Source organism: Amborella trichopoda, chromosome 11, assembly GCF_054954075.1.
Source record: "Amborella trichopoda isolate Santa Cruz 75 chromosome 11, AtrichopodaSantaCruz75HAP2 v2.0, whole genome shotgun sequence".
Lineage (NCBI taxonomy): Eukaryota > Viridiplantae > Streptophyta > Magnoliopsida > Amborellales > Amborellaceae > Amborella > Amborella trichopoda.
The window spans coordinates 13,817,050-13,889,138 of NC_142346.1; the positions used below are offsets into that span (position 1 = coordinate 13,817,050).

At 37.9% G+C, this 72,089-nt stretch overlaps 1 protein-coding gene and 2 long non-coding RNA genes across 5 annotated transcripts; 1 reads left to right on the forward strand and 2 right to left on the reverse strand.

The window, feature by feature from the left end:
- Positions 1-17,127: 17,127 nt before the first annotated feature.
- Positions 17,128-20,061, reverse strand: LOC18444846 (F-box/RNI-like superfamily protein). 2 transcript variants are annotated; one of them, XM_006854955.4, is made up of 2 exons: positions 19,635-20,061; positions 17,128-18,863 (listed from the first exon to the last, which is right to left on the reverse strand). In XM_006854955.4, the coding sequence occupies exon 2, from the start codon at positions 18,809-18,811 to the stop codon at positions 17,552-17,554; it is 1,260 nt and encodes a 419-aa protein (XP_006855017.1). In that variant the 5' UTR covers positions 18,812-18,863; positions 19,635-20,061; the 3' UTR covers positions 17,128-17,551. The 2 variants fall into 2 exon arrangements, with proteins under 2 accessions (XP_006855017.1, XP_020529590.1); XM_020673931.2 differs by having other exon boundaries at positions 19,756-20,031.
- Positions 20,062-24,385: 4,324 nt separating this feature from the next.
- LOC148779758 (uncharacterized) lies at positions 24,386-40,234 on the reverse strand. Of its 2 annotated transcripts, none has more exons than XR_016044226.1 (2): positions 39,758-40,234; positions 24,386-24,684 (listed from the first exon to the last, which is right to left on the reverse strand). It is a non-coding gene; the product is annotated as an uncharacterized LOC148779758 (long non-coding RNA). The 2 variants fall into 2 exon arrangements; XR_016044227.1 differs by lacking the exon at positions 24,386-24,684 and adding an exon at positions 37,743-38,230.
- LOC148779759 (uncharacterized) lies at positions 34,285-37,130 on the forward strand. The gene is made up of 3 exons (XR_016044225.1): positions 34,285-35,090; positions 36,369-36,532; positions 36,696-37,130. It is a non-coding gene; the product is annotated as an uncharacterized LOC148779759 (long non-coding RNA).
- Positions 40,235-72,089: the final 31,855 nt, after the last annotated feature.

Here is a 72,089-nt window from a genome sequence, read left to right on the forward strand (position 1 = left end):
ATAAAAAAATAAAAAAATAAAAAAAAATAAAAAAAATAAAAAATAAAAAAAATAAAAAAATAAAAAAATAAAAAAATAAAAAATATAAAAATATAAAAAAAAAATAAAATAAAATAAAATAAAATAAAATAAAAAAAAAAAAAAAAAGGGGGTTTTGATTTTGATTCAATGCATGGTAGATATCTAAAATTGCATTGTTTTGGCTATCACATCTCAAGAATATCAGTATTGTAAATTCTTGGGATGTGACAATTATGGTATTAGAGCAATAGGTTTAAGATTATTAGAAAATTTAAAAAGAATGTACTTAAAATCACATTTATTGTGTGTACTGACCGGGACAAAGTCAAGATCCAGAATAGCTGAAGCTAATATAGAAGGAATTTACAAAGCCTTGGAAAATATGGTTGCTCTAATGCAACATCAGATGGAAAACAACAATCCACCTAGGCAGTCAGTTACGGGAAATGGTGGGAGTAATATCGAACAATTTAAGAAATTGAACCCACCTTCTTTTAAGAGTGCTGTAAACTCATTGGAAGCTGAGGGATGGATTATGCAATTGGAGAAAATATTCGAGATAATGAAATGTCCTGATGATAAGAAGGTGGCCTTGGCAGTTTTTATGTTAGAAGGTGAAGCACAACATTGGTGGCTAAAGACAAAAAGAGTATTGGTCAAAGAAAATAAACCCTTGACTTGAGAAGTATTTCTAGAGGCATATAATGAAAAGTATTCTCCAGATTTTATTCGAGACCAAGAAAATAGAATTTTTAGAATTAATCCAAGGAAACCGGACAGTAGCACAGTATAAGGCCAAGTTTACTGAATTGGCCAGATTTGCACCACATATGATTAACAATGAGGCAAGAAAGGTGAAAAAATTTGAAAGAGGTCTAAGACCAACTATAAGAAGCAGAATATCAGTCTTAAAATTGAGAACTTATGTTGAAATAGTGGATTGAACCCAAATTGTCGAAAAAGATTGCGAATATTACCAAAAGATGAAAAATCAGAAAAGCCAGGTTAGACCCACATCATCTAATCGACAACAGTTTGAAAGGGCAAACAAGAAGCCAAGGCCCTTGCCACTTCAAAGCCCAATAGAACCATGTAAAAAATGTGGAAAAAAGCATGAATCGAGCCCTTGTTATTGGAATACTGGAGCCTGTTTTAAATGTGGAAAATTGGGGCACCAGATTAGATAATGTCCTAGCTTACAGATGCAACAGCTTCCAAAGCAGGGAGAGATAGCTCAAAAGCCTCAGATGAATGGAAGAGTATTTGTGATCACCCAGCAAGACGCTCAGGCCTCAAAATCAGTGATCCAAGGTACTCTTATTATCTTTCAAAAAGTAGCTCATGTTTTGATTGATCCTGGATCTACTCATTCATTTGTGTGACCACACTTTGCATGCCACTTAAAGGTAAGAACTAGAACAATTAGAATACATTCAAGAGGTAGCCACACCGATGGGAAATTCAATTGACCCCACTCCTGTGTAATAAAAATAGAAGAAAATGAACTGTTGGTTGATTTAATACTCCTAGAAATTCAAGATTTTGATGTAATCTTAGGCATGGATTGGCTTTCTGCAAACCACGCAAGTAATGATTGTTATAAGAAAATGGTTACCTTTAGTATTTCGAATCAACCAGTATTTTACTTCAATTGTATTAAAGAAGACTCCCCATCATATTTAATCTCCTGTATTCGAGCTAGTCGCCTCCTTCGAAAAGGGTGTCAAGGCTTTCTTGCTTATATCAAAGAAGATAGGAAGGAAGAGATAAATTTGGATACCACTCCGGTTATCCGAGAATTTCCCAACGTTTTTCCTGAAGAATTGACAGGATTACCGCCTGACAGGGAAATTGAATTCTCTATTGAATTATTGCCAGGGGTAGCCCCAATTTCTAAGGCACCTTACAGCATGACACCTGCAGAACTTAAGGAACTTAATTATGCATTTTTTAAAGTGAAAATGTTGATGCATTTCTGTTAATAGATATACTTTTTGAAAATATTGATATCTTTCAACCATGATTATTTTTAGGATTATGATGATCACTTACTGAGTAGCCAGACTTATCAAACTATGGTAAACATTTTTTTCAGGATAACTGCGGTTTCATTTTCAGTGCTCGTCAGGATCAACTTTGGAAGATATTGTAGTTGTGCTTAAACTTTCTTTAGTTACTTTGTAAGAATTCGCCATGGTAAAATTATCCTGTCAAGAGATGTATATATGTTTAGACCTTTATGTTAATATTAGTTATGAACAGAGTTTATATAATAATCTTAAAATTTCAAAAAAAAATAAAAATAAATAAAAATAGAAGGGGTTTTGATTTTGATTCAATGCATGGTAGATATCTAAAATTGCTTTTTTTTTACTGTCACAACTCAAGAATATCAATATTGTAAATTCTTGGGGTATGACAACCCGTGCAATAGATTTCACGATATTTGGGGAAATACTGTGTAATTTATTTTCATTTTCTTACTGTACACAAACAGTGTAAATCTCACATTTCCTAGTAATCTATTTTACTGTAATATATTTTCAGCTACCCAAACCACCCCTTATAGTAGTAGTTTCTCAAGAGCAAAAGGCAGCTTAGAAAGAAGGGGACTCTTGTCTTTGGCCTAACCCGACCCATATTCGCCCTGATAGGACCAAGGCTTGGTCTGATCAAGGCCTCTTCTGCGAAGTTTGACTTGGACGAGACCTGCAGCGATTAGCGCCCGGCTAGCTCCAAAGCTGGCATGCCCCTTTACTTGCGCTAGGACAATTGACAGACCTATATTTTACCGAGAATATATTAATAGGCAGTGTAATATATGGACTCGTGAGATATTTCAACAGTATATATGGAAGAGTAATACATAGTTATTCATCATGACCCCATATATTACACTATCTATTTATATGCTTCAGGTAGAAATACGTTTTTCAATTGTCCTAGGGCTGGTAAAGGTTCGGGGAAGCCTTGGGCTAGACCCGCCCTAATCCCTATAGGGTATAAGGCCAGCCTGACCGAACTAGGCCAGCCCTTGCACTCAGGACATGGTGGCCCAGCCCTAGCCCAGCCCCCAAGCTACATGTTGTGGCCTCGGAGCTGGTCTTTTTACTACTAGACCAGGCTGCCCCACCTATTGCCAAGCCTAAACTGTCCCATGCCATAGCGTACAGCTATGGGCCCTATTCCTTCATTCAAACTCCACTTTGACTGGAAGAATGATGGCCCCGAACTATTTATTATTGACATCAGATAAACATGTCTACATCGATACATTTTTTATTTTTTTTGGAAAGTAAGTGAGGAAGAAGGCCCCCACCTATTTTTCATTAATAAACAAAAAGAGAAAGTCTACAACTCATTACTTTACAACCTTAGAACATGCACCTATGTTAGATCATGATTAAAGCAAGACAAATGAAATCAGGTAGACGTGAACGCCAAATAATAGCTTCTAAGTGGGATGTAGCCCTATTTGCAAGAATATCAACCACCATGTTAGTTTCACTAAAAATGTCAGAAATGAACCTCCCACAATTAGAGAGACATTGTCGATAATTTGCTGCAATCATATATAACTTCCCTGGAGGTTGGCAACATTCATAAGTAACATTAACTCATTCAATCTGAATAGGTAAGCACTGTAACTTATCTGTTAGGATCAAACCTTCTTCAAAAACAAAAAATTATGCATAATTATTAGAAGCGATTACAAAGGGTTTGACAAATGCTGCAATAAAAACACCATCAAAATCCCTAATAACACCACCCCTAATAAAAGCACCATGGATGTGCTTGCACTCCAATTTATCATTTGGCAAAGTTTGCACTTGCCTTTATTACTCCGATGCAAGAATAAGCAATGTAACTAAAGTACATTTTCCTCTTTATCATTTAATATGGTTCTCTCTTCTCCTAGTTACTCTCCATTTCGCCATTAGAAATCCTATTAATTACGCGTAAGGCATGAGGTCTTAATGTTGACCTCAATGAAAGTAAATTTTAATTTTTTAACTAATCAAAAACGAAAAAAAGGAAATGTTTACATAAGGCAACAACCTTATACTACAAAAGTAAGATCTACTTAAAAAATCTATTGGAAAGGTTGTTTTGATGCTAAAAAACCGCCAATTGATCTCTCGACCTCAAGATTTATGGATATGAAAGGAGCAAAAAAAATAAAAATAAATCAAGTCCTTAAAGTAGTACATTTCATAACATTATCTGAACCATTCTTTTTCGAAATTTCAATTGCTCATAGATCTTCTCGATTTGCACTATTTTGGAGCTTTAAATTTCATAATTAGGGACGGAAATAGACTTCATCACAAGGGTTTTAAAGGTGTACATTACTTTAATTCTTTCAGGTTGACCCCTTGTATGGAAAAAACAAAGTTGGTACCTTATATAAACCATTCCTTTACAAATAAGATTTGGCTAAGAGATTAATAGAGTAGCAATCCAAGTGCTTCTCTTTATTCATGATGTGTACGAGCCAAGACCTAAGCTTCAATGGCAAACTTCGACTTGTACTCTTGAAGAAGCTTATAAATGAACTGACTCAAGCCACACACAAGTCAAGTGACCCCTGCAACTGCTTAACAACAGAATCAAGAAACAGCACCAACTGATCCTTGCACACATATTTGCATCTGTAACTGCCTTTTTTGTGCTTCTATTCTCTTATTCTTTTATGATTTCATTATAACTTTTATATTGGATTGGGTTAAGTATGGGTGGCATCAAAACTGCTCAATAGGTAGTGGCACCACCACTCCCAATAAACATTTCCAATTGTGGTGGTTATGCTCTCAGCCTAGTGTTGATGGGACCATATTTTATGGTGAATGTGTATTCCCTTAATCCACCTTGACCCATAAACTAATGCTACCACATTTTTAATGACTTTCCTTTTTTGATAAATTTATTTTCTTAGATGGATCGTCTGATGAAATCTCACATACGGTTCGCTACATGACACCATATGGAGATTATGGACGGATGGGGATTGACCACTAATGACTCACATGTGATAACATAAATGACATCCCAATTGATCAAACAAAGTCATAAGCACTGAATTTCTATCCTGCAATGTTGGTTGTAGCCCTTTTTTGTTTCTGGTGCCCACAAACTTGCACAGATGCATAGATGCCTGCTGATGTCTATGGATATACCATGCACCAAATCGCAATGGTATATAGTTCCAATCGCACTAGAAGGTCTTCAGTTTCCAATTGATTCTGGTTGTTAGTTTCTGAAATATCAATTAAAACTTGCATAATAAGTGCAAACAAGCCAAGTAAAGGGTATCACGACTTGACCATGCCATTAGACTAGAATTATGCTCAATTGAGTAGGATCTCCACATAGCAAGGCTACCCATGTTAGGATATCCCTCAATGTATAATATCCTAGTGCTCCCAAGGCTTTGGGCCTCGCATTGTGCTGATTCTGACGTGGAATCCTGTAAGTAAACTCTTCGATAGTTACTTGATTCTTGCCACCCACAATAAACTCTGAATACTCTCTCATACACACGCACACACACATCACAAATGACAAAATCTTTAGAGGCCGTTTGGATACCTAGAAATATATTGTCTGTGAAATATATTACTGACGTAATACATCACTTGCAAATTGATTGTTACTGTTTGGATAGTATTTAGATGCAACTTGGGAAATATACGGCTACTATTTGACTATGACCGGAAGAAATATGGAAAATACATTACCAGCATTTTATCAACACTTGTTTGTAAACTATCATTTGTTTCTCTTTTTTGTCACTAAATTCCACTGAAATGCGGAATTAAAAGTCATCATCACATCATTCCAAAAAGATTTTTTAATAATAACATCATCACCATTCTAAAAAGATTTTCTAATAATAACTTGTACCATTCTAAAGTCATCATCATACAATTTCTTACTTATTTGCCTGCCTTTGGCACTTACATGAAATCACATGTCTTCTAACATGATTAGACCTTGGTTTTAACATGATAAGTCATTGGAATAATATGATTGTTTTTTATAGAAGTCTTTCAAATGTCTATCTATATAATTTCAAATAAGCAATAAATTTATGATATCAAATTAAAAATCTTTATGGTACAAAGAAGTTTTAGTAAACTAGAAGATTTGGTAATTGCAGTAGAAAATTTTGAGGTATTGGAAGAAACTAAAGAGGTATCTTATTTCAATTGCGTTTTTACTAATATCTTATGACGATTATATTGGGTGAAATTCTTTATTATAATTGTGGTTGTGTAATTTCTTATGTTGGGTGAAATTTTTTATTATAATTGTACTGTGTAATTTCTCATTGATTAGATATGCTAAGGAAAATAGATATGCTAAGGAGAGAGGGAGAATGGAAAAAGTCTAGATGAGAGAAAGGGGCTTAAAAAAACAAGAAAAAAAAGTCTCATGGATATGCTAAGGAAAATGGATATACTAAGGAAAGAGAGAATGGAGAGAGTAAAAGGGTTTAGAAAAAAAAGAAGAAAAAAATCCAAATGAGAGAAAGGGGGTTACAAAAAGAAAAGAAAAAAAAATGCAAGAGAGAGGGAACGGGCTTATCTATGCATAGGAGGGTTGATTGGCATTTTATTAAATTGCGATAAGGAAGAGACACGCACGCGAAAGATTTTTAAAAATTACCCGTCAAGCCCATAATAGATTTTTCACTTTCACCGCGCGCATTGTGTTTCATGATTTTTGAGGAAATCTCGGGTAATCTCTTGCCACCGTAATAGATTTTTCACCTTAAACCGCACGTAATGTGTTTCACGATTTTTGGGGAAATCTCGGGTAATCTATTTCCACTTTTTTTTACCAAACGGTGTAAATGTCATATTTCCTCGTAATCGATTGTCATGTAATAGATTTCCAAGTACCCAAATGGCCCCTTAAAAGTATACCACACTTCATACCATGTAATGACTTAACATGGCCATCAACTTGTGCAAGATTTATTAATCTTAGTACATGAATTCATGCGTACAGCCATCTATTCACCAAGTAGGTATACAAATGGGTTGTGCATTTAAGATGCAGTGCTTAAATGTTAATAGATACAAGTAATTGAAAAAATAGTTTGTCTGTTGATATATACATTCATTGAGCTTGTATTTTTTCTCTCTTTTCTAAAGGTGCTGGTATGTGCCTACTGCTGCAGCAACCAGAACATCCCAGAACAGTATCAAACCAGTCCACACATGTGAGAAGCTACGAATTGGATCAAAGTAGTGATGTCCTCCTGACAATAGGCGGTTACAAAGCCCCAAGATAGACATTAGAGCTCTTCTATTCTAACAAGCCATTAAAAAACAGAGACTGCGAGGGAGATCAAGCATTGGTGGCCCCCTATACGCAAAAGCCAAGTCACCAGCTAAACAAGTAGTTGACATCTGGTAAAAATCAATCTTCCAGCCATATGTAAACACCCAACATAGACCCTTTCACAATTCCGAAACGAGATGAAACTAGGGGGGGGGGGTGGTCCTCAAGATATGCAAAGGGAGGTATTCCCACTAAAAGATCAAGGGGTTTGTATAATTGGGCAACACTGAATTGTTAGACCAAAGTGGGAAGAAGAGCTGACCAAAATCCTGGTCCAAAAGGCTCGAAATGAGGTGAAAATAAGTGGAAATTTAATCCCTAGTGTCCTCAACCTACCCTCCAAACTTCAAGGCTTTCCGACATCATTTAATCCCATTTCCAACATTTCAAAATCAAGGGCCACTAATCCTACCAGTAGTATTGTTCATACAACCAATGTGTAGAAAAGGGGTCCAATTACAAGATTCAAACAGTCTAGGATTTAAGGTTAAACTCTGTGGGACTTTAATCTAAGCCATCCCAAGATCACTCTCAAATTTCTGATCAGCATTTGTCCCACTTTTTAAAGGCGACAAGATCAAAATCATTATTTCCATTGATGACTGAAGCAGTATTCCCACCGACAGTCAGAAATGGGGCTATAAACAGCACACAGGCTGTAGTGATCCTCGGGACTTGTTTTGCTGATTTCGCCTAAACCCCATGGTGGATTGAGCTAACATTTGGAGGAAATGTTCTTGACTCATCCGCCGACAAACTCATATATATATTGAAGGGGCTTATTTCAAGATAAAATACCCGATTGGAGAACAAATTAAAAGGTCACAAAGGGTCTACTGCCTGCATCAAGTCGCATGACCTCTATGCCTTGATCGCTCTCTCTCAAATTACAAGGTGTTTTGGGGTGAAATTTGGCAGATAAAATCGTTATCAATGCCCTAGAAGCCCATATTACCCTAGACATCATTTACGAACAGATTTGAGAGTGGATCAAAGCCCAAATTAGGGTTAAAACAAGAACTACTGCAGAATGACCTTGGATCAAGATCCATAACTCCAAGGATACGAGGAGTTTATGGATGACATTTAGTTCAAAAGATTCTTAACTCAATTTCCCATTAATCAATGGAAAAAATTTGGTCCAAAACATACCAAATTGGCCAAAATAAATGGCCAAACAGATGGCGAAGTTGGACCACAAATTTCAAGAGAGAAACCTTGATATTTCCACTCCAAACGTATAACTAACTTGCCCCAAAAATCCAAAATGTAGTAAAAACCCTAACTTCACCACCAAGGCCTAAATACCCATGCCTGCGCCATTTCAAGAACTCTTGGGCTATTGATAATATGGGTGAACTTTGCTATTACCTTGAGAGCCCTAGTGAGAGTCTAATGAGAGAAAGACAGTCCTAAAGTGAGAGTGCTGGAATTGCCTTAAAAAGCTTCAATCTAAGTAGAGGACACTTGATTTCCATCCTTGGTTGTGAGAATCTAAACCTAAGGGGGTGAATGACTAAAATCACCCGTGAATGGCACTATAATCCACATGCATTTCAACACCTAAAAACTCTATTCACAATACATCAAAATACGAAACCCAACAAGTTCCCAAACTGAATTCTTTCACATTGATTTCATTTCTTCAGAATGAGCTTCAAAAAAATCAATAGGTCATCAAGAATAACTTTATCAATTTCCTTGCAAAATTCTTCTTCGAAATAAGTGACATAAGCAGAACATTAATAAATGTTGATCTTAATTAAAGTCGATTGTAATATCTTTTGAGAGATGTGACGTTCAACTATTCCCATAGCACTAGATGACAAATACATTCGTTCAGACAGTCCTATTGGAGCAAATTCCATCCAATACAGTTGCGAACATTCCACAATTTCCACAGGGACAGATGAACATATGTTGATTCAGACAGGCCTATTGGAGCAGATTCTATCCACTATCTTCATGAAGGCAAATCCATTTTCTCTCACTAGTTCCACCAAAAAGTTATCATCCACCAATTTTGATATCTCTACTCTTAAAGATCGCTTGATTTAATGAATCGCAGATTTGAGAGCCCTTGAATCTATTACAATATCCATGAAATCACAGTCAACAATGTCATTAATTTGTAGAGCCTAAAAGGAAAAGAGAATAATTTTCTGAAGGTATAGTATTGTAACATGATAATAGATTTGTCAGGTTGGAACACATAAGAGTTACAATATTATTCATGGGTGATTATGTTATGTCCTTGATAAGAAAGAATATGCGGAAAGAGACTCAGTCTAAAATTTGGGAAGTGCATATGTTACATATCTTACCTCCCATCGCCTTGAACATTTTTTTTATTTCGAGGAAATGCTCAGTTTCCGAGAGGATTTGAACAATGTCTCTAAGCTTCAGCAATAAATGTGTGTATATATCTGGCCCAAAGCCCATTATACGGTCCCAAACCTGGAGAAAGGAGGAGGGTTGTGTTAGGTTGGCAGCTAGCCTAAAATGTTTGCAACATCTATTTCATAAATCCTGATCCCATGTTGTATGCTCATGCTAGGGTGTTCCCTAGAAGGGATACACCACAACGATGCCCAATTGCGGTGATAAGTAGGCAAGGGTTCCCATGCCATTTTGGTGAGCATGGATAAAGATGCTAGTCCAAGAGCATGATTCATCTAGCCACATGGAATGTAGGAACCCTAACAAGTAAGAGTGGAGTTAGTAGATACAATGAGACAAAAGAAAGCTAACATAGTTTACTTAAAGATAACTAAGTGGAAAGGGACAAAAGCTAAGAATATTGATAGGTATAAACTTTTGTATATGCAAAAGGATAATAATAGAAATGGCGTAGGCATTAATAGTAGATGAAGCTATTAAATGATAAAGTAGTAGATGTTACAAGCGTAGGTGATAGACTCCTATTACTTAAAAGTGTGCTAAGGATGAGATAATTAATGTAATTAGTACTTATGTGCCATAGGTAGGACTAAAAAATAGAATTAATAGATAATTATGGGAGGACATGGGTGGCTAGTCCCAATAATACCAAATGGAGAGAGAACATGTTTAGGAGAGGACTTAAATGGTTATGCCGGAAAAGATAGTAGAAGATATGAAAGGGTACATGGAGAAGTGGAGATGTGCTTTCGTAGTCTTATGTGATCGTCACATACTAATGAAATTTAAAGAGAAATTGTATGGATGGCTGTAAGACCAGCCATGCTTTATGGGATAGAACGTTAGGCAATCAAGAAACAACATATTCATAGAATGAGTACAACTGAGATGATGACATTGACATAGATAGGAGACAAGACAAGAAAGATTAGAATTCGGAACGAGTACATCCGAGGGAACTTAGGGATGGCTCCAATAGGGAATGATATAAGGGAAAGAAGACTTAGGTGGTCAGCCATGTGCAATATCGACCTAGAACAACACTAGTTAGGAAAGGCGATTTGATTCGAATATAAAGCTAACGGCTCAAAAAAGGACATGGATGGAAGAAGTGAGAAGAGATAGACTGACTTGTGGCAGACTGAAGGTATGACCCTTGATAAGCCGAAATGGCGGAAGTGGATTCATGTTGCCGATCCTTAATACACACACGTACACACACACATGCATACAAACATATATCTATATATATATATATATATATATATATATATATATATATATAAGCTAGGATTAGCCCACTAGCTTATATGAGCCCAACGACCCAGATTGAATCTGGGTCAATCTGACGATCACGACCTCATTTCATATTTCAATTTTTTTTTTTTTTTCTACAAATCCAAATCACTTGAAATTTTAAGCATGTGATCTTCTCATCAAGGCGCACCTAATAAAAATATAAAAAATACCAAAATACCCTCTGAAAATTTTTGGGGGTATTTTGGTCAATTTATTTCATGTAAAATATGTTTTTGATATTTTTCGAAGATTCGACTATTTTTTATGAACACACTCCTAAAATTTCAAGTGATTTGGATTTGTAGAAAAAAAATTAAAATTCAAACACTACCGGACATCCGTGATCGTCAGATCGGCCCATATTCAATCTGGGCCATTGGGCTCATATGTGCATATGAGCTAATGGGCTAATTCCAGTTTTTTCCATATATATATATATATATATATGGTGAGGTTTATATAAGGTGCCCACCTTATATTGTACTCATGAGGCGCATCTCAAAATTTTATCGGAAGATATAATTCTAGTGTAGAAACTTTATAATGGCTTGAAAATTTATGTTCAAACGTAATTATAAAATTAAAAATTCCAAAAATAGTGTAGATCGAGCAGACCTATAAACATTTGAAATTAAGAAAATGGACGATCCAGATAACTTGTTACAAGATGCACTATTTTTATAACTTGAAATTCTTTTTTTTCTTTATATGCATACATCTCGAGGTCGAGATGATCAATTAGAAGATTTTCTGAAACAATATTTTCTATTAGATTTTATAAGGGCACCTTACTTCTATAGCATAAGGTTGCACCCGTATATAAACATTTTTTATAGATACCTAGACGTTTCTGCAATTTTGGAGAAACCCTAAGGATTTCTCCCACATAGGGCTCAAGCCTAGGGTTCTTTTCCCAAGATCTTAAAAGAGGAATACGTGAATGCCTCTCCAGCCCATCCACACCCTTATTTATATTGGAAATTTATTGTTTTGGACAATATTTGCCCATACAATTAACTTTTGACCAAAAGGTTCTAATTTAAGTATAACTTGAACCTAAGCTCCCTAACTTCAATTACTATATCTAAAAGGTCCCTAACTGGTCCAACAATAAAATAAATAAATACAAACAACTGAAATAACTTAAAAGAAAACATTCAAAGTATTTCTTTCTCCACTTGTTCTTCTTGGAAGCCCTCCTATGGTTTTCATCTTCCAAATATGAGCAAAAATTAGGAGGAATCGGTTGCCCTCAAAGAAGACACTTGTGGCTACTTGTTGTGCTCTGATCACCATCATCAAATCTGCAGACTCATAAAAACACTAACTCTGACAACCATGAGGTCAAAGAGAAAGTGATAGTAGGAGCGGCAGATGCACTAAGAAACACTTGAGTTGGAAGTGCCCACCAAAACATTATAGCATGCATTGGCAAATGAAAGCTTGATTTGGGTAAAAGCTCATCCTAGATAATTCATTTCATCAGCGGGTGACCTTTATAAATGATGTCCACAGTTTTTCTATATATATGATATTTATGTAGGTTTTTGTTTTTTCAATGTTAACTTCGGACCTGGTGAGAGGCATTTGCCACCTTAAGCATCACTACTTAGAGCCTGCTCTCTATAATATTTAGTAACATTTATGTTATTCGTACTAACAGTATGTTTCTTCTATTGTGGTGGCATTGTGGGATGATTTAGGAGCTAGGTTTCACGTCTCACTATGGACATTTCTTTTTGGCTATATATCCCAGGGATATTATCCCATTTAGCTGGGTCCCGCCTATAATATTACTATAGAAAAAAGTACAGCATTGTAAATGACCAGAGGGTCTCAGACTTTCCATGTGGCTCTGAGGACACAGAAAGAAAAAAGAAAACAATACACATACCCAGAGCCTACAATCCCCTTGTGGTGTGGCAGGTCATTGTAACAAATACGAGTGCATGGTGTTAAGTGAATTTACAGTGAACTGTGCGCAAGTCATAAAAAAGGGGCTTTCTCAAGAAGTTGGGGAGAGAGTTCATATCTGTACTGACTACTGAGGGGAAACCACACCCAATTTTTTCCATTAGCTCTGCTGCTTTGTTGCCTTCCCGATGCGCGAGAGAAATGGAAGTCTGACGATGTTTGGCATAGTGAGAGTACATCACAGACACTCTGGAACTTCCATCCGATAGTTTGCAAATCCAGGCACCATTGTAGGACTAGTAGGGAGTATTCCTCGATCCATAGGAGTTGAGAAGAAAATACTCTCTCCACGCCTACTAATATCGACTGCAGCTCAGTCTCATTTTTGGTGCCAGTTATTAGACTTGCAAATACCTTGAAATATCCTCACGCACCACAAAACGGCACCACAACCAGCAATCTCACTTGTCTTTGAGACATCAGTAATTAGTTGGATCCAACATGGTCTTGGTGGGTTTCAGATTACTTCTTTCATGACTTGTTTAGGTTGTGCGTTTGGTGTAATGCCCCTAGCATGCTAAGACACAAATTTCACTTATATTGGTAGGACTAGACAGTTTGGGCTAGAGATTGCTACTTTGATCCACTAGCTTGCATCTTGGAGCATCTCTCTTTTTCTCTGGATTGTCCTTCAAAATGTATAGGGCACGCTTCCTCCAGATCTCCCCAACTATGAATGTACTTGTAATGCACAAAAGAATTCCGAACATGTCCCTTACTGTATGGTTTTCCTTCAATCCACATAAGGAGCATCTCTATAACGTTATTACTAAGCACTCTACAAAGATGGAAAAGACCAATCACAGAAGCCCATAGACACTTTGTAAAAGTACGTTAAAGTAGTCATGAGCTTTTTTAGCATTCTTACAGAGGGAGAAGGCACATCTATGTGCGAGTGGTAGGCTATGTCTCTGGTATCCGTCTATGGTTGGCAATTGGATTTGTAAAACTAGCCCATGATACCAAGCCCCTCTCCAATGAATAGGTTATTTCCATATAAACTTGAATCAATCTCCCTCCACATACTTAGAACGAGTGAGTTCCCAATAGCCTTTAGTAGTAAAAGTGTCTGTTTCAGCTCGAACTAGATGAACTAGTCCTCTTGGAGACCTCATTAGGAGTATTCTAAAATCAACTTGTAGGCCAGGGTCAACTTCCCACCAACTAGAGGGGAAGCTGTCGGTGGTCATCGGGTGAAGAACAGACTCCAAGGTGCTTGCAGAGGCCTAGTTTAACACAATTATTTCAAAAACTGGTCAAGTGTTTCCAACTTAATTTTTTGACTCCACAAATGGACCTAGTTTTGGCAAATGACCGTGTCCACCACCAAGTTCAAGTTCTTGATCATTGATATACATATATACTCATTCCATTGCATGCAATTGTGAGTACCGACATAACATATCCTATACAGAGAAGCATGTAATCTAGTACATAAAATGGACCAGATATTGTTAGAGACTCCTTTTGCTGTATCCCTCAACCACGTCCTTAGTTACATTGTTACTATACATAGACAGCTGACAGCATTACCTAGCAAACAATGATGTAAAAAGATGTATTACTTTTTCTGTAAAATGGTCTATCAACATATAACATAATATATAGCATTTATGGATATAAGTGTTTTTATATGTTACTTATACATACTGTTGACATGTAGCATGTGCATCTACATGTATGCATATGTTATTTGTAGACATGTGCATTGACACCATATGCAACAAAACCAAAAACAAAGAAATCCTTCATATTTTCACCCTCGAAACAAAAACAACATGGTTCCAGATAAAGGAGAGAGGAGAAAAAATAAAGAAGAAAAAGACGGTGGGGGGGGGGGGGGCGGGTTGGTGGTTGGTTCAGGGCAAACTTTTCTTACATATATACCAAATCACAAGGGAGGAAAAACAAGCAGGAGAAACAAACGTAGATAGTAGTAATTACAATCTACCAATTTCTAATAGCTAATTGAAAAGAAAAACGTGTCAAGGGATGCTAAAAAAAAACCAATACTTTGCATTATTGATTGGTCATCATGAAGATTGCTTTCAACACACAAATAGAAAAAATATCAAATGAAGCTAGTCAAAAAGTTAAGATACCCGTCAATACCATCCCCTACAACAACCCCCAATCAACCACCTACTTCCACTAAAGAAAGAGAAGAAGGAAAGGAATAAGTATAGCAGGTCCAAAGGGCCACATCCAAGCACTTGATTACGGACTTGATAGTAACAATGTAACTCCGCCAATGCTAATGATCAGAAAATAATATATCACATCCATATGTTATATATTATATATGACTTCTTAAGCTAATTTATAAGATATGCAGTTCTTCTTGAACACAAGGAGTATGCCCCCTGTTCCATTGTAATTTTTGGATTTCCCTGAACCCAATTTGCTAAAAAATGAGTTTCAAAGGATTCCAAAACAAAGGGACGAGACCTAAGCCCTATACTGAAGAAGGTATAGACATCCATGCATGGGTGCAGAGATACATATGGATTTGTGTAGCTTATTATGTTTTGTGTCACACACACCATGCAGAGAGAGAGGAGAGAGAGAGAGAGAGAGAGAGAGAGATCAGAGGAACTCCAGAAATGGTGGCCCCTACTGTTTCCCAAAGAAAATGAAATACAATAAAGATAAGATGAATAATACGCACAAAATTGAGAGACCAATAGGAGAACCCCCAGTTTTGAAGGTCTTCAATAGAAATAGGATCATCCCTGTACATTTTAGAATGAGTGAGAAGAGCGAGAGAGATCAAAGGAACTCCAGAAATGGTGCCCCCTACTGTTTCCCGAAACATGAATGATAGGCACAAAATTGAGAGACCAATAGGAGAACCCCTAGTTTTGAACGTCTCAATAGAAACAGGATTATCCCTGTACATATCGCGAAGATCATCAAGGGCGTATTTGATTTCATGGAGTTTTTGGAAGTGGGAGCTGAACATCCCACTTCCATGTTTGATTTCACACAGTAGAAGACATAGTGTGGAAGTGTGGCCTTCCACGGGGTCTCTTTTTAGTGTCAAAATGGTAATATATTTGGAAGCCACCACTTCCCAAAAAAATGATGGAAGGGCTGTCTTCCATAATTTTTGGGAGAGGGCATCCCACTCCCAAAAAATCTAGGCGTCAAACATGCCATAAGTCCCATGTGCCATCCACCCCTACTGTCAGGTGAGTACATACATCAGATGTGATGTCCTTTTCATAAATGAACACTGATTGGAAGAAAACAGCCTTATCTAAGCATTTACATGAGTTTCAACAACTGCAGAGAGAAAAATAAAAGCTTCAAATATATGAGTTTCACAGTTGCACAAAAAAAATACCAGAAGGTGTCTGGATGAGACCACAAATAAAAGACCAAAAAATGCCCAAGTAGATTGAAGAACTGATAACGCCATGGGTGGCATCATTTAAGTGCAGCAAATATGGGGAGGCAGCAGCATTGGAAGTCTAAAACGTACAGGATTGAGTTTGATTTGGGCCACTCAGAACAGGTTATTCTTTATATCTTATTATCTAACTTTCTGGATTTTCCTTCTCGAATAAGATTGCATTTTAACAGTTGGCAGTAGGAAGTAGAAAGCTTTCAGAATTACCCAGGACCCAATCATGAAAAGAATTCCTATTTGCATCCCCACGGTTTGAATAAAGTAGCCTATATGATGATTGATACTCCTTCAAGAACACAAACATATATTTCTATTTTTATGTCCAACACCTGCTGATCTCATAATCGAAAACCACTCAAACAATCATATGAGTTTAATAAGCACTCCAAATATCCAGGATAAAAGCATATGTGATGTCTATAAATTATAAATCAGAAACAGCAGTAGAGCATTATAAAAATCCTAGCACAAACCAACCAGTGTTATCTTACAATTCCATGCCAGGAAATTGAGTAAAGATAAAGAAACACGAAAGAAAATTCAAAGAAATGCTTATAAAAAGAAAATCATTACAAAAGAATGTTGTTTAAAGTAGTATTATTAACTTCCCAAGACAAAAATATAAAAGAAGAAAATAACTGAATACCATATCCAACTTCTGTTACGTGATATGACAGATAAGAATAGCTTATCCTTATAAATAAAATAAATAAAGAAATTTTTGGTTACAGATTCATGGAAACATAAGAGAGTAAATACATCTCATGTTACTTGCATAAATCAAAATGAAAACTGTACCTTTACAACAACTCAAGCACGAACTGAGGAAAATGAAAGACAATTGGAGTGTAAATCGAAGAACTCCAAAACATCGACATCGTCCTTCATATGCAACATAAATCACTTGATCACACATATCTTGCCACCCCAAAATTTGAAACGAATTCCAAACGAGCCATTCATGAAGAGAAACATTATTGGTACGCACCACATACCCATCACAACTTTTTAAAGTTGGCATGCTTGAGCAAGTGAGCCAAGTCCTTATTATGAAACCAATACAAGAAAAAAGAGAAAGCAAAAATGATATGAACATTATTGATAAGCAAACTGCACATCAACATGCATAAATCGTCTCATAAGACGAACAATAGAAGCAGTGAAACTAGCCACCATCTGGCATTCTTCCCGGCTTTTGGTCTCTGAGATGAAACCATGGATGATAAGCTTCTTAAGATGGGGGCATCTCTCTAGAAGTCCACCAATCCACTGAGCAAACAATTCATTGATAACTGTAGAACCCAATTCTAAAACCATCACATTCTCTAGTCGGGAGCTCCCTTGAAGCCCGTAATGGATCAACCCATCTCTCAAGTCATAACTTAGAGAGAGATGAGTCAGTTGAGGAAAGCAGATCGCTATAGTCTCCAAGTCCATGACCTCTTCCTCAGCATCAAACACCACCCCCCAAAGCCGAAGCCTCCTCAGTTTTGAGGACCTTGATATCATCTGATAGAACTTAGGCCACATAATAGTAAAATCACTAACATCCACCACCTCAAGAAGCTCGGTGCTTTCCCCAATATCCAAATGTATAACACTAACATCGTCAATCTTGAGGTGCTTCAAAGACCCCTTACTTATGAGCTCGAAAATCTCTAGAGTAGAATCCTTCAAATGTAGACAATCGAGACTATCAGCCTCTAATATGAACTTATCCAAACTTATACACTCTACATAGATTTTCTTCAAAGTGGAGTTGCTCAATTCCATGGTGGCTTGTGCATCAGACATGGCAATATCAGGATTAACAAGTGAAAATGCCTCAAGTCTAGGGCAGGCAGTGAGCAAGAGACTGAGGTCCAATGCTGAAATGCTCACACTATGAAGGGCTAGAGATTTCAAACAAGGGAATCTCTGATAGCTAGGCTCCACCCCCGATATTGAGGTGTAACCAAGGACCAAAACTTCCAGTTTTTGCCTGCCACATTTCTCTAAAATGTTAACATTTGGGGTGGTTCGAACTATGTATAGAAGGTAACGAAGGGTTCCCCTAGTGTACATGAGCCACGCTATAACAGGGGCAGCTGAGAATTCATCGACATCACCCATACAAATTGAGAGGTTTTGCAAACCACTTGTTTGAAATATGGTCTCCGTGATTATAATCTCTAATCGACTGGTTGTTAGTTCTCGATAAACTGGCCAATCACCTGAGTTGAAAGAGAGGGTGTGAAGGTGGTTTCGACCTGCTTCTCTCCATTTTTGACAGGTTGAAGATGCAATTACAACATCCCGAGCAGCACCCAAACGAGAGAGAATGTTCCCAATCACTTCGACAGGCAATAGCTCCATATGGTACTTATGACCGGGTTATAGAACTTAGGTTTCTTTGATTTGGATAAACCTGAGATTTAAGGATCCGATTGGCTTAGTGATTAATCAAGAAACTTCATAACCAAATCTACAATGACGAATTTTTCAATGCAGTTTCTAAATAGGCTGATACTCCAAATTCATCTCAGTAAAAAAAAAAATTTGCAAGGAGATTTTGGATTTTTTTTTTTTTTTTTAACATAAAATCTGGGATTCTAAGATTAAGTTTCCTTTGAATTCTATAGGAAAACTAAGAAACATAATTGCTTAAATGGGAGAGTCAAGAGGAATTTGTGTCAAATTTGGTGCTCCTCTGTATAAAATATGAGATATAAAAAACCACGAGATTCCCAAAAATCAATAAGGACGAAATTCCATGAACCCATAACTAAAACAAAAATGTGGTTATGGGGTATCTAGATTTTGGTTTACTTATTTCTGTTTTCTTTTGCATAAAATCCTAGATATCAGAAGGATCAGAATTCATCGATCACTACATGAAGAACTCACACTCCCAAATCACTAAGAAAAAAACAGTATCCCTGTTGGGCGCTCCAATTCGTTATTTCTCTCTTTCTCTTTCTATCTTTGTCACCCAATAGAAGAAATAAAACTCTGGAATGGGTTTCCATGGATGGAAACCTAAGCTCTTAGGATGAATCAGATTCCAGAGTTCACAAGAAAAAGATGACATGGGCACGAAAAGAGTATTTTATACGGCATCAATCAATACATTCCAAAGCCTGTATGAAATATTTGAATTCCGAACGATTTGAAAAGGGAGCTTCGATCGGAGCCTTACCTTTTCTAGAGCGAGAAACACGCCTGCGAGTCGATGCTTGAAATTCAAAGAATTAATTTGGGTTATTTGAAAGAAAGAGAGGACGATGTGTGGGAGAGAGCGCGCTCAGAAATCAACGAACCTTTGGGCTCAAGGAGAGGGAAAACAATCAACCGATTCGGGTTGTTCCAGTTGTGCCGTGCCCAAGAGTGAGAGAGGGGTCAAGGTCATCGTGGATTGGAGTTTCTCTGAGCCTACAATTTTCTCCATGCATTTCGGCTGTCATTTGCACGTGGGAAAGCGGCGAAGAAATCTCACAAGCATGTGGCGAATTTGTGCGCCTAATTTTTAAAAACTTCGTCAAATTCATCTTTGGAAAAAGTCAAAGAATACCCCCAAAGTTTTACCCACATCCGCTAGGAAAAAGATGGAAATGAACACAACCTATTTCCATGTCCATCTAATTTTTATTCAAGTATGGGGTTCTATGAGTCATCCGACTCATACTATACATATGCGGGCCCCTCTTAAACCATCTTAGAAATAAATTTTTAATCTTAAATTTTAGGCATTGGTTAAAATAATCATCTAGATGAAATAAAATAAAAAATTTTATATTTAAAATGTGACTTTTTTAATAAATTTCTACATAACCTTTGTGAGTTTTTTACAACGTGCATCGATGTTGGTGAGTTTACTAGGCTCTTGCACAAGGACTTTTTTTTTATTTAATAGAAATGTATACAACTAAGATCATTTTCTTTTATATATAAGGAGGTCACAATCACTCTTATTCAATTTCAAATTGGGTGGATGTAAGAATTCTATTAATTAGATTCAAAGTTCCAAAAAACTATTATCAAACATCGAAACAACTCAAGCCATCCAATTTTAAATCTAATGGCTTGTAATAAAGATAAGCCAAAATATTTCCTACTCCCATGGGAGCATACTATCCATTTACTCTCTCGAGTAAAACATATACTAAAGATACTTTTGGGATCTCAAATTTTGGGAATATGATATCTACAACCCATAAAATAATCCTAGGAAAAAATCCGAAATAAACTACGCTGTAAAAAAACTTATACTTCAAGATTGAATACCTTCCAATTTTTGAAGGGCTAGATCTAAGTGCCACAAAACTCAAAAATCAAAACTTTCTTTTAAAAATAATTATCTAGTAATTCTTATATGGTTCCCAAAATTTTAGACTAAGAATATCATCCTAAGTAGGTGTTTTGAGTGAGGGAGTAGATGCACAATACGCTCCCACGGGAGCATAGTATACATATCCTAAAGATAAAGGAAAAAGTTTAGATAAGGGTGGCCTTAAAAATTTACAGGAAGAGGTTGTTTGGATGCTGAAAAGCCTTCAATTGGATCATCTCAACCTCAAGATTTATATACATTAAAAAAATAGATTTCAAGTATTGGAAATAGTGCATGTTTCAAGTATCGGAAATGTATTATCTAGACCGTCAATTTTCAAGTGTTTCACGTGTTCATAGATCCACTCAATCTACACCTCTTTTTAATGTTCAAATTTTATAATTAGATATGAAAATAAATCTTCTGGTCATCATAAATACTTATGATACTAAAACAACATATTTTGGCACTATTTGAAGGTGCACCTTCTTTTGATTGTTTAGAGCCTCAGCCTTATACAAACCACACCCTATGGTCTCATAATATACAATCTCTTTATTTACTTTTATTTACACAACAAAAAAATGACTTTTTTTTTAAATTAGGCTGAATCCATTTAAAAGGCATTGGAAATTCAACTTGCGAAGGTTTTTATAAAGGAAAAAGTTTTAAATAAGGTTGCAACCTTAAAATGTAGAGTTAAAGATGTGCCTAAAAAATCCATCATAAAAGGTTGTTCAGATGTTGGAAAACCCTTTAATTGATCATCTTGACATAGAGATGTATGAATATGAAAAGAAAAAAAGATTTTGAGTCCGCGAAATAGTGCATCTTGCAACACATTATCTAGACCGTCCGTTTTCAAGATTTTCATGTGTTTCTGGATCTACTTGATTTGAACCATTTTTAGAGTTTAAAATTTTATAATTAGAAATGAAAATAGAGTTTCAATCCATCCTAAAAATCTTTTATATCAAAATATCATTTATGATAAAATTTAGAGGTGCGCCTTAATTGGATTGTTTAAGGTTGCGACCTTATGGAAACCACACCCTTTTATAAATAAAGGCATTTGTCAATTTAAAGTCCATCTCAATGAATGGCTCCGATTTGTGCGGCTGGTAAGATTGAATAATGTAATTTTTTTTCTAATACTGTATCCTAACTATCCAAATCTTCATCCATACAAATTTTTTTTTTCCTTTTTCGTTTTTATAAATGTTGAGAAATTGCAGTATTTTGGTAGACTAAGAGAAAGGAAATGGCAAAGAAAACATTATATACAAGTACCTGTGAAATGATAAGAAGATGTGTTTATGTTGGGTATGAGTGAAAATATTTCAGAAATATTTTCATGCGAAAATCTCCCTTGTTCAATTTATTGTGGAAATTTTTTCGCATCAATTGATTGCCAATTGCTTTGTTGGGACCAATTGATGTGAAAAAACAAAATTGCTTTGTTGGGACCAATTGATGTGAAAAAACTTCTATACTTAATCACACGAGGGAGTATTGCGCAGAGTCGACGGTTAACCTTGTAGATGTATATGGTGTCTCTTTTTAGAGTCCTAATTATCCATTTTGAGAAGGCAATTGTAGGACTTCTTTTTCTTTATGTTCATTGGATGACAATATAGGTATCGATACCACTAATTGTATTCATCACTAATGCCTTTGCTAAAAGAGCAGTTGTTGCTATGAGCATTCGAAATGATGGACCAGACTCAACCATGTATTAATCACTAATGCCGTTTGCTAGGTTGAGCCAGCTCATTGGGTCAGCTCTATCAGTAAGGCCTAGTCCGTCTTTTCGTGCATTGATAGAAAAAACTCAAAAAAATCAGAGATTTTTTTTTTTTGGGAGAGGGGCCCCACACTTGTTAAGAATTGAGTTTAGGAAGTACCATTGCAAATTGTCAACCACTAACCAATTAAGCTAGGACACTTTTCTTGAAATAATAGACAAAAAAAAAATAATAATAAAAATAGAGAGATCATTTGCCTTTAAATTGTCGACCACTAACCAATTAAGCTAGGACACTTTTCTTGAAATAATAGATAAAAATAAAAAAATAATAAAAATAGAGAGATCATTTGCCTTTAAATCATGCTCTCAATTATCAAAACCAACTTCTTGTGACTAGGGAATGGGGTTGAGGTCGTGGTGGTAGCACCACTGATGCATTTGAAATCCGTTAATTATTTCTAAAAATGGGTAGGGGCCTATATTCTCCACTTATCTACCCAAAAAAAAAAATTCTTGTAATTAGTCTTTATTTCAAAGAAATTCAAAGCTTGTCCACTTGGTTTCCAACAAAAACAAAATCTAAATTCAAGAACTTAAATTCGATAAATCTTAAAATAGATTTTCAAATCTAAAAATGCAATAAATACGGACCTTGCTTTAATATCCTCGGAATGAGGCCCTAAGTTAAAATATATAGCTTATCTTTTTGGCACATAGGCACAAATAGTTACCCGGAATGAGCCCCCAAGTCGAAATATATAGCTTATCTTTTTCGCACATATTAGACTCTAAAGGCCTATTTGATAACTGGAAGCATGTTCATGAATTGTAAATTAGGAGTTCTTCATGAACTATAAATTAGGGTCCTGTTGATAACTGAAAGCAAGTTCATGAACTGTATATTAGAAGTTCCTCATGAACACATATGAGACTCTAAAGGCCTATTTGATAACTGGAAGCATGTTCATGAATTGTAAATTGGAAGTTCCTCATGAACTATAAATTAGGGGCATGTTGATAACTGGAAGTAAGTTCATGAACTGTACATTGGAAGTTCCTCATGAACTGTAAATTAAAAGTTACTTAAGAAGCTCCTAGTTTCTGTGTTTGATAAACTCCTTGAGAAGTTAAGAATTTCTTGGTTTATGAGTTTGATAACCTCCTTGGAAATTAAGAAGTTTCTGGTTTCTGTGTTTGATAACCTCTTGGGAAGTTAAAGAAGTTATGAGTATCTGTATTGGATTAGCTTTAAGTAATAGGCAAGATGTAAAATGTTAAAAATGAGACGTAGATATTATCTATTTTTTATTAAGTTGTAGAATATTATTTTTTGAGATACAATTGAAAGTAAAATACATTGGATTGAGAGAGAGTTTTATTGATGAGTGAGAGAAATGTCCTAAAAAGAGACATATTTGTACCTCATTTGAAGCAAATGTTGCATGATATACTTCATTGCACCTCAAAAATAAAGCAGTATGTAAACAATGTTACGCACAACCTCAATTTCATATTGTGTACCAAATCACTAGTTTCTTAATTGACAGTCTTAAAATAGAAATGAATATATTTTCTTAAGCATTGTGGGTATACAATTTGTTGAGTCTTTTTACAGTATATTTACAAATACGAAATGGAATATGTATTTAAATTTTATAACTAGGTTGTCAATGACTTTCTTCTTGAATCGATTACAAACTCTCTTTCGCTCTCTCATTATTCCTCACACACGTGCACACACACATGCATAGGCATATGTATGGCGGCCATGGCAATTGTGAATTTGGTTACCTATATTCTATTGGATTGTGATATAATATGTTCAACATAACATACAAACGCACATGCATAATGCAAGCAGTAAGAAATCAACTCATTTAATAATAACATGTAATAACTTGAGCACTACTTACATCCACCACTGATGGATCTATATCCCAACCTAAGAAATATAGGTTATTCAACAATAAAACTACATTGTTGTTTATCCTTAAAACATTTGTGATGCACATAACATTTGTGTGTTCTCTCTAAGAAATTATAATGGCACACAACATTTGTATGTTACCTGTAGCTTGTAGCCCCTAGTCTCGGCCTCCATAAGTTCAATGAAGTAGTTCTCTTTTAACTGTGTCCATTGGAGGTTTCTCTTGCCTCATAAATTCTCATTCGCTGCACGTGATGATGTGTGTGGGTCCATCGTATTAGACGAAAACAACAGATCTATTATATTCTAAATAATCATTGAACACCACACATCCATTGCACACATCATTATGGACTATACGCCAATATATTTTACACAATATCGATTATTGTGGACTGTACAATTATATTCAGATTTCATGAACCCATATGCATTATACATAAAAAAAGAGAGCTAATAAACAAGCATAGTAGCTACAACATTCATAATTGGAGCTAAGCAAAACTAAACAAACCCAACAATGGATAACCCATTATGTTAATGAAATGAGAATTGATCAGCAATGGATAAAAACAAAATTTGGAGGCTACATTACCAAAGGTACAACGTATTGTAAATACTGTCAAAAAAGAAAGAAAATAAAGATACAAAACAAGTATAAAATGCGAGATGAAAAGACCATCAATGCGCAATATGCAATCAAACACCAAACAACATAGCAATAGCATGCATGAAAGGGTGGCATCTTATTTTATTCGATGACAATAATGCAATTTTTCAAAGAAATCTACTGAAAGGAGATTGTTATATACTTTAATCTGACAATCAAACTTACAAAATATAATTGTAATATACATGTAGTTCATCAAATTTTCACATACTTACAATAATGTAGAACTTGATTAAAAATGGGAGCTACAAATTCCTCAAAGTTCAGCAAATTAAAGAGCCAATTCCCAAAAGGTCTATAAATACCCAAAGGGCTGCTCAAGATGATATGAAATGAGCTCTTATATAGAAACATGTAGAATTATAATTTTTTATAAATAAATCAACCATGAATTAACCGTGGGACAGTGTAGAAGTTATTCAGGAGACAACAGTGTTCAACATAAAATCTTAAGGGTGCAGTTAGCATATGGATGCATCCGTAGCTGTAGAGGTAGGTGCACCTTCAAATTTTATCATGGTATATAATTTTGATGTAAAATGTTCTTAGGATTATCTCAAAATCTAATTTTATATCTAATTATAAAATTTTAAATTTCAAAAAAAGTTAAAATCAAGTAGATCTATAAACATATGAAAATCTTGAAAATGGACGGTGTAGATAATATGTTGTAAAATGTACTATTTCTGAGACTTAAAATCTTTTTATTTTTCGTGGTCATACATCTCGATGTATGAGATGATCAATCAAAGGGTTTTTCAACATTAAAACTACCTTTTCTGATGGATTTTTGAGGTGCATCCATGACTCTACATATAAGGTTGCAACCTTATATAAACTTTATCCAAATCTTAAAGCATCATAAACAATCGGAGATTCACTAACATAATTGTCAAAAATTTGAACAAATACAAAGAACTTTATTCATACACAAACTCAATTAGATAGAATTTGTTTTATACACAAACTCAATTAGATACAGCCAAATGCCTGTAATCTTCTGCAAACGATGCTAGACACAAACAAATCTCTATGCATTATTGACCTAAATATAACAAAAGTGCAGCAATTGCTCAGTGACCAAAACTTGATAAAACACTAGAAGGTCATTGAAAATTACTCCTAAAATATGTTAAATTTACAGAATACACGCGAATATTTATGACCCCAACGTGCCAACATAACCCACTACAATACCCTGAAACATTGCAGTTTTTTTAATAAATATTGTCATATTACTTGAGATTACCTAAAAATTCAGCTATACAAGAATTTTCAGATCAATACAGTTAAATATATGCTTAACAACTAATAATAATACAAAAAATTCGTAATATTGTGAGTATAATATGGAAAGCCCGAGGAAAATGAATCAATGAGTAGAAAATATTAAACTGGAATCCTCGCTATCAGTAAACAAAATCAATGGCTTGAGGCTTCTAGAAAATGAATAGCCGAATATGGTTATAATGGATAACAAAAGTTCAAAGTTGCTGTTTTATTTGCTAACAGAGCCAGAATGCATCAAAACATCTCAAATAGTAGTAAAAGACATGGTAACTTCTCAAGGTTTTCTGTTACCTAAAAATACATGTCACCTATAATTCATGCCTATAAATCAGTGATAAATCAGTCATCACATGATGATATGAAACCCATAGAAACCCTAATATGAGATGACATCCATTTCTATTTTTATCAGAAATGAATCACCCTTACAAGAGCTAACAACCAGACCCTGTTAAACTTCTAGAAAGAGATCAACGAAACCTCCAGCAACAATGTCGAGAGATAGGCCAATCTCAAAGTTCTAGAGAGAGACTCAAACCCATATGAAGATTCAATAAAATTTAGAGAGAACACAAAATGAGGCTGAGAAAAACCAGTATCAGAAATTGTAGAGAGGGAAACAAAGAGATCAAGACCAAGAGAGAAAAAGAGAGAGAGAGGAAAGGGATGAGTGTACTTGCTATCCTCCTTCTAGAGCGAGAGAGTATGGTTCCTGGAAAACAAGAGCGACAAGGAGAGAGAGACATTTGGGCGAGGAGGAGTGACCTTTGGGTGAGGAGGAGAGTGACCTTAGGGCACTTTTTATCGAGGCATAAGTTTATTTAGAACTTCTATTTTCAAGGTCCAACCTTTGGGTCGTAACTTTTTTTAACACATAACATGGACAGTAAAGTAGATCATGAACAGTAAAATAAACCTCTATTCTTGCCTTCTTGTTTTTTATCAAACACATAACATGAACAGTAATAAGTAACTTCTCACTTCCAGGAAGCAACTTCCTATTATTGAACATGCCCCAAGAATATGTTGAAAGTCAAGATTCAGCACAGCCTCTAGAATCAGGAACTTAGCGAGTCCAAGTGACTCGACAATTCCATGCCCAAGTCGCCAATATTTAATCACTGGTTGAGAGACTATCTATACTACATTATTAAGCCAAAGTTAAGGGTTGGAAACATGTTGCAAACATAAGAAAAGGCCCTAATTCTATAGAGATTGTAGGGCACATTCCTATCTTTAAGGGAAGAGAGAGATAGAATAAGCATTTATTTTAGAATAACTAAATTTGAGAGAGAGTATGAGTACGCACAATAGAGAGATCTTAATATTATTTCTATATCGCCACATTATTTCCATATCTAAATTGAGAAAGAGGGAGTTAAGGGGTGCTCACAAGTCGCATAAATCAGAAGGGGCCCTAATTCTATAGAGATTGTAGGGAACATTCAAGAAAAGAGAGATAGAATATGCATTTATTTAGGATAACTAAGTTTGAGAGAGAAAGTATGAGTACACACAAGAGAGAGATCTTAACATTAATTCCATATCTCCATATTATTTCCATATCTAAATTGAGAACGAGGGTGAGAGTATGTACAAGAGAGAGAGAGAGAGAGAGAGAGAGAGAATGGCAAATTTTAAGAGATATTTTGAGCAAGAGAGAGAGTGCAGACAACAGAGAGAGAATGAGATATTTTGAGATATTTTAAGAGAGATGAGATATTTTTATGGAAACTTTTGAAGATTAGAGAAAGAGAGAATCTCATAATACAAGATTTTAAGAAACTAGTTATATATATATATATATATATATATATATATATATATATATATATATATATATATATATAAGAGAGAGACGGGGGAAAGAGACGTGGATAGAGATTAGAGATTATCCTAATGAGAGAGTGTGTGTTTTTAGGAAGTTTAGTTTCTGATATTTATTTCTCCTTTTTAGGTAATAGATAGATATTATCCTAATGAGAGAGTGTGTGTTTTTGGAAAGTTTAGTTTTTGATATTTATTTCTCTTTTTAAGGAAATATAAATAGACACATGTGAAAGTTGGACTATGTGATCAAGCACGGTTTATATAAATTATAATTTTTTTTTATTTTTCTTATTCTTACACCTGCAAGACCACTAATAATGTCCCATTATGGAAAGAGAAGATCAAATCACAAAAAAAGATTTAACGAAGTAAAATTACCAGATTACCTCAACCGAGTTTAGTACACCCTACACCGAGTGTCCTATTTTTTATGCCGATGGTGCTCGAAATCTCTGATTGATTTCTTGATTCTCCTAACAAAACCCTCTTAATGGCATATGGATCTCAATTTAGAACCAACTACTTGATACCGATGGTGCTCAGGATCTCTATCGATTTCTTGATTCTCCTACATATAGCAAAACATTCTCAATGGCATATGGATCTCATTTTAGAACCAACTACCTAAGGGAGCCTCAATCTTGCTGAAGCCCATTCTGGATTGATCTTTGGAGAGATGAGAGATAGATTAAAAAGAAATATCTACTAACAAATGGATCCTCCCCTTTGCTACCCAAAAATCAAAACACCACAAGCTAACCTTAGCTTGGGCGTGCCCCTAGAAACGAGAGAGATGACTTGGGCATGCCCCTTAGAAATGAGATAGATGACTTGCCACTTAGAAATGAGAGAGATTACTTAGGCATGCCCCCTTGGCTTAAGAGAGATTATATGGGCATGCCTTGCCTTGGCTTGAGAAAGATTTTGGTGGGAGCGTGTCCCCCTTAGAAAACTTGGTAGATTTTGGTGGGAGCATTCTCCCTTAGAAAAACTTGGCAGAGATCTTCAAGCTCTAGTTGTAGCGTGCCACCTATAGATTTTGTATACCTTGGGTTTACCTCAATTTATAGGGTCAAATCATGACCGTCGATCTAGGGAGACTTGAAAGGTAAGAGACTTGAGTCATCTATCTCTTTGATCCACCATCAAGATTCAAAGAGATGTCCTAGAGCTTTATCATCAATTTCCTAGATCTATTCCCATTAAATCTTTAAATAAAAAATATATATATCTTCGTTTCTATTTTAGTATATCTAATCCTTATTTCTTGGATCAAACAATCTCGATTCAAAGATTTACTAAATATTTCAAATATTCAATCATGTAAGTTGACTATACCCAAAAGATAACCCAACAATAGCGTGCTACCCTCTGGTTGCCACACGTGGGCCCCACACAATCCCACATGTTCTAAATTGGGCCCCATATTTATAGAAGATACTATATAATTTTAAAAAATATTTTATTTTGTATTTAGAATTTTTAAATCTTATATTTGATTTAAAACATTAAAAAATTAATTTCTCTTAATTTATAAATCCAAATGACAAACATAAAATAGTAAAAAATTCACAAAAATTCAAATAAACATTCTAAAAATGATATATCGTAAAATTAATTAAAGATAATTAATTTTGATAAAAATCAGATCCGTTAGGTCTAAGAATTTATCAATATACGGGAGCACTCTGCCTTCAACTGCGGACCACGATCCACCTAATTTTATCAAACTGACCTAGCAATTCCTATGACCTCCACTGTATGTGCTCATGATTGGACCACCAAAGTCAGTCAATAGACGAGTAGGGGAAGCAATAACAGTTTATGGATTTCAGGTTACCTCATAGAGACAAAAAATCATGGTCCTCCAGACCATGATGCAACCATGACTCTATAGTGCATAGGGGTACACGCTTCACCCTCATTGGTTAACATCAATATGGCTATCTATATACATGTTACATGATGATATAACAATGATGTTTTTAACAATGTCTCTAAAAGCTATTCATCACACACAGTGGTCACACAATTCTTCGGCTCTTCTTTGGGCATACTCTGACCTCATCAAGGGCTAACTCATTAAACCCTTATTGGTAGATCCCTATACTCAGGTATCTTCGGTTTTTCCAAACTTGGTTGGCCTAGCATGTCAAACCTAGTCTTAGTATCAGCAAATCGCATTTGCCCAGTATGGTCCACAAGAGGACCACACTCCCACTGAGTTTATGTTTTATTATATAAAATGCTCATATAAGCTCTCATAAAGCCTTTAAAGGCCACATAAACCCAATAACATAGAAATCCAATTTAAATTTAGTAAAAAACATAAACCACTTAGGGGACCTATCCCCAACTCAAATTTAGGGGAGAAATGGAAGTTTATATAAGGTTGCAACCTTAAAATGTAGAATTAAAGATGCACCTCAAATATCCATCAGAAAATGTTGTTTTAATGTTGAAAAATCCTCTAATTGATCATCTTGACATCGAGATGTATGAATATGGAAAAAGAAAAAAAAAGAAAAAAACAGATTTTGAGCTCCAAAATAGTGTAACATATTAACTTGACCGTCCATTTTAAAGTTTTTCATATGTTTATAGATCTACTTACTATACCTCTTCTGTCTCCTCCAATGCCCTAATATATCCAATGCAATCACTAAGCTAAATTTGGTAAACAACTTATCTTCAATTTTTAGTTTTTGAATGTTGGCCTCACAAATTAACTAGATGTTATTTAGAGATAATTGAAAGCCTTCCAACAAAAAAAGAGAAAAAATAAAAACTTATCACAACAAAAATATGTTATTCCAAATCCTGTCATATTAAAAGATTATGATTCCAAATTAAAAGTCAAAGGCACACAAAAGTTTTGACATGACATACAGTTAAATTTAAATTATACTTTAGTGAGATTGCTATTTTCATCACATTTTATTAAAGTTAAAAATATAATTATAGAAAAAAAAAAATAATGATCAAAATTAGCAATCCCTAACATTATTTTTGGGTGGATGATCCACCTCACGATTTAAACTTTAAAACACTGGCTACTACTATCCATATCATTATGAAACTCATGATTAATTGCCACCATATTGTAGACATCTTTGCAAATTTAATTTTATCCATGAATGGGCATATCTTGGATCACACTATTCAAGTATACTAGAGGACACATTGAACTGTACTCAACCCCAGACCATAGTCTAGCCTTGAACAATTTGAGAATATGCCAAAGATACAAAAAATCCCATTTTAAGAAGCCAAATATCTTTAGAAATCCCAAATCCTTAGCATAGGAAACCAAATGACCCACAATAGATAGGTACTTAGAGAGTGAGTATTACAAGATTTGTCAAACCGAGCTTAGCTCTTTTTTCTTTTTTTTTAAAATCAAAATTTACAGAAAAATATAGCTTAGAAAAATCTAACTAAGTGGGTATGGCATATGGGTTCCCATGTTTAGAGGTGCATCAGTTAAGCATTCTTTCTCTTTCTCTCTCCTTCTTAGGTATTCTTTTTCTCTAATTTTTCTCAAGTATCTCAACTTTCTCTCTCTTTGCTGCATAGTTTTTCCTCTTTTTTTGGTATAGAATTTTAATTAGTTCCCTAATATGAAACCATCTTTGGTCTTCTATATCGAATTATTTTATTCAACTCTGAAATTATTTGATGGTACATATCTATATGAATTATTTAAGTATTTGTATTTTGGTTAATGTTCTACTAGTCTCTCTCTACAATTCATTGCATGTTCCCTAATATGAAACCATCTTTGGTCTTCTATATCAAATTATTTTGTTCAAATATGAAATTATTTGATGGTACATATTTATATGAATTATTTAGTCGCTTGTATTTTGATTAATGTTCTACTAATCTCTCTCTGAAATTCATTGTATGTAATTATTTTATCTTGCAAACGAAGAGAGAGAAAGAGAGAGGTGTAATTTCTATCACGAATTTTCCATGCATTCAAAATAGAGAATCTCCATGAGTGTCCATTCAAGGTTGAAGATAAGGAAAGGTTTGTAGGTGGGTTGAAGGCTATTTGGGGTGACTTATTATGAGGGGGCTAAGCAATGATTATAATAATATATAGGTCTCTTGGTTTTATGATGATGTTAAATATACAATATTATAATAATATATAGGTATTTCGATTTTATTTTATTAATACTTAATTATGTTTAAAGAATATAATAATATATAATAAATATTTATAATATTATTGTAAAAAGTTAGAGTGTAATTCATATTAATATTATATATTATAATCTTTTAATATAATATATTGAGATATATTATTATGGTTATATATATTATTATATATTTTTTAATAATATTATATTCTATTATAATATAGTAGAATGATAAGGGCAAGCTTTCTATGCTTCCTCTATAGCATAAAACTTATATACTTTTCCTCTCCAATTGTCCATTCTAAATGGACGATTTAGATTGTCCCAATCACAATGTCACCCTCTGTATTATTTTATTGTTATTTTGTTTTATACAAAAAAATTTAACACCAAAATTTTCGTGATATAAAATATTCCCAATAAAATAAAATGACTAAAATTCCCCTAAACTTTTAAGTGGTATTGTGGTTATTTTATTTTATCAAAAATATTTTTAAATATTTTATTTAAGTGTGCCCCATTGAGGTGAAGACATGTACCAAATTTTATATTCATATAGTTATTATAAAAAAAACTAAAAATAAGGTGTCGGATCTAGATTAAATGGTTAGTGGCTCACTTAATCTAAATTGGACGGTTGGATGAAGGGGTAAGTATATATCTCGTATGTTGTAGGGGAAGCATAGCAACATTTCCCTAATGATAATATATTAGAATATTATTTTATATTATGCTTTATTTTTATATTATTAATATATAATAATATTAATTAATTTATTTATATTTTTTGATTATTAATTATAGTTTTATAGTTATGTACAATCGATGGTTTTAATAAAAAATAATGAACACATTAAAAATAAAAAATAAATACTTACAAAATACTTTTATATAGATATTTCTATGCTTGGGCCAAAGAAGCCAAAGCTTCAGCCAAATCTGGACGAAGCAGAGCTAAATATATCCGAAGTGGCCCAAAGCGGCAACATCACGTTTCGCTTCGGTTTAGGCCTAAAATATAAAGGTTTCAGCCGAAGCGAAGCGAATTTGACAACTACGTAAAGCTGCCATTAAATTTATGGGATTTACCCCATGCGTGCATACTATGTTTTTCTCTTTTATCATGCATGCTAGTTTTTCTTTTTTATCATGCATGTAGACTATTATGAAATCAAATAAGATAGGCCTCGAGAGATATGTATTTGTTGTGTACGTTACCCAAATAATTATCAGCATCCCTTTAGACATAAAGGGCGTCTTTTTTTATATATTCCTATGTTAAAATGACAATCTACATTCCTACGTACAACGCGCATAATCAAACTAGTATTAGCTAAAGAGCAAGCTACAAAAAAGAGAGATCATATTCTTAACCAGGAAATAAGTCCCATAACCATTGAGAAAAAAATAGATCATTAACAACTGTGCTCAAACAATGGGTAAGAATTTAACCCAATTCCAAGCATGTAGTATATAGGGGTGGGAAATTGGTGGGTCAGGTCGATCGTACTAGACCCAGGTATAGGTTTGGGTCCATCTTTAGGACCCAACAAATCGGGATCCGGGTCCAAAAGTGTGGACCCAACCAATGCATAGGTAAGGTTTGGGGTCTAGATCAAGCCTACCCAACCATCCTGGATAATAGGTTATAATTTATGGTTATGTTTTAATATATCATATTCATATAATATATTATACATTTTTTGTGTATTATGTAGCATATATATTATTATATATAACTATGTAATATACTATTGAGAAATGATTCAATGCAAGGGTTTTATTACAGTAGAATACGATGATGTGGTCGCTTTATTTCAGCCATCAAATCTACTTTAATCTAATTGTTCATATATACATAACAAAAATTGTCCTACAAATTTCAAATTTTGAATTTGAAATCAAAATTTGAATCCTCTTTTTAACCACTAACGTCTCTCTCCATGGTGGGTGCTTTCTCTCTCCAATGTGACCACCGAGGGAACTCTCTCTGCAGAATTATTTCTCTCTCCGTGACGAATGGTTCTCTCTCCGTGACGAATGTTGGGTGCTCTCCCTCTCTCCACTGTGTCCACTGAGGGTTCTCTCTCTGCGAAATTCTTAGAGAAATAAAGGTGAGAAAAGAAAAAATGGAGGAGTCCACTTCAGAGGAAGGGGAGGGGAATGAGTAAGAGGTCTAGTGAGAGAGAAAGAGAAGAAACTTTAGAGAGAGAAAGAGAGCAGCCATGAGTAGTGATGGTTGCTATCAGTGGAAACTCATCAGAGCCTTTGCTCCGTACACATGCAATTCCTTGGCCTGAAAAATTGGTTTTTCATACACCCATTGCTGCAACGTAAACCAGAGGATGATCGAACTGTTGAGGGCCATTTCGGCTTCAAATAATAGTGGGGTTGGTTCTATGATGAAAGAGAGAGAGAGAGAGAGGAGGAGAAGATGCCCACACAGCATGAGAAAAGCCCTGAAAACCCAACACCTAGAGAGAGAAAGAATAAGAAATCTTTCCACAAAACAATCATAAGGCCATAGAAGATTTCAGCCATGTTGATCCTATTTCTTTCTCTAACTTCCGCTTTTGAACTGGTCCCCAACCTTCTCAGTTTGATTGTTGACACAGTGTCACTGCAACCTTCTCAGGTTGCTGCATGTGCAGATTCTCATGTGAATATATATGAATTACAAGACCCGTTTGAACTAAAATGATGGCAGCTTCAGGTACATATACATCAGTTTCTATGTTGGTTCTCTTTGGTTTTGCTCCCTATCAATTCACTTAGCTTGCCAATTTTCAAACTGCATTTTTCTTGACAGCCTTGTGATGTTCGCCTTATTGCATTATGATGCTTGGATATGTTTCTTATTAAGAACATACAGTTGAAACTTCAATTCCTAGACAAGCATTTTGAGTTTTAATGAGAAAATAGCAAGGCAATGCCCTAGACTCTGGTATATCTAATGATTTTTTTTTTGGGATAGTCTTTTGACTCTCAAGGGCTATAACATCTGTAAAGTGAAATGCCTTTTTTTTTTTGGTTTTAGAAGGCACAAGAGAAGTACACAAGGGTTTAATGAGTTGGTTTTTGTTCAAGTATCTAAATTAAAGGTTCATTGAGTGTAGTGATGATCCAGAGATTCCCCTATTGTCCCTAAATAATATGCATTTTTCCCATTCTAAAATTTCTTTTAATATTGGTTAAGATCATTCTATGTAACACAACCAAGAGTGAGTGGCCAATTGGTCGTTACATCCTCCTCAATATATCTCAACTTGACGGAATAGTTCTATGAAAATGTACGATTTGTTCATGGACTGATTGTTCTGAGATATTTAATTCCAGAAACACAGTCTAATCCACCCATGATTCACAAATGAAATGCTTACTGCTTTAAAGAGAATGACAAGCTCCACCAACAGAGTTCCAACAGTTTTTGTCCTCAATGGGGGCCCAATTTGTCCTCTAGAGAACAAAACATAGGATCCTAGCTGCTTGGTTAGAGATCAAATCACTAGTAATGACCTCAGGACCATGTCGGCCCACCTATAACTCCAAAATTACTCGTACTGATCCCCAACAACATCTAAATTTTGTCCTGAAAATGAGCTAAATTCTAGGAATATCCTTCCAATTACTAGTCACATTTCCCTTGTTCTCAAGTGGGTTCATTCTGGCTACATTTGATTAATCAGTATGGAAAATTGCTCGCCTCAATTACAAAGAGTGACAAGAAATGGTACTCAAATTGGTTAAATTTCAAGCCATCGGATGTGTGTAAGTTTTTTGTATTATCATGAATCACCAATTTTGTCATATTCCCTTCTGCCCTTATTTTCTTGGTGTTATGTTTCTTAGGAACTTGATTGTAGGAAACTTTTGAGATGTGGGGCTGGTCTCTCAAACTCTAATTGATTTGGTTTGCCCCTTAAATGTGTTTTTGTTATCTTAGTATTTCAATTATTTTGGTGCTCACTAAGTCGAATTTTTGCATTCTTAGGTTCATGTGATTTGTGACTTCTTAACGATAGCGTTGCAAAGTATTGGGCTGAATATGGCACATCAGGTCGTGCACATTGCACTATTGCCAGTATATCTCATGATCCACAAGGATGTTTCTACTTGTATTTGATGGTTTCAATTATATTTGATCACAAGGATGAGGTAATTGTGTATCTTGGATGAGGTAATTGTGTCTTGCCTTTGTGTTGAACTCTATTTATACAAGGTTAATTTAGCCATTTCGTCACTGTTTTGCTTGTCATGTAGTTCTTTTGGGTTTATTGTGTTCTCATTCATATGCTAATCCATAACTCTGTCTACTCAGAGTCGGGGTAGGGCCCAATTGATGATTTTCATTTGGTGGGCTTGCCGGACCATTGTGTTGATCTCTTCAAGCTCTATGATCTAGTTGGTCGGGACCACTTCAGATATTCGCTGCTGGCCTAAAGACTGCCGATTGAATCATAGCTGTCAGCCATGGATATGCATGGGAAATGAAAAACCCAAGAAGAGGTTGGAGCCTGAATAACATAATAAATGAAAACGATTGGAAACTCAGAGGGATAGTCAATGTAATCGACACAAAGGAGTGGAAGTTCAATGTAATTGGTTTGAGAGTTCATTGAAGTGAAAGTTCATTGTAATTGGATTATCCAATACTTGTAAAATTTCAATGCCATTTTTGTAATTCATTTTCTAGACTTTGAGGAATTGTTACCACAGTTTTGATTTTACATGAATGCTACAATTGAAGCACTAACTCTCCATTGGTAATGTTGTGATTCTAACAACTTTGTCATTTCAACAAGGGTATATTCATTTGATTTCACGTGGCTGCTACTCACTAAGTGTTGGCGGGTTCTATTCTTTTGTGTTTTCTATATCCTTGTGAAATCTAATATCTTCCATGGATGGGAGAGAAAGAAAATACAGTGGGTTGGATGGATGGTCTTTACACAATTTTGCAGAAATATGTTGTGTGTATAACCTGAATGACCATTGAGCTGCAACCATTAGTTTTAACTTCTTTTAAGAGAGATCCGATGCATACAATACTTCCACTTTATATGAGAGAAACTAAATAGATACAAAGAATGAGAAGATAATTGTTCAAAATTGTATAGATTAGTATTCATTGATCCACTCAACATCCAATTCAAAGTTCATTATAGTAGAATGGGCATTTCTCACCCTCATTATTTTGCATGCCAATCATCAAATACCCCAACTGTTCAAGTCCATGCGTTCTCATTATCAAAGGCATACTTGAAATTGATGTCAATAAACTATTGAAACATAGAGAAACCATTCAATGGAACCAATTAATGTCAAAATACACCAAAAAAAAAATCTGAATTTTCAACTATCGGGGTTTTAAAGAGGATTGTATTACTATTTAGTCCAAAATTACAATTGTTGGAGGCCCCTTGAAAAAGGGTCACATATACAAAAAATGGTGTTTGAGGCAACATTCTATACAAAAAATTGTACCTTTTAGAAAAGGGCAACATGTACAAAACATGGTGCTTGAGGCAATATTCTTTATAAGAAGTGGTGCTAATGAGAGACCACAAGTTCCATCATAAGAGCAATTTCCTGAGAACAAGAAGTGGTGCTAATGAGAGACCACAAGTTCTATCACATGAGCAATTTCCTGAGAACAAGAAGTGGTGCTAATGAGAGATCCCTCAGTTCTTCTTGATAAACTGAATTACATGAGAACAAGAGATCACAAGTTCCACCAAAAGAGCAATTTCCTTAGAAGAAGCAGTGATGCTAATGAGAGATCCCTCTATTCTTCTTGATAAGCTGAATTTTATGAGAACAAGAGATCACAAGTTCCCCCAAAAGTGCAACTTCCTGGAACATGTAATTGGATTTTACATTTGAGATCACAAAACCAGTTTACAAGAATAGTTAACATGCAATTGGATTTTCCATTGTCAATTTTCTTCACCATCATCATTGCCTTACACCTTTCTCGAGTAACTACACATGGTCTTTTAACTCTATTTTCATTGTCCATATATTTCTTCTCTCAAAATCCTTGTTTTGAACAAACAAATCTTCTAGCATTAGCAATTCCATCATGCGTATAATAAAGGACACGCATACTAAAACCTACCCGCCTAGCATATTCATTATAGAACTCCTTCGCAAATTCCTGAGATTCAAATTCCATTCCTTCAAATGGTTCAAACTTTAAATTTTCAATAGATTCAATTACAACTTTTACCAGAGAATTTTCTATCATTCTAGCATCATCATTGACATAATGAGAAGCTTCCACCAAATCTTCAAATGTATACTCATCCTCACCTACAATAGGAGTAATGTCCCAAGAATTCGTCTCACGGTAACTGACAACATCATTGGTGAGGGCATGATTCTGATCTTTGTCAATATCCATGACAATATTTTGTAATAAGAACCTTTGTAGTAAACATCATTCCCATGAGGATGTAATTTTTAAATTTTCTGAACACATATAAGATTAGAGGTTGTAGAGATTAAGAGAACATCAACTTGACGTGGCTTTCAAAAATGTACCAAAGTGAAGGGAAATGTGAAAATCTTTATGTAGAAATCATGTCCATCACAAGCACCATAACACCTAAAGTATAAAGCACAAGCACCATGTACCATGAACCAAAGGAAGCTAACAAAGGGATTCTTTTAATACAATTCATCATATAAAGCACAAAATCTTAAGACAGCTGACCTACAGTGCTTACAAAAGATGAGTTGGTTCTTCATGTTTTAATAATCTAACCTTATTTTGCATCATCTAGTTTTCAAATAGGTATTTTGTGGTTTGTTTCACAACCCAAAAGTCAAGAAAATGGGGATGAACATAGTCAAGCATTAACTTAAAAATCAAAAATGAATTTGAGAACTTAGGTAGAAGATGCAATACGAACCGATACGATGAATCTATAATTAGACAATAAAGCATCTAGCAATCAAGATATCCCTATACCAAATGCAATTGCCATAATTTTATCTCGTGGGAACTAACAGAACAAGGAATCACTATCATAGAGAAAATGGTTTTGAAGCAGATGAATCTCAAAAACAAAAGAATAAGCAATTGAACACAAACCTAATGAGAGACCACACACAAACCTAATTGACCAAAATTTAAATAAACTTAAATTTTATAAATGAACAAAAAAGGATAGCATTGCTGTTTTACACAATCCCAAAATTGAGAATGGAGCATATGGGATTTGAGAATGGAGCAATGAAAATCTATAAAATATATGCTCACCCAGGTGGGCATTTAGAGAGAGAAAGAGAGCGGGGTAATTCTTCTTTTGGCTATTACCCATTCACATATTTAGAGAGAAAGAGAGGTACCACATATTTAGAGAGAGAGAGAGGTACCTGTTTTTTTGTTGTAACTGATGCATCAAACATTTAGAGAGAGTTACCTGCTTTTTTTGCTATAACTGATGCATCAGCCATTTAGCGAGAGAGAGAGAGAGAGGTACCTAGTTTTGGGGATAGGATTTGCTAGAGAGAGAGAGGTACCTGGGCTTTTGGATTGGAATTTGCTAGAGAGAGAGAGAGAGAGAAGTACTTGGTTTCTTGGGTTGGGATTTGCTTTCCTTGGTGGGATATGATACCTGTGAGGATGAGTTCGAGCACTCTACCAGAGAGCTTTGGCGGGTGAAGATTTCGTTTTGGTTTCCCCCTTTTTTGTTTTTGTTTTCCCTCGTTCTTGGTTGAGTTCTTTATGAAGCCTTGAGTCACATCTCAACGTTCAATTTAGATTAAATCTAGCAGATGATATGAACCCACCTCACCGTTGAATTTAGATTAATCCAGGAGATGAGATGAAGCCACCTCACCGTCTCATTCTACTATAATAAAATCGTTGCATTGGATCACTTCTTTTATATATATATATATATATAACAATGATTTCATGCAATGGGTGTATAATAATATAATGCAACAACCTTTAAAGAGCATGTTAAGGTCATTTGTTTGATTTAAAATTTGAAATATATACCTTTTTTATTCTAATGGACAATAAAAAAATTAAAAGTTTGAAAATACAATTTAGAAAGTATTTTTTTAGCTCAATTAATATAAGCCGTCCATTTTGATTAGATGCTTAGATCTAGACTTTAAAAAGAACTTTTTTTTAAAAAAAATTTTTTTGGATGGATTTATTATCATTAGATGAACAATGTTAAAAAAGAAAAAAAATGATTTTAAATTTGTAAAGGCTATGATATTAAAATTCACCAAATGAATGGTCTAGATTCGTTGTTGAAGGGGACTCATTTTGACCATATCTAGAGTTCAAATTAATTTTTTTTTTTGGGATTGATTATTGACATGAAGAAAGTGTGTGTAAAAAATTTTAGGATATACAAATACCACAAACATGGTTTTTTAGAAGTGTGGTTGCATTATACTATGATACAATCGTTGCATGAAATCAGTGCCCATATATATATATATATATATATATATATATATATATATATATATATATATATATATATATATATATATATATATATATATATATATATATATATTTCATATATGGAAAATTCTTTCCAACGACTATAAGTGAAAATGAACAATGATTTTACTTATACTCATCACCGTCTAAAGTTTATCGTACGATCACGATTATCCCGTAGTGTTTCATTTCTCATTTTTTTTAGAAATCAGAATGATCTAAAATTTGGAGCATGTGTACATCTTAGTGAGGCACACCTAATAAAAATATGAAAAAAATATTTTGTAAAATATAAATTGACCAAAATACCCCCATAAATTTTCATGGGTATTTTGATCAATTTATATTTTGCGAATTAATTTTTTATATATTTATTAGATTCTCCTATTTTTTATGAACACACGGTCCAAATTTCAAATAATTCTAATTTGTAAAACAAATAAAAATTGAAACACTACCGGACTACTGTAACTGTGGGATGAACTTTGGACGGTGATGAACATAGGCGAAATCATTATTCATTTTTTCCTATAGGTGTCGCGTAGTGTTTTTCTAATATATATATATATATATATATATATATATATATATATATATATATATATATATATATATATATATATATATATATATATATTATCTTGAAAAATGGAAAGAGCCTTAAGTTTATCCCTCCATCGAATCAAATTAGCCAAACGTGTGCGTTCATGAGCCCATGCTAGAGTTTCAATCAATTCTTGCCATTATCCTCATCAGGAAATTAAAAACATGAATCTAGTAGCCCAAACCAGATACCCAAATAGGAGCATCCATGCCCAACATATAAACTATTTGTATCAAAGTGGCTATATTCATTGATAAGTTGTGAAGAGTTTAACCATATATATTCTCTTAACCATCCCATCAAATAAGTAGATTCATTAAATTGTGAAAGAGTACCCTGCCATAAAGTGATATTCTTCCAATAGAACCTGGTGATGCTCCAAAAAAAAAATCTTGCTTTTCGCCACATTGAGCTTTTGCCATGTAGATTTCTCAAAATTTGAAAAGATGCACTTAATTTCCCCCATTTTTTTCCCTCTTTCTTGGGTGAGTTCTTTGTGAAGCTTTGAGCCATATCTCACCGTCAAATTTAGATTAATCTAACCGATAATATGAAGCCACCTCACCGTCTCATTCTACTATAATAAAATCGTTGCATTGGATCACTTCTCTCTCTCTCTCTCTCTCTCTCTCTCTCTCTCTCTCTATATATATATATATATATATATATATATATATATATATATATATATATATATATATATATATATGGGATTTTCAAGGGTTAACACCCCCCCAAATTACATAGGTTCAAGTTAGAGACCTTTGTGAACTGTATTTTTTACTGCCCCTATATTTACTTGAAGACCAAATGATACAGAAGGCCATTTTGAACTTTTTATTTCCAAACTTGAAAAAATTTGAATTTTGAAATTTAAAGTTCTCTCTCTCATACGCATTCTTATTATTTCTCTCTTCTTACTGTCCCTCATCCTCTCTCTCTTTATCTTTTTTTCTCTCTCCTTGCTGTCCCCCATCCTCTCTCTCTTTATCTTTTTTCTCTCTCCTTGCTGTCCCCCATCCTCTCTCTCTTTATCTCTCTCCTTGCTTTCCCCCTTCATATTTTTTATGTCTCTTTGTTGTCCCCCTTCCTATTATTTTCTATCTCTCTCGCCTTGTTGTCTCCCTTCCTATTCTTTCTCTCTCCTTGCTGTCCCCCTTTCTATTATTTCTCTCTTTCTCTCTCTTATCCTAAATGAGAGATTTACTATCAAAAGAAAGTAAGGATGGGGGAGGGAAATGAGAGAGATAAAGAGAGAGAGGATGGGGGACAACAAGGAGAGAGAAAGAATAGGAAGGCATGTAAGAGAGATGAGTTTTAAATTTCAAGTAAAAATCCAAAATGGCATTCTATATCCTTTAGTCTTCAAGTAATATAAGGACAGTAAAAGCAAAAATACGGTTCACAATGGTCTCTAACTTGAACCTATATAATTTGAGGGGTCGTTAACCCTAGAAAGTCCCTATATATATATATATATATATATATATATATATGAAAAAAATTTATATAAGGTTGCAACCTTAAAATGTAGAACTATAGATGTACCTAAAAAGTCCATCAGAAAAGAATGTTTTAATGTTAAAAAACGCTCTAATTGATCATCTCGACAATGCGATGTATGAATATGGAACACATTATCTAGACCGTCCATTTTCAAAATTTTATATGTTTATGGATCTACTTGATTTTAACCATTATTTGAGTTTAAAATTTTATAATTAGATATGAAAATAGATTTTTGAAAAAATCCAAATAATTGTTTATACCAAAATTACATGTTATGATAAAATTTGGAGGTGCGCCTTAATTGGATTGTTTAAGGTTGTAACCTTATAGAAACTACACCCATGCAACATATGACCTCAAATTTATGCCAAACAATTGAAATATGAAAGATCGTTAGATTGATGGGACCAATCGAATTACATATTCAAAACTGATGCAGATATGGACAGATTTGATCCCCTTTGAATATGCTGGCAACACCAACTGAAATCTCACACCAAATAAACCTTTAAGAGATAAGAAATCTCAATTAGACTAAATAAATTAGGGGAAATAGAGAATAAACAAAATAAATAAACAAAAAAAGAAGAGATAACTTACCTAGGACCCAAAACCTAAAGTTTCAAGTTCGAATCAAGCCGCTCTTGTGCTCGCCTTCCCGTTGTTGGAAGAAATTCGGCTGGATTTTCCTGGATCTAGGGTTTCTAATTCCTAATTGGGATTTGCTACGGTTCCCTATGATTTTTCTTTATTGTGTAAGGAATTTGTGGGGTTTTTACCACAATTCTAGGGTTTTGGAAATTTTTGAAAATTTTCATTATTCTTTGGGGTTTTTGGAAAGTTTCTATGATTTTTATTTTCAGATTTATGGATTTTTGGGGAACTTTTTGGTATTGTCTAGGTTGTTTATATAGATTGAGGGTAGGGAAACTTTTGAAAAATTCTAAAAATGGGTATTAATTATCTAAACAATTTTTATAAGTATCACAAGGAGATTTGGCTCTATCTCGCCGGTGAAAGCCAATCTTTTAGGTCAAAATCCGCCGCAACATACCCTTTCAGAGGCTTCCAGAAACTCCTTGTGCGTCTAGGCCTATTGGGTCTACGCAACACGTCATGACTAGTGGCCTCACGAGTCTCCTCGGATCATGTGAGCCCATGCACAATACATACCAACTCGCATAGGGATTTAAACAATCATTTTTCGAAACAAATTTGCACATGTCAAAACTTTCAAACGATACATCAGATTTGAGTGATTCTTAGATTATTGGAAAACTCTTGATCTCCTCTACAATTTAAGTTTGGCTTTGGTCATTTTTGGGTGAATTTTGAGGGATATACAAGGTTTCTTGGTTGTTTAGACTTTAGAAATTCGTACTATGGGGTCTAATAGGTTTAATTTGGTCCCTAGGCCTCAAAATTAAGGTTTCTAGCCTACTAACCAGAATTTAAAGAGGGGGTAGTTGTAGTTTGTTGGGATACCGGGTGAACAACAAAGAAGTAGACACTTGAGACAAAATACAAAAAAAATGAAAAGTCATCCTTTTGAATGACTGATACCCTTTAGAAAGGCAGTACACCGATGGATTTTTACCTGTAAGATATTAATGCGAACTACGTTGATCCTGGGGTAGTTATATTTTATTGATAGGTCTCCGACAATTGGGATATGTAGTGACAACACCAGAAACTATGCTGATTGTAGGATGGCTATTTTTTTGTTAAGGCCACCACAATGCTACCTGGGATGCCAGATAGACATCTTCATATTTAAACATTGCTTTTGGGCATTGGTTTTTCCAATTGAATGGGAATTGAATTAAAATATAGATGGTGGGATAGAAAATTTGGGCTAATCAAATTTCTTTTTGTCTTTGATTCTAAAATCTAAGGACCACAAGTTCAGGCTAAAGTTTTGGGAACCTATTGGTTGCTTATTCCTAAAATGGGATTTCTAACGGTCTACTTACTAATCAACTTCTCAACATAGCATCAAGGATTATGTGGCAGCGAAAGCATCATTTCCAAGCCTTTTAGAAACTTCTTTGTTTTGGAAAACAGTTTAGATCATTTTGGAAACATAAAGATTCTTTTATTTTGGAACATACACTTGTCTTGGGCTATGATTTCAAAATTAAAATTTTTGAAAACTCACAAACACGTAGGAAAAATTTTGAAAAGAGAGAGAAATTTTAAAAAACAAATTGTTTTGGTGAGCAGTTTAGACTCGTGTTACCATGGAGTTTTTAACTGGTTTGATTTGAGAGGATTTGGTAGGTCGTTTGGACTCGTACCACCATATAGTTTTTTACTTTTGAGGATTACTTTGGTAAGCAGTTTAGTTCTTACCACTTAGAGCTCTAATTTTGAGAGTTTTGAGGGATTGGTAGGCAGTTTAAGCTCTTGCTATTATGGAGCTCTAAATTTTTTGATAATATTTTTATTTGATATACTCACTATCAGATAATGAACCAATATTAAAAAAAATTTTGGGTTGTGGCGTTTCAAGGCAATGACATTGAGATTTTCTATGGTTCGTGATCATAATGGGAGTGATCGAGGACGTGTGACTTATTTGATCTATGTGAATTAGGATATGGAGTTGGTATCCATAGAGACATTGATGCAATGAGTTTGTTTTTATTTTTTTAGATTTTTTTTAAAGGTTTAGGGTTATTTTTATCTTTTTGGGTTGTAGAGATTTAAGGGGTTAGCTGGGACGTTTTTCAAGATGAAGAATAGGGATTAGCATAGTTGGATTGGTTAGGATATCTTAGAATTTTAAAAGATAAGGGATTTCTAGTTTATGGACGCTTCTTAATTAGTAGGGAAGGGGTTAGCCCACTAGCTCATATGAAAATATGAGCCTAATGGCCCAGATTGAATCTAGGCCGATCTGACGATCACAAATGTTTGGTAGTGTTTGAATTTTATTTTATTTTTTTACAAATCCAAATCATTGGAAAGTTTAGATGAATGTTCATAAAAAATAGGCGAATCTTCAGAAAATATCAAAAAAATATTTAACACGAAATAAATTGACCAAAATACCCCTAAAAAGATTTGAGGAGTATTTTGGTCTTTTTATTTTTCATGAATAATTTTTTAAATATTTTTATTAGTTGCGTCTTGATGAGAAGAACACATATCTAAAATTTTAAGTGATGTGATTTGTATAAAAAAAATAAAATTCAAACACTACCGAACATCTGTGATTGTCAAATCGGCCCAGATTCAATCTGGGTCTTGAGCTCATATGTTCATATGAGCTACTGGGCTAAACCCAGCCTTATATATATATATATATATATATATATATATATATATATATATATATATATATATATATATATATATATATATATATATATATATATATATATATATACATACACACACACACAGATAGATTTTCATTTGTAATATTTTAATTTTATTTATTATTTATTTTAGTTGTATTTAAAGGAAAAGATGTCTCTCTTTGAAATGAAAGTCAATTCGAGAGTCAAGAAATTCTTTGATCTTATGAAAAAATATTTAGGGTGGACTGCCTTGCAAACTCTGAGAGATGGTATATTCTCTTGCCTATTCATTTTTATTTTTATTAATTTTATTTATTATATTCTCCTTGCATTACTAAAGGTTTCACCCAAGTACAAGGGGTAGATTATAAAAAAATTTATCTCCCATGGCAAGAAAGTCATCCATTCAAATTATATTAGCAATAGCAAATCATTATAGCTTTGATATACATCAAATGGAACTAAGGACAATATTCCTCAATAGTGCAGTAGAAGAATAGATCTTTGTGAGACTAACCTGAGGGCTTTGATTCTAAAGGACAAGGAGACAAAGTATGCAAGTTAAATAAATCTTTTTATGGACTTAAACAATCCTCAAGATAATGGTACCTAAAGTTTAATGAAGCACTAAAGAACTATAACTTTGTTAATACAAGTACAGACTATTGTGTGTACACCCAAAGTAGTTGGGGTAGTGATTGTTTGAAGACATTTTTCAGCACCTTGGGTCCCTGATCGGAATAAAAGAGAAACTGGTCAATAAAGCCCTGACTTATAGTGGAATTTTTTATAATCTCATAATTACCCCAGAACGGGTGTTAATGTTCCTAAGGACTTCAAAAGGCCACTTGCCAAGTTTCATCACAATCCGATATGTCTAAGGCAGTGCAAACAAAGAAACAGTTTCAGAAAAATCAGCCTTTTACACTCTGAAACGGACCCTATAACTGGAACCTTATTTTCGCAGCGTCAAATGGCTATGGGACCACCACCATTGGATTCGGTATGTCAAAAACCTTTTAGGGTCAAGTTTCGGCTTAAACAAATGTTCCAGAACAAAGTTATGGGTAAAAGACTGGAAAAGAAGAGGCCGCACGTTATTCCCGTGCGCCTCCCTGCACCAATCTCCATTAAAGGAGACTGGTTTTCACAGTCACGACCAGCAATTTTGAAGACCCCTATCTCTCTCGTTTCAAGTAAGATTGTGCTCAAATTTTGCGAGCGTGTTCGTCTCGACAAGACGAGCGTTTTGATATGTGGAACGTCCCGTGACGATGTCCGAGCAGGGAGAAAAACTAGAGATAAGATGATGATTCGTGATCAAGGTTGCAGGAAAATCAGCAGTAGCACGACCTACTCGAGCGACCATATCACGACGCTCGCATACCTAATCGATGCGAAACCAGGTGCATTGTGTGCGTAAGGTCCACAGTTATGTCTGGTCCATACCTTGGGATGATGAACGGTTAGATATGGCATATGGTTAGAAATAACTTGCGTTTGTTGCACTGCAATCGTGAGGGCATGCGCAATGTAGTTCAGTGAAGAAACCAAGAAAGTACATCAAGAAACGAGCGCATTATAGATCTGAAGTTTCCAAGATTCATGCAAATTTCAAGTCCCATGATCGTGACCTAAAAATATGATCCGTGACTCAAAATTAGTATCAAATTGATTGTCATGTCGAGCCCAATAAGAAAGTGATCATCTTTTGCTCAGACAGGCACCGGAGCAACCCCAAATTGGCCTAGAAAAATCGAACACGTTCCATGTTTGCAACAGGGACTATTCTGAAATTTTGTGTATTGATGGGCATGGGCAAAAACGTTATTTTGCCCTCATTTTTAGATTTTTCTTTAATTCAAATAAATTGTAATTATCATCAATTAGGTTAGATTTTGATCAATCCACCCAAGTTTGGGCCAAAGTCTATATAAACCATTATATACTTCATTGTAAAAACCTTCAATTTGATTAATAAAATTCAAAGTTAAGTTTTGAGATTGAGGGCCACGTCTAGGAGAGAGAGAAAGGAGAGAGAAGAAAATTTTGGTACCCCTCAGTGAAGGTAACTTTCTCTCTCCTCTCCTTTCTTTCTCTCTTCTTTTTTTCTCTCTCCTCTTATTTCTTTTTCTCTCTTCTTTCTTTTTCTCTCCTCTTCTCTTTCTTTCTCTCACCTTTTCTGTCTTTCTTTCTCCTCTCCTCTCTCTTTCTCTCTCCTCTTTTTCTTCTCGCAGTCTCTCTCTTCTTTCTCAAACATTCACGGTAGTAGGAACCGTCGTGCATGTCTCTATTTCCGTTCTTTTCTCTTTTCTCTCTGCTCTCTTTCCTCTCTCATTCCCTTCTTTCTTAATCTTTTCTCTTTTTCCTAATCTTCTCTTTCCTTTTCTCTCTCTACTTTCCTTTCTTTGCTTTCTTTCATAATCTCTCTCTTTCCTCTCTTCTTTCTCTTTCTCTCTCTCTCTTCTCCCCCTCTCTCTTTTCTCTCTCCTCTGTCCTGGACGATAGAACCCCATCGTTGTCCATGCTTCTTTCTCCTTCCTCTCTCCTCTGTCATGGACGGCAGAACCTTATCGCTGTTCATGTTTCTCTTGCTTTCATCTCTCCTCTGTCATAGACGGTAGAACCTCATCGTTGTCTATGCTTCTGTCTTTTCTCTCTCCTCTGTCATGAACGATGAAACCTCATCACCGTCTTTGCTTTGCTCTTTTCTCTCTCCTCTGTCATTGACGGCGAAACTCCATCGCCTTCCATGATTCTTTCTCTTTTCCCCTTCCTCTGTCATGGACGGTAGAACCCCATCGTCATCCATGCTTCTTTCTCTTTCTTCTCTCCTCTGTCATGGACGACAGAACCCTATCGTCATCTATGCTTCTTTCTCTTTTCTTTCTCCTCTGTCATGGACAGCGAAATCCCATTGTCGTCTATGTTTCTTTCCCCTTTCTCTCTCTTCTATTATAGACGACGGAACCCCATCGCCGTACATGCTTCTCTCCCTTCTCTCTCTTCCCCATTGTCGTCTATGTTTCTTTCCCCTTTCTCTCTCTTCTATCATAGACGATGGAACCCCATCGTCGTCCATGCTTCTCTCCCTTCTCTCTTTTCTTTCTTCTCTCTTCTCTCTCTTCTTTCTTCTATTGTCTCTCTTCTTTCTTCACCCTTCTCTCTCTTCTTTCTTCTCCCTTCTCTCTCTTCCCTCCCGCTATTCTTCTACTACTCCTTCTTCTCTTCTCATTTCTCCCTCTTTCTTCTCTATCTTTTTCTTCTTCCTCTCTCATTTGACCAAGGGATGGGTTAAGTCTAGCACTGTCGTGGTAGTCTCGTCGTTGAGCAGTGTAGACACCCCATTTTAAATCTGACAAATTCTATGGTTTTTTGAACCCTTAGGATCACATTATCCTAGTAAACCCAATTTAACTACCCAAATCGTATCCCAATTTGAAGTAGAGCTCAAGAGCTTTCCAACGGTCCACGAATCGCCTGAATAGGACCTATGGATAAAAAGATATAATAAATGATAATTTACTCCCTGTGAGACCCAACTATCGGGCCGCGGGCCCGACAGACCCAGATATGGGCTGATGATGCAGTAAACATGTTTTCTTTAATTAGATAAAGCTAAAACTTAATATAAATCCAAAAAATTACGAAAAAACTCCAAACAATTTAGGAAAAATCACCAATTGAATATTATAAATACCCCATCTCCCTAACCCAAAAGAAGAGAGAAAAAGAGACCAAAAAAGCCTTAGAAATTCCCAAAATTAAGAAAATTATCCAAATATACCAAAAATAGGAAAACCCTTATGAAATTGTTAAAAATTTAGGAAAAATCCTCAAAAATCCCAAAAAAATATTGAAAATCTCAGAATCCATATTCAACCTTTAGAGATAAAAAAACCCTTAGAAAACTAAGGAAATTATCCTCCAAATCCACCGACAACTTTAAAAAAATCTCTAGATTAAAAAACCTAGAGAAGATAGAAACCCTAACGTCCTGAAGTCTTAACTCCCAAGTTTGAGAAAACTTAAACCTAGGGCATATATAAACTAGAATTAGGGCACAACAACCCTTAGATCTAACCTTTTACATCAGAGATCTGGTGGTCAACATCCGAATCAAAGAAGCAAAGAGGACCGGTTCTGATACGAGCGAGCCTTCGAAGGCTCAGGAATCCAGAGCCATCTGGCCCAGTTTGGTATTATTTCTTCCTTTCTCTTTCTTCTTCTTTTTACTATTTTGCTTCTTTTATTTATTTGGATATGTTAACTTGTCTTAAAAATTGTATTTTAATGCTCTGGATCATGCTGGCTTTGCCATAGATTTGAGAGTAGATCTGCTCGTTTCCAGGAAAATCTGGTCTCAGATCTAAGTTCGATCTGTCCCACTTTCTCTACCACTTTATCACTTCTCTTTTTCATGAGTTTTAGGGGTTAAAATTTGAGAGATCTTCATCGGAAGATCTTTCAGATTTTCATCGTAAACAGTTTAGCACCCACCGTGGAGCTATTTCGAGCTTGATCCAAGCTTCAAAATACGATTTTTATTCACTATTTTTCACTGTTTTCAGTCACAAAAGATCCCAAAAGTCGGCTGTGACCAGAATCAAGCGTTTCGGTTCCACACACCTAGTGTCGCCCAAATTTAAAGGTCTCAAAAACCTCTGGAACATTGTGGATCTGTTGTAGGGACTCTTTTGTGACAGCACAAAAAAGTTCATATCAAAATAAAATTTTTAAAAATACAAAAAAAAATATTTTTCATTTCAATCTAGGCTTTTCAGTTTTACTTTATTTTAATTTATTTCATCATAAATATTCTTATTTCCTACTTCTTCCATGTTTAACAAGATAAAAATATAAAAAATAATAATGTTTTGGGCAACACCAGCCATGTTGCCCACCCATCAAGGGCAACACGACTAGTCCCACCTGGGTGACACCACCAGTGTCTCCCAACTGCAAGTGTCCTAGAAAAATTTTCGGACCCCACATGACTATTCTAGGGACTTTTGGCTCCCTGTTGACCAATTTTTGACCTAAAATAAAATTTTTAAAAATATAAAAAAAATTGTTTTGCTTCAGATAGATTTGTTCTATTTCTGCCGTTTTGATTTTATTTTAGTTCGTTAATTTTAACTGAAATCATATTTTCCCTACTTTCACCATGCTTAGTTTAACTATGTTTCATCAAAATTAAAAAGATAAAAAAAAAAAAAAATACATTAGGGTTGCTTACCCCTCTAAACTTAGACCCACTCTTGATCTGAGCCGAGACTCGTGCACCATCTAGTCTAGATCTTAGTCTAGGTTCTAGCATAGGTCTAAGCTTAAGAGTTGCCTCTAGAGCTATACTAAGCTTACCCTAGTTCAAGGTCTTAACTAAAATCCATAGAGTCTAGTAAGTCTAGGTTCCAGTCTAGTCTTAACCTAGGTCTTAGTTAAGGTTTGTGCCCCTAGTGTCAGGCTAGGTTTGCCCTAAGTCATCGAGTTTAGATCTTACCTAAGTCTAGATTTTAGAACCCAACCAAAAGCAATCACCATGTTAGTCACTCAAGGAGACCATGATGAGTGCTCCACGGCCGACTCTAAGCCTAACCTGCCCAAACCTAGGGACCAGTATGCTGCAATCCCTTGGAGTTATCGACAGACCTCAGGACAATCCATTATCCAACACCCAAGTCTTCAATTAAAGGTAGAGTCCCAAGTATCCACTCTTAATCCTGAGATTTGTGTGGCTCGAAAAGCCGACTCTGCCCGAAAAACTTTGAATAATAGTCAGGGAGTACGACCAGGCATCGTCCTACAGGGGATTTTAGGCAATCAAAGTAGAAGTCAAGTGAGGGAAGAAATTCATGCAACATCTAAAGCCATTTCTCGTAACTCGAACCAAGATAACTCTGAGGTACAACGATCTCAAAACCAAGACCCACCTAGGTCTAAGGGATCTCACCCAACCTCGAGCCACCATAATACAACTCATGATGTCTTGAACACTGTATGAAGCAAAGGTGTCGACTCAAACCGACCCTTAGGCGAGATAGGCGTCCAAGCTGCCCTCAAACGTCTAGTTGACCTAGGTTACACTGCTCATGCCCCAGCTTACGAGTCGATCCCAAACTTAGTTAGTGGTATAGGTCAACCCTTAGCACATCGAGTCAGCCCTTAGCACATCGAGTCAGCCGATTCTTCAATCGGTCTCTCTGGTTCATCAGGTCCAACAAACTGTGCAATTTTCGCAATTGGTGGCAACACCTATATGTCAATAGGCCCTTCAGGCACCAATGTATCAAACCTCCCCTGTGACTACGGCTCATCAATCTCAAGCCCATGCAGGCCAACATATACCCCAAGTCTCATCTTATCAGTCTACACTTGGGAACCTACCAACTAGTGGGCCGATTGCTATGCCAAATACTAAACAAGAAGGCATCTTAAAAGAAATGCAAGATATGGTTGGAAGAATGGACATGCACGAAATTCTACCCCTAAAGGCCTATGTTCATGAGACCCTTGGAGGCATGGAAGACCTTCCCCTCGGATTTGTCGTCCCAAAATTTAGAAACAAGTTCAATGGAAAGAGCAATCTAGATACTCATGTCAACGCGTATCTCCTCTCCGTTCGAGCTTTGTGAGACAAGCTTAACCAACTGAAGGCCATCTTTTCACAAACATTAACCAGTGAGGCCTTGAACTTGCCTCGAAGAACAATGTCCACTCAACCACACATCACTCCAGACGAAATGTTCAACCTATTCGTCCCTCACTGCCGCGGGTCGACACCAAGACCTCTCTCCCTGAGCAAGTTAGTGCAACAAAACAAAACCCAAGAGAATCCTACTAGGATTTCATCGGTCGATTCTGTGATGCGGCAATGCGGGTCATATAATGTCCACTTACAAACCCAGCCAAGATCTCCATAGTCTTCGAGAATGCTGCTCCTAAGTATAAGACCTTCTTCAGCTAAGGTTTTATCCCCCACTCTTCCGACTCCATGATCGAGTAGGTGACGCGACATGAAAGGGCTAGAGGGACACCCCTATGCACCAAGCCTGACAACAAGCTGATAACAGCTCCCCAAAATAAGAACAAAAACAAGGGGAATGCTTCCGGTCAAGTTAATGAGATCGTCGTTAACGGATCGGCCCAAGGTTCAGCTGCACAACGCAATAATCATAGTCAAAACCAAAGGGGTCAGTCTAGAGCCAATGCTCAAAATAATAACCAAAGGCAAGAGGATAATTTCACCACTCTCAAAGACCTATTAGAAAAAGTGTTGGAATTACTCTTGGCTAAGAATATGGTTTATCTCCCACCACCATCTAAACTACCATTTCAAGTCACAGATAAGAGCAGGTGGTGCAAATGGCATCAAAACCATGCTCATGATACTCAAAACTGCATATATTTGAAACGGGCGACTCAAGGGTTAATAAATAGGGGGACATCTCTGTCGCACCTAAAAATCAACCTGTCGAAGAGCCTAATCAAAAGATGGGTATCTTCACAAATCTTCTCCCTAAAAATATGGTCGCAACAACCAAAAAGCCAGGAGCTCAAGACAACTCAAAAGAGAACGTTGTCATTCACATGATTGAGTGTGGAGACGCAGAAGAGTATCTTAATTAGTTCATATTGGCTTGTGATCATCACTTTCAAGAACCCGAAGAAGATTTTTTGAGCCTCCTAAGAGGAAGCCATTCATCTTCAAACGTCGATAACCTTCCTAAATGGGACCGATATGATGAAGATGACACACTAGAGATTAATGTGGTCAGAACTAATGAAAATGTGTCATCTTCCATACAAGGGTCTCATTACTCTTGCTAGGGCTGAACCTATCAAGCTTCAGGCTAGTGAGGTCGACTCCTTGACCCGAAGCCGAGTGTTCAAACCTATTCAATTGATGGCCGACACTCTCGAAAAAAGAATAGGAAATACCTCAAAAACCAAACAACCAGCGGGGGTCGTAGATCACGGGCCGAACAAGGAAATTCAAGGATTTGCAACCACCTACGATCTACCAGCTCATCTCGGGAAGATCTAAGCTCAAATCTCCATCTTGGAGCTACTCGCCAATTCACCAGCACATAGAGCCCAGATCAAGAAGGTCATTGCCAAGACACACATCCGAGCAACACATAACCGGATGAGTTATGTGGAATGATCAACTAGCTGATGGCACCAACACCAATCGTGTTCACAGATGATGACATCCCAGCCAGCTTCAATCGATTTCACGTCCAACCTCTACACATCACCGTCTTCATGCAAGGACATGAGATACGAATAGTGCTTGTTGAGAATGGGGCATCCTTAAATATATGCCCTATAAAAACAGTGAAGTAGATAGGAAAAAGCCTGGATGACTTCGAGCTATGTCAACAAACTATCGATGCATACGACAGAACCAAAAGACAAGCTAAAGGCATACTGCCTCTCACACTCAAGATCGACCCTACCGTCCAAGTGATAAAGTTTTATGTCTTGGACATAAAACCTTCTTTCAAAATGCTGTTAGGAAGACCGGGGCTGCATGAAAACCTCGCGGTCGCTTCTACACTCCATCAATGCCTCAAATTTCCAACTAAAAATGGTGTCGCAAAGGTATGTGCTGAATCCCTTGCTTTTCTCAATCCTAGTATACATAACGTGAAGCTAGCTATAGGAGTTGTGCTCGAAGAAATCCCACTCGCTTCCTTTGAGCAAGCCGATTGCGCCACCTTAGCCTAGAGGCCAGCTACCATGTTCCTCAAATTTTGCAAACTTCTGCATCGATGGGTGACATTATCCAATGTCAACATCGATATGGTTTCGGGTACCTCAAATCTTGACACATGCTCTTCTCCTAAGGCTTCCAACCAGGCCAAGACTTGGGTTGTCAAGGGCAAGGTGTAACGCAGACAATTTCTAAATCATTCGAAGCCAAAACTAAAAACGGAGATTGAAGAGGTCTCGGGTGTTTTCTCACCTTATTGCAAAGCCAGATGAAGCCTTCAAGCTATTTGGGCTTTGTATCTAGAGGGATTCAAAGCCTCAATCCTCTCGATGCCCCGCTTTCAAAACGGCCTAAAGTGATCCTTGAATCCCCAACGGGGAATAACTCTTCTTCCACATCTCAACACACACAAGAACTTGAAATTGAAGACCTTTATGTTGACCTAGATTTGAAGGTGTGCACAATTGGCTCTAACACAACCAAGCGTGCTCATCCACTGATTCAAACCTAGGAATGGAATTTGTCGATCACTCCCCTATCTCAAGAATTGCTTGAAGTATACCAGCGGCACCTTCAAGTCTCGGTGCCAAAAAACGGATAGGCGCATGGTGGTCATCTAATCACCCTGCACGTCCAGTCCCCAACATTTCTCTCACGAGTCCCACAAGGGATACCTCTTTTGTTATTTCAAAAACTGTTGAAAAATCAAAACATGATAAAACTGACAATAATGAAAAATAATTTTAAAAAACGACGAACACTCAAGATAGCCCGATAACGGTGCACAATACTCAAGATGACGAATTGGATGACCAAGACGAAGATCAAGAGAGCCAAGAGTCTGAAGAAATCTCTCAACCTGAGAAACTCACTTCCGATGTTGAGCAATTCAAGAAGACGTTCGATGGTGACCTAACAGCTGTCATCAAAGAGATGATCGACATAAACCTAGGAACTGAGAAGGATCAAAGGTTAACCAAGATTGGAACCTCCCTATATCCTGAGGAGTGGGAAAATATGATTTTCTTTCTCAAGGAATATCGCGATGTCTTCGCCTGGTCATACGATGATATCCCAGGGCTAGATCCCACATTGGTGCAGCATCACCTAATATTCAATGTAGGGGCTAAGTCTGTAAGGCATAAACTCCGACATCAAAAGACTCACCTTGAGCTCAAAATTAAAGAAAAAATCTACAAGTTGCTCAAAGCGAAGTTCATTACTCGCGTCGATTACTCAGAATGGTTGGCCAACATAGTGGTCGTACCCAAGAAACGAGAGGATCCGAGTGTATGTTGACTACAGAGACCTCAACAAGGCATGCCCAAAGGACAATTTTCCATTACCAAACATAGATGCCTTGGTCGAAAACACTGCGAGGCACGAGATGTTGTCATTCATAGAGGGCTTCTCAGGTTACAGCCAGATCTTCATGACAGAAGAAGACCAAACTAAGACTTCGTTCATAATGCAATGGGGAACTTACTATTACAAAGTCATGCCCTTCGACCTCAACAATGCAAGGCAACTTATCAGCGGGCAATGGCTAGCATCTTTCACGACATAATGCACACCATCATGGAAGATTATGTTGACGACATTCTGGTTGAGTCGAAGATCAGGCCTGATCATCTCACCAACCTAAGAACCATTTTCAAAAGGCTCCAGAAACGTCAACTCAAACTCAATCTGCAAAAATGTGCCTTTGGGGTTGAATCCGTCAAATTACTAGGCTTTATAGTAAGCCAAAGAGGCATTGAGGTGGACCCATCCAAAATACGAGCCATCATTGAAATGCCCTCTCCCCGGAATATCAGAGAAATTCGTGGGCAGCAAGGTTGCATACAAGCCATAAGGTGTTTCATCTCACAACTAACAGACAAGTGCATGTCATTTAATAGACTACTCAATAAAGATACCTCATTCATATAGGATAATGAGTACCAAGAAGTCTTTGATAAAATCAAAGAGTACCTCACCAAACCTCCCATCCTTAGTCCTCCTAGTACAGACAAACCCATGTTCTTATACATGTCAGTGAGAACAAGACCATGTACGATGACCATGGAAAAGAACAAACGATATACTACATCAGCAAGACTATGGTGGACTATGAGACAAGATACGCAGATGTGGAGAAGTATTGCTTGACACTTGTGTGGGCCATGAAAAAGTTAAGACATTGTCTTATCTCTTTCAGTCAAGCTCATCTCAAAAATAGGCCCACCCAAGTACCTATTGGAGAGACCAGTCATGAACAGACGTTTGCCGAAGTGGAGAATGCTATTGAGCGAGTTCGAGATCAAATATGTTACTCAAAAACTGATCAAATGACAAGCCATTGTTGACCACTTAGCTGAATACACATTGCCAGATAACACTCCCGTCAACACGGATCTCCCTGATGAGAACCTCTTCACAATTGAGGAATCAATTTGGGAGCTATACTTCAATGGTGCAATGAATGAATACGGGTCAGGTATGGGAGTTATACTATGCTCCCTCGAGAAGTTTTTAATGCCAACAGACATCAGATTGAATTTCCCATGTACCAATAATATAACTGAATATGAAGCCTTGATAGCTGGGCTCGAGAACGCCAAGGGAATGAAAATCCAACAAATATGAGTGATTGGTGACTCCTTACTCATCATAAACCAAGTTCAAGGGATTTGGAAGGTGAAAGAAGAAAAGCTCAAGCCCTATCAAGAAGGTGGAAAAGATGATCCCATTTTCAAGAAAATCACCTTTTAGCATGTAATTAGGGAAAATAATCGGTTCGCCGACGCCCTTGTGACCCTTGCTTTAATGGTTGATATTCCTTTAGAAATCACCTCGCTGCCATTCAATATCAGGAACAAACATGATCCTTCTCCACCATGGATAGAAGAAATAGAGCAAGAAAATGGGAACAATGGGGAAGTGTCTCTTGTGTCTTCAGATTCGTTAGTTAAGGCAAAACCATGTTTCCACGATGTTCTATCCTTACCAAAAGATGAGTTATACCCTGAAGGAGCCACCAAAAAGGATAAAGAAACCTTTCAAAGGTTTTCTATGGTATTCTTAGTAGGAGGTGATCTCTTGTTTAAAAAGTCATTCGATGACATTATTCTACAGTGTCTTGATCAGCTAGAAATCAACGAAGTACTGACAGAGTTACACAATGAAGGAGGTCATTCTGGTGCAGCCGCCTCAGCTCAGAAAATCAGGTGCCAAGACTATTACTGAACCACCATGGCTGAAGATTGTTGAAAGTTTGTAAAGAGGTGCCCCAAATGTCAGCTTTATGGAGACCTCATCCATGCACCCTCCGTAACACGCAACTCAACACCGCCTACATGGCCCTTTGCAATGTGGGGTCTTGATATCATCGGAATAATGTCACCGAAAGCCTCAAACAACCATCGTTTTATATTAACGGCTACATAGTACTTCACCAAATGGGTAAAGGCTGCATCATTTGTCAAAATTGAGGGACAACATGTTGCCCGTTTCATAAAGAACAATAATGTATTCAGGTTTGGTGTTCCTGAGTCAATCATTACTGATAATGGATCCAATCTCAAAAATGAAAAGGTCTCTAAGGTGCGCAAAAAAATTTAGAATAACGTATAAATTCTCCATACCTTACTACCCTCAAGGAAATGGACAAGCAGATGCTACAAACAAAGGACTTCTCAGAATAATAGAAGGTGGCAAAGATTGGCACAAAAAGCTAAATGACACGCTATGGCCCTACCGGACAACTGAGAAGATTCCTACTAGCATGACCCCGTACTCATTGGCATATGGTATGGAAACAGTGTTACCCATTGAAGTTGAGATACCGTCTCTCTGAGTGTGTATTCATAAAGATTTAGATGCGGAACAAACGATCAAAGCACGAATCATTGCCCTCGTTAATTTTGATGAAAGATGACTACGAGCAACACAAAATATTGTTAGTTACCAATGTAGAATCGAGAGGGCACATTAAAGTAAAGTTGTTCCTCAACAGTTCAGGGAAGGGGACATGGTACTCAAGAAAATCCTCCACACTCCTGCAAACCCACACCCTTTAAGCAAGTTCAAACCTAATTGGGAGGGGCCATACGTGGTCACCCGAGTGAACGCAGGCAGTTCTTACAAGATCAAGAATCAAGAGGGGTGCGAGCTCAACGACCCCATCAATGCGATGTATCTCAAAAAAAAAAAGAAGGACATGGTGAAAACCTGAAAGGGCATCACAGGTAAAAATTTAAAAAATATCCAAGAATGAGCTTCTGATTAAAAAACACTCAAGTACAAACAAGTACTTGCAAGTTTCAACAATACGGCACAAGCAGACCCTGAGGATGAAGACTCCTCCTAAACCCTACAGGTTCCCAACAGGACCAACTCAGAAAGATGCGGGCGTGATATGAATGGAAAACCGAAGTGACTTCGACGAATCATAGAAGAACATCAGGACCTCTCCAAGATGGAAGCTCAATAAGAATCCAGAGAACTCTTCATGGACCCGCGAAGCACAAGATGAAAGCTTCAAACATAAAAAGACAACGTTGAGACTTTAGAGTTCTCACGATCCCACAAGAAAATCCTTTCATCATCTTTGGGTAAAATATAACAAAGAAAATAACCACCAAAAGGGCCACAGGTGCAAAACTGTAAGGCCCGTCCCTTTTAAAAGCGTTTTTTCAATCTGACTGTTAAAACCCTCTATTTCCAAAACCATTTTAGAAAGGACTTCCTCCATTGATACAAGAGGCTAAACAGTTAGTCGATCTGGCCTCGTTCTCGAAGCCAACTTCCTACACCTGTTATGCAGGTTTGAAACTAACTAGGCACTCCATAGTTGTATGAGTATAACTACCGACTACCACATATCGGAGATGGGTGAACCTTGCCAATGACGATATTGGCTTGTCTGAGAGCATTTTTCTCTTGACTGGATCCCCTGAGGCGAAATGAGGCATGCTCAACCCCATGTGCGTGTACGATGTCTCAAAGTTCAATTTGGAAAATGTCAAACTCGTGTGACGTAAAAGAGCCGAGACATGATAAATGTCAAACTCGTGCGGTGTTAAAGAGCCGAGACAGAAAAAACATCAAACTTGTGCTACGTAAAAGAGCCGAAACAGGTATCGTTTAGCCCCATATGACGTGAAAGGTCGGGTGTATCTAGGGCACAACCACCCTGTTTCAATGGAAAAACATCAAACTCGTGCGACGTAAAGCCGAGAAAGGATAAACGTCAAACTCATGCGACGTTAAAGAGCTGAGACAAGAAAAATGTCAAACTTGTGCGATATAAAAGAGCCGAGACCGGGACCGTCCAGCCCCATATGATGTGAAAGGTCGAGTGTATCTAGGGCACAACCACCCTGTTCAATAGAAAAACGTCAAACTCATGCGACGTAAAAGAGCTGAGGCAGGTACCGTCTAGCTCCGTATGACGCAAAAAGGTTGGGTGTATATAAGGCACAACCACCTTGTTCGATAGATTCTATCTATCCCCATATTGACTTAAAAGGGTCGTGTGTATGGTCCATCGGTGCATGACGCTAAATTGCTCAGAGGGTTTTATGGTTGCAGGGGTTAAAATTGCTAACCAACCTTGTTTTTCAAAATATCTCTCTTTTCAAAATTTTTGCTATATGTCTTGTGTTTTCCAAAAACTTTAATTTATGTTTTAAAATCGTAACCTATCTTTGCTCTGGGTTCTATTTCAAATCTCTCCCTACTTTCAAAAAAAATTCTAAAAAAGTCTTAAAAAAAACGAAAGCCCGCGATTGCTGCATTGCTGCCTCGTCTCTCACTTCGGATTCAGCCACAGAAGTTTCTTCCTATAGAAAGATTTTTCCTATAGACAGCCTTAAGAAACCCTAAGGAGATCAAAGAAAATGTCAAGGTTAAAAATTCAAGCTACAAAAACCCCTGAAGTTAAGTGACATGGCTAGAAAATCCAACTTGAGTTTCAAGCTTGTGTAACTCACCGACATCTCACGCTGAAAACCCTAGGAGGAAAAATACCCTAGGTGGGTGAGCTCGGTGAGCGCAATGACTTGGAGGGATAGTTGGTATGCCCCCTGATCACATAACCTCAGGAAGAAATTTAAAATATCTGCTTTATTTTTTATATTCACCTGCCCCTTGAAGGACAGGGAATGCCAAAGTGTCTACTTCTTTTCCACTCACCTGTCCCTCGAAGGTCAGGGAGTGCCAAAGAGAGGCAACTGTAGACACCCCATTTTAAATGTGGCAAATTCTATGATTTTTTTAACCCTTACGACCACATTATCCTAGTAGACCCAATTTAATTACCCCAAAACTACCCGAATCCTATCCCAATTTGAAGTAGAGCTCAAGATCTTTCCAACGGTTCAATAATCGCATGCATCGGACCTACGGATAAAACAATATAAAAAATGACAATTTAATCCATATGAGACCCAACTGTCTGGCCCTACAGGCCCAGACACGAGCTAAAGATGCAGTCAATGGATATGATGATGCAGTAAACATGTTTTCTTTAATTGGATAACGCTAAAACTTAAGATAAATCCAAAAAATTCTGAGAAAACTCCAAACAATTTAGGAAAAATCACCAATTGAATCTTATAAATACCCCATCTCCCTAACCCAAAAGGAGAGAGAAAAAGAGACCCAAAAAACCTTATAAATTATCAAAACTAGGAAAAATACCCAAAAATAAGAAAAATCCTTAGAAAATTCCTAAAAATTTAGGAAAAATCTCCAAAAATACCAAAAAATTAGAGAAAATATCAGAATCCATATTCAACCTCTGGAGATCATAAAACTCCAAATCTCGAGAAAGACCGATAGCTTTAGAAAAATCTCTAGATTGAAAACCTTAAAGAAGATAGAAACCCTAGCCTCCTAAGGTCCTAAACCCCAAGTCTGAGAAAACCTAGACCTAGGGCACAAAAAACCTAGATCAAAGCAAGAATTAGGGCACAACAACCCTAGATTTAATCCTTTACACTAGAGATCTGGTGGTCAACATCCGAATTAGAGAGGCAAAGAGGACCGGTTTTGATACGGGCGAGCCATCGCTCAAGAATCCCAGGCCATCTGTCCTTATTTTTACTATTTTGCTTCTTTTATTTATCTTTGATATGTTAACTTGTCTTAAAAATCGTATTTTAATGCTCTGGATCATGCTGGCTCTGCCACAGATCTGAGAGTAGATTTGCTTGTTTTCGGGCAAATCTGGTCTCAGATAAGAATTCGATCTGTGCCACTTTCTCTACCACTTTATTTATATCTTTTAATTAGTTTAAGGTGTTAAAATTTGAGAGATCTCCATCGGAAGATCTGTAAGATTTTCATCGTAAACAAACAGTATTGCTATCCTGCCGGTATGAGTTATCGTGCCTGTCCACGACAGACTGACCATCATGCCAGGCTGATTGGTGTTGGTTCTGTCGTTGAGTAGTATTGCTTCAATACCGGTCAGAGTTACCATGTCCGTCTTGCTACTACGTAAAATCAGTCACTGTACTGGTCTAGCCCCATGTGTCAAGCTAACCACTTGGTCAAATTCCTCTTTCTTCTCTTTTCTCTATTATATTCCTTTATTCTCCACCCCAATCTCTATCCTCTTGTTCTTCCCTTTCTTCTTTTGAAAGCGCACCTCGTGGGCATTCGCCCAAAGACAACATGAGGTCTCTTGACCCACTTGTCTTGTAAATTAACCGTGTGTGTGTGATTGCAGAAACAAGAGAATACAGATCAAGGGAGGCGATTTCAAACCAGTTATAGGACTGAGGGGCTTTTCGTCGTGATCTAAGAGGGTGCCCACGTGAGTCAACCCAAGTGAGTCACGGATCTAGGTGAGGTGTGTCCCGCCTCACATCAAATTCCTCTCTCATCAGTTGGTGTATCTGCCCTTGTTTCTTAACAAGGTTCCCGAGAGAGTGATCTCAAGTCCGGGGTTCCCTTTGAAACCTGAGACACATGCCACCAGGTCATCCCTACCCGAGGGCGTGATTGAGGCATCTAACCAGCTTGGCGACTCCACTGGGGACACACTACCCCTTCATCGGATCGTTCTTCTTTGGCTAGTTTCTCCTTTGTTGTTTTGCATTGCACTCACATGGCTTCAGAGTTCTCTAACCCATTTATCCAAATTAGGGACTTTCTGATCCCTTCATTCATGACTTCCCCTCAAGAACAAGCTCCTCCAGCTTCGTTCCCGACCTTCATGCTGAGTGAAGACCCAGTGTCTAGCTCCCAGGTCTTGACCTGGATAGGTGTGAGAATGGACTTAAAGGTCTCTAACTCCCCATCTCCTAGCCTGGTGGAATCCCCACCAAAGCACTTTACATCGGTAGCACATCTGATACCACACACAACATGGACCCCGTCACCGATAAGTCACTCGCCAGTTGTATTGGCGAGGTATGCCGAAAGGCTACCCAATCCCTCTCTGCAAAAGGCAAGAAAGTTGATGTTGCTCCTGTGGGTCGCCGCAAGGCTACCCTCCATATTCCTGCACCACCTCGGGTCTCTATGTTTAGAGACTCAACATATCGAGGAGGAGACTATGAGGCCTCCACTCTTACACACACCATAAGGCTCATGGGTCATCCACTCGAGCTACACCTCGAGGCAACCCTTGTGTTACCTCGAGTAGGTGTCCAGGATCAGGCCTCCTTGGGTCGAAACCTATACACATTCTGCATGAGCATATCACCACTTGGGGCGACGCAGTTGCTACGCAAACCCGAGTACACAGGAGACAGTGCACTCTGTAAGATACATGCTCCCTCTTATTCCCTTACAAACACATGCTCGCGATTCTCAGCCTCCTAAGGCCAGAACGACTGTTCGAGCCCGGGTCAACTCCCAAGTCACCTGTGATCCTTCTTCTAGGGGCGCACACACGCCGCTTTCCCGGACTACAGCTCGTTCTCAGCTCAGACATCATCATGAGCTGATCCAGCTTGCCCCTTCTCCTTCAAGCGAGTGCCTCGAGCCCTGATACTCAAAGACCTTCCCCAAGAGTACCGTCTTGAGCCATTCCCATCAGCTCGGTCATGTCTTTGAAGCCCATAAGAGAGCTCGGGGCAAAGACCCAATGGGAGATCAAGTTCTTCATCCTCCCCGACCTAAGTTGATCCCAGTTCTTGGTCCGCACCCATTGCTTCATCTGATTGAGACGACTCTTTCTTGCACAAGAAAAGCCAGCCACTAGCAGTCTCGATCATAGTTTTGGCGTGAGGTCCATCAAAACCTCAAAGCCAAGCACGACAAGGGTCTAGAAATCTTGACTAGAGAAGCCCAAGACCGTCAAGAATCGGTCCTCATGCGGTCGACGTATAAGACTCAAGTTCAGTCAGGGCATGCTGAGCCCTTGTTGACCTATCTACCATGCACGACTCGCCCAGTTCGGAAGCCTTCGACTGCACCTAAGGCTGACCTCCCTGAAGAAACGATCAACATTATGGTCGTGAACGAACCTAATGACAACCAACAAGAACGCATGGAAAGCTTCGAACACATGGTGCTCGCCATGATGGAGAAGACAGATCTCATGGAAAGCACGCGGCTATTCGTCCTACCATGAGGCCAACTTCCATCCAAGAAGACATCTCAGAACAGGTCTTCCGTGATGATATTTCTGATCCCTCTGAGCCCTCGACTTCCCATCCATGGAAAGTCTATCATGGGCAAAGCAAACTCAAGTCATTGAAGCGAGAGGCAATTCGTCAAGCTAGGGCTGCTCACAAACCTATCAAGACGAATCAAGTACCTCCAAATGAAACCAAGAGGAGACGGACGCCAAGGGCTGCTCATCGAAAGAACAAAATTCCTCAAACACTGGTCGAGCAAGAATTTCTCAAGCCTCTTCCTTCATTGCCGACCTTGCAGGAATTCATCCTCGATGCAATCTTCCTTACTCCCTCATCTCATAAGGAGGACATCCCTTAGCCATATTTTACTCAGACACGTCCAATAAGGGTGATGACACTAAAAGCACCCCTAAATAGTCTAAGCAGGGAGAAGACTCAAAAGATCCCCTGCACATGTCCAATTCTGGTGATGGCATAAAAAGCTTCCCAAATCGGTCCTATGAGGAGGATGACCTTAAAGGTCCCTCACCTACTAACTCTTCTTCTTGTCACTCTTCTTCTATATCTATTGCAGGTGCAATTCGAGAGTGTCCAGACTGCGAGGCCCTTGATAGAGAACTCGAGGGATCCAATATAAGGAGGTCACACAGAAAACAGCTGAGAAAGATTCTAGCCTAGGCGCCTGGATTCTTGACAGTCGCTGATGCCCTGACAGCTAGAGCCAAGTCAAAGCCATCCTCTTCTACGCGGAGGTGCAGGAAGTCAAAGCCGTAGAAACCCCAGTGGCCTCTTGAGCCTGACTTTGAGCAAAGGTTGAGAGAATCAAGAGGACAGAGCTTCTATTCTCAGGAAGTCTGTCATATGGTGCAAATCTCGAAAGCAACACTCAGCACGGGGCAAATGAGCTTGAGATCAGGAAAGATGTTACAAGCTCCACCTCAGAAGCCAAAAGGTCCTGAAGTTTCTTGGTCAACCACTCCTTCCTCACCCAAATACCCCAGACAATCCACCCATCCTCAAGTTCCCTGGGACACCTCTGGTCCCATACACCCAACCACTCCTTCCTCACTCAAATACCTTAGCCAATCCACCAATCCTCAATTCCCAAGGACACTTCTGGTCCCATACACCTAATTACCTCCTAAGCCTCAACCTCAAACCTCCACTCCACTAAAACAAATCCCTATCACCCAAACCTCCCAAGCCATGCCGGCTGTACAGCAAAGTCAGCCAGCATCCAAATAAACCTCCTCCACCTAAACCTGCTCCTCAACCTACTATACCACCCAACCCAGTGCCAAGACCAGGAACAAAAAAGGCTGGCGAGGAAAAGGTGAAATACGATGTGATAGGGCACCTGAGGAAGCTTCCAGCCCTTCTCAGCATCTATGATGTTGTCATGCTCTCAAGGGATTGTTGTATGGCTCTAGTTCATGCTCTTTCTAATCCAAAAGTGTACAAGACCGAGGTGGAACCCATTGAGGTGGACCCGGCAATCCTGAGTGGATGTATGGCAATCACTTTCTCAGAGGATGACCTTCAATTGGGAGAAAAATTTCACAATCGCCCTCTCTTCGTCACTGATGAGCTACATGCATGCCCCATCAGCCAAATTATGCTGGATGGAGGGTCGGCAGTCAACCTTATCCCAAGGAGAATTCTCAGTCGATTGAGATTGGGGTCTGAAGATCTTACCCTAACTCATATCACAGTTCAGGGCTTCAACCAGTTATGAGAGAAGCCGGCTAGTATGATTTTCCTTCGTCTCAAGATCGGTGAATTAAACGATTATACTCAATTTCACGTAATTGACACCGACACCTCCTACATCGTCCTTCTCGGCCGCCCTTGGCTCCATGACCAAGGAGTGGTTCCATCCACATTGCATCAGTGCTTCAAGTATAGCCAAGATGAGAGACATTATACAGTCTATGCAGTAAAAGACTGTTTCCTATAGTCGAAACTCACTATGCTGATGCCAACTATTACTTCACAGATTCGGTATTACCCCAAAAGCCAAATGATGGTGACCAGAAGTCTGTGAGGAAGATGGAACCCTCGCCTCATGAAGAAGTTGAGGACATTGGGCGAACACTCATGAACATGTTTAGAGAAGAGGAAAGACAAGGCAAAATCCTCCCTCTGACTCCCATTCATCCCAGTATGCCATCCACTATCTTTGAGAAAACTCCATCTTCGTTTAAAGATGAGGCTTCCCCTTCTACTTCTAGTCCTAATTCACCTTTGCAAAGAGATGAACCAGAAGTCACTCCTGAAACCGAGGAAGTCATGGGGATAGATCTCCCAGCCCCAAAGGTCACCTACACGCTGGACCATCAAAAGGTCATGCATGTCCTCATTACACTCTTGGAGGAAAAACTAGCACATCAGCCACCACGGAAGGTCTTGCGCTTCCCTAATTCTGCCAAAGGAGAGCAGTCAGAAAAAGGACAACCCTCTCGCCCTCGAGGGCAGGATCCCCTGGCAGAGTTAAGAAGCGAGGTTCGCAATCTCCAAAACCAATTGGAGGTCATGCATATTGCCTCAAAACATCTAAAGGAGTTTGTGCCTGAGACCAAGAGTTATGACGAGCTTGAAGTGAATGTGCCTCAAACAGAAGCCAAAGCCCCTCCTGATTCGACTATTTATAGTAAGTAGGCTCGTCAAATATTGAGAAAAATGAATTATGAGCCCCTGTCCAACCAAACGTTAGGAGGGGAGGAGGCAACCGCTCTCCCATTCGAGCCCATTGAAACCACAGTAGCTGGCAACAAGACAGAGCAAGGCATAGGTTTCTCCTTCACAAAAGGGCAGAAACTGTAAATGCCCTGAAACACGGCCTACCCAAGTGCAAGAGATGAAGTGCAGAAAAGCAGAAAGAAAGAATAAAGTCATAAATCAGAATGAGGCAAAGGAGAAAAAGAAGTATCTCATTCATTCAGAAATCGTTCCAAGTGTCATTATACAAAGAAAAGAAAAGGAGAAAAGGACAAAATGAAACTTTAAAAAACGATCAGTGGTCTCATCAATCTTCGCTCTGAAAACTGCATAAGAGGCCTTGGAGCGTTGAATGTGTTCCTTCAAATCAATCACCAATCGAGCCTCTTGTTCCAAAGAAGCGGTTTCCTCCCCCAAGATGTAGTCATGGGTTGATATTTCCCTGACTAGGACCTCATCTTCCTCTTCTCAAGCTTTTACCTCCTTCTCGAGCCCATCAAACGCCTCCCTCGTCCTTAGTATCTTTGCCTTCAAGGCCGTGCTTTTCTTAAAGCGAGCAATTTCCCTTCATTGAGATCAGATCTTCGAGAAACCACAACATCCCTCTTCTGTGTATGGGCCTCCACTAATTCACAATGATGCAAGAGAGTGGCTTCCAGGGAGGCCAATTGAGAATGCTCTAATTGTCGTGCAGTTGTTTCCTGTTGAAGTGCCCTTGTTCACCATCCCTCTAGCTCATTCATGGCACCAAGAAAATATGGGAGGACCTCTTGTGCATCCCCTAGGAGGGCAATTTGCCTTAGCATCTGGACTGCGTCGTCGAGATCGGCAAAGGGCAGTTCCTTTAACTTTTGAATGCCCACATGAAGTATATCCATAATTATGTCAGATACTCCGCTGAAACTAGACCTGGACGGTGCTACTGGGGCCACCACCACAGAGGAAGCATCGGATTCAAAGTTGGGGCTCGAAAGGATGATAGACGTGAGAGTCATTGGCTCTTCTAGAGGAATCGCGAAGCCTAAAGCCTCGGGCTCCTTAGATGCAGAGGGAGCCCCAGTCTCAGGCTGCTTGGTCCCCTCAGCATTAGCCTCCTCTCTTGGGCCCTCAATCGCAGTCTCACCCACATCAGTCTCAGCAAACTCGGCCTCTTCAGGGCTAACTTCTTCTCCTTGTCCCTCACTTTTTGGAACAGTCTCAATAAGGTTAGCAACAACCTCCTCACCTTGACCTTCGCCTGCTGAGGCTACCACTGTCTCAGCATGCTCCAAAGCAGCCACTCCTCCTTGTCTCTCACCCTCTGGCATGACCTCAATAAGGTCTAGTTTCTTCTCCTTCCCTTCATCTTCCTGAACTGTCATCTCAGCCTCAACAAGTTTAGGGCCCACCTCCTCTCTTTGTCCTTCATCCCCTAGAGCCACCATTCCAGTCCCAGCCGTGGCCTCTTCTACCTAGTCCGCATCCCCTACAACCAAAACCTCTACTAGTTCCTCTTCAGGATCTCCACTTTCTGAGGCCATTGCCCCTAAACCCCCAAGATCTTCCCCCTGAGAATGGTCTGGGTCTGCATCGCCCATAACTTCATCACCTGGGGCAACAAGTGCCTCAGCAACCAGAGGTTCTTCCTCCTAAGGGATGCTTGGGCCTTCACTACTCAGGATTACATCCTCTATTTTAGTAGGAGCAGAAACCTCCTGAGGTTCAGAGGCCCTGACAACTTCAGCAACAACTACATGACCTTCATCTTCAGCCTCATTAATCTCCATTGGGACTGGATCTGACTCAGGAGTCACTCTTCGAACCCAGGGTGCCACCTCAAGCTCAAGTGTCCCCTCTGTATCAGTTGCAATGTTGACAAGTTCAGAGGGGTCGGATTCGTCTACCTCAGTCTCTGAAGAGGTTGAAAATAGCTCAGGAGAGGTACAAGGTGACAAAGAAAGGGCACATGATGACTCGAAAGGAGTAGCTAGCGAACCTGAGGTGGCAAAAGATGAAAACTCATCTGCCGGCTTTAGAATCATAGGAAGTTTCACACTCCTACGCTTTGGAGGGGGCCTGACAGCACGAGACGGTGCACGACTACCATTGGGGGCAGCGCACATCCTTTCTTTCCTCCTGCCTGAGACAGAGCAGTTGTCTCAGAACTCCTCCCACAAGAAGAGCTTTCAGCGAGAGCGTTGTGCGGGCCGCTCCCTATCAACGCATTCAAGTCTTGAATTGGGCTCCCTTCATGACCAGAGACCTTTCAACCCTCCTTCCGCTGAAAGATAGAGGTGAGATTGTCGAAAAGGCTCCCTGTCTTCTTTTCCATAGCAAGAAGCTGTGGTGAGGAGTCGTCCACTGCTATCTCTCAGGGTGTTCCAAGAACCTACCAGTTTCAGGGGTAACCCAAGGTAAAAGCTAGGCCAAGAGGGAGTTTTAATAATCTTCCTTTGCCTAGTATCTTGGTTTCAGTTGTAGTTATCTCCTTCCCAGGGGTGATCATCTTCCCAATACCCACGGCTGGTGATTCTCCACCAGCGTGCATAAGCCTCGGTCGCTCGGACCCTTCTACCAAAGTGTGGTACCTCATATTTGCTGACCTCTGTCATCTCTAAACATGTGGACCATGTAGTGTGAATGTGCTCTGGCAGCCATGATTCACGAAGAGTCCCTAGCTCTTCCTTCCTTCCTGTGTTGACTCTGCCATGACGCTTCTCAAAGAATACAGAGAAGGGGCAACTCTGATCCAGGCCATGTTGATGAGGAAAATGATGGGGGAAGTACCCTTCAAGCCTGGCACTATAGGGGGGCCGGTAGGGCAAAACTCCCCCTCTAATACTCAAGATGAACATGAGCTCCTTGATGGTAGTAGGAGCACCATCCAGCTCTTTACCCATCTCATCAATAAGAGCCCGATTAGTATGGCCCCCGACTGAAAATGGGACCTAACGCATGCTAGAAGTCTCATTCCCGAACAAATTACAAGCATCTCTCAGGCTATGAAAGATAGCCTTCTGCTTGACAATTCTCATCAGCAAGGGGCACATCTTCTCCCCCACGCCTAGATTTCAGACATAAGTGCAGGGAAATAGGCTCTTAGCCACCCATACATGAAATGAATGGGGAATGGTGTCTTGAAGTCCCCAGGAAAAGCTTCACCTCTGACAAGGCCATTGCCCCCATCCTTGTCTTTATAGACCTTCCCTCTCAAGATAGCTCCCAGTCCATGGTAGATGTTGTACAAGACTGGTTGTGCAAGGGCATACTGACGCCCCCTCGCCATGTCGCCAGCCACATAGAACATGCTTGAACGGATCGTATCGGCTCCCCCAGGGAGAACAAACTTGCACAGGAATAAGGCCAAGTATGCGACCAAGAAGACACAATCATCACTGGTCTGTGGTTGGTAAATTGGAGGCGTCCTCTTCATAATTGCCTTCCCCTTTCCTCCTAAAATACATGGACCAGTCTCCTCAGGGTAATCCCCCAAAAGAATTTTAGCCACTCGAAAAAGGTCACTCGACCATTGCTGGCCTTGGAGTAAAGTAGCTAGTAAATCTCGAAGATTTCCTGAAGATTAACAATCGATTCCTCTTCACCAAGACGTGCACCACCAAAAATCATTGAGTTCTGAGGCACGAACTCGTCATACATCGCGTTGAAGCCCACCAATAAAATAAAGATCTGACACGGGGATCCCTGCTTCACCATGACCGAGGAGCCATGTATTACTTGCATGACTCCATGTCTCCAATAATACCTTGATGGTATTTGAGCATCGGTCGTAATAGTTGCCTAAACACTGCATGACCGCTAATAGAGAGGCATGCTCGACAACACTTTTGTACGACCCCAGCACCTTAATGGTCCAAGAGGAGTACCCCTTCAAATACTGGTGCGCCCCTTACACTCAGAGACCAGCAGAAGACCATCTCAGCCCCTTCATCTTTACCATTCTCTTCCCCAAAGTGGGCAAGTTCTCGCCAGAGGCCACGTTCCTATGCATGCAATGAAGAAGGGCCACCCCTTCTTCAATACTGACATTTCCATTGTTGTCTTCCCAGACCTCAAAATGAACCGGGTTGGTATGACACTAAGGGGCCACTCCAGTTTGCATATGGGTTCCGCCAATCAAATGGGTTCACCCCTGACCAAACTCTCACCAGTAAATTCGCTGGTGTCAAGCTCTCCTCCCCTTGAAAGGTTTTTCATGTCAGGGATTCTGTTTGGGTACCTAGCCATCAGACTAAACTTAAGGGCTCACTAATGTCTGCGAATTGCTAAGTTGAAAGGCTATTGTCGTGCATGAAAGGAGCAAGGCTATTGCCGCGTGTGAAAGGCACTGACTAGCGCCGCTTATGTTTGTCAAAACCCAATGCCGGCTGTGTCTTTCAAATTCCAGTGTCAGCTGTGTTTCTCAAGGGCTAACGCCGGTTGTGTTCTCAAGGGCTGCCGGCTGTGTTTGACAAGGGTCAGCGCCGGCTGTGCTCTTAAGGGCTAACGCCGGCTGTATTTGTCAAGGCCCAGCGTCGGCTGTGCTTCTCAAGGTCTAACACCGACTGTGTTCTCAAGGGCTAACGCCGCCCGTGTTCATCAAAGGCTAACACCGGCTGTGACTATAGCCACCTGTGATCTTTGAGCAACGACGTTTGTGTTCAAATCTCTCGCATTATGCACGTGTCACCTCGAATCCCAAGTCCACCGCTTAACAACTGCGAGCCGCGACGTGGTCTGACATTCGCAAGTGTGGATGGCGACTGTCACGTCCCAGTGACCGTTGGTCGCCTGCGACTGTTCACTGCCCTGCGACCTCCCGATTTC

What these genes read in the sequence shown, in the direction of transcription:
- LOC18444846 (XM_006854955.4), bottom strand. Translation starts at nt 18,811, where the DNA reads ATGGAGCTATTGCCTGTCGAAGTGATTGGGAACATTCTCTCTCGTTTG.